General features: G+C 35.1%; 5 protein-coding genes and 1 pseudogene across 7 annotated transcripts; 1 reads left to right on the forward strand and 5 right to left on the reverse strand.

The window, feature by feature from the left end:
* Nucleotides 1-426: 426 nt before the first annotated feature.
* LOC112738413 (cyprosin-like) lies at nucleotides 427-4,733 on the reverse strand (annotated as a pseudogene).
* A 10,226-nt stretch (nucleotides 4,734-14,959) lies between these two features.
* Nucleotides 14,960-21,470, forward strand: LOC112738414 (uncharacterized). Of its 3 annotated transcripts, XR_011869741.1 has the most exons (8): nucleotides 14,960-15,262; nucleotides 16,481-17,940; nucleotides 18,268-18,954; nucleotides 19,050-19,133; nucleotides 19,218-19,293; nucleotides 19,420-19,742; nucleotides 19,971-20,531; nucleotides 20,658-21,470. XR_011869741.1 is itself a non-coding variant. In XM_025788863.3 (7 exons), the coding sequence occupies exons 2-7, from the start codon at nucleotides 16,594-16,596 to the stop codon at nucleotides 20,181-20,183; spliced, it is 2,730 nt and encodes a 909-aa protein (XP_025644648.1). In that variant the 5' UTR covers nucleotides 14,960-15,262; nucleotides 16,481-16,593; the 3' UTR covers nucleotides 20,184-21,470. The 3 variants fall into 3 exon arrangements, 2 of the variants coding, with proteins under 2 accessions (XP_025644648.1, XP_025644649.1); XM_025788863.3 differs by having other exon boundaries at nucleotides 19,971-21,470; XM_025788864.3 differs by having other exon boundaries at nucleotides 15,007-15,217; nucleotides 19,971-21,470.
* Nucleotides 21,471-28,636: 7,166 nt separating this feature from the next.
* On the reverse strand, nucleotides 28,637-29,290 carry LOC112738416 (delta(3,5)-Delta(2,4)-dienoyl-CoA isomerase, peroxisomal-like). Its single transcript, XM_072210756.1, has 2 exons — nucleotides 29,144-29,290; nucleotides 28,637-29,111 (listed from the first exon to the last, which is right to left on the reverse strand). Exons 1-2 carry the CDS (start codon nucleotides 29,278-29,280, stop codon nucleotides 28,637-28,639), a joined length of 612 nt encoding a protein of 203 aa, XP_072066857.1. The 5' UTR covers nucleotides 29,281-29,290.
* An 8,028-nt stretch (nucleotides 29,291-37,318) lies between these two features.
* Nucleotides 37,319-41,656, reverse strand: LOC112738417 (pyruvate dehydrogenase (acetyl-transferring) kinase, mitochondrial). Its single transcript, XM_025788865.3, has 6 exons — nucleotides 40,917-41,656; nucleotides 39,258-39,516; nucleotides 38,966-39,146; nucleotides 38,687-38,834; nucleotides 38,360-38,573; nucleotides 37,319-37,603 (listed from the first exon to the last, which is right to left on the reverse strand). Exons 1-6 carry the CDS (start codon nucleotides 41,163-41,165, stop codon nucleotides 37,545-37,547), a joined length of 1,110 nt encoding a protein of 369 aa, XP_025644650.1. The 5' UTR covers nucleotides 41,166-41,656; the 3' UTR covers nucleotides 37,319-37,544.
* Nucleotides 41,657-42,228: 572 nt separating this feature from the next.
* LOC140177621 (uncharacterized) lies at nucleotides 42,229-43,650 on the reverse strand. Its single transcript, XM_072210757.1, has 3 exons — nucleotides 42,810-43,650; nucleotides 42,641-42,741; nucleotides 42,229-42,495 (listed from the first exon to the last, which is right to left on the reverse strand). The coding sequence occupies exons 1-3, from the start codon at nucleotides 43,648-43,650 to the stop codon at nucleotides 42,229-42,231; spliced, it is 1,209 nt and encodes a 402-aa protein (XP_072066858.1).
* Nucleotides 43,651-44,640: 990 nt separating this feature from the next.
* Nucleotides 44,641-45,750, reverse strand: LOC112734620 (uncharacterized). Its single transcript, XM_025784017.1, has one exon. It carries the CDS (start codon nucleotides 45,748-45,750, stop codon nucleotides 44,641-44,643), a length of 1,110 nt encoding a protein of 369 aa, XP_025639802.1.
* Between the last annotated feature and the right edge of the window lie 26,339 nt (nucleotides 45,751-72,089).

Raw genomic sequence — 72,089 nt, forward strand, 5'->3', positions numbered from 1 at the left:
AAAGTTTGTTTAAACATACAAGAGGTCTTCGATCAAGAGATCCTCTTTGGTTCACCAAATTTGTTTTGCTTAGAATTTTATTAAAAAAAACGAAATTAAAATATAACGCTATTGTGTTATTTTTTTCTTTATATAATCTTAAAAATAAAAAATACTAAAAATAAAAATATAAATCATATAAATCTTAATTTTTTTAGGAATTAAAAATTAAAATATTACTTTATTCTTTTGTTTTTATTTTAATGTATTGGCTGTTTCACATGTATATATGGTTATTCTCTCTCTCCCCCCCCCTTCCTTTCTCTCTTTTCTCTGTTCTCACGGCGAACACCACAAAGTCACAAACGAATTGAAAATTAATATCATTTCTTTTCTTTCTTATTTTTCATTAACGGGAATGCTATGTTATAAGTCTCAAGAAATCAATACTTGAAAAAAGAATCTTATATCGGAGGACCCTGCCACAATACATACCAATACATACCCGGATTCGATTGCCGGCTGGTGCAATTAAGCTTCTTGTTTTCTCCTGTTTGATCTTTAGTTCTTTACAATAACTAGATAGAGAAACAACAATGCAATGCCCCACAAATATCCTTTTAATGTCCATCACCCTTTTCAACCAATGTTAAATGTCACAAATCTTATTAATAAGATCTACGAGCCATCACCATTTACATGAGGCCCTAATACGTAGATATTGTGACTTTTTAAGGGGCAGCAACCTATGACCAAAAAGGGGCAGCAACCAATTATTTTCTGCGTCTGAGTCCTAAATGAAAATCTCCACATTTTCTTAATAAAGAATCACTATATTATGCAGCTTCTGCAAACCCTATACTTTGATTACCAAAGTCAAACACAGTGTGATATTTCCCTAAGAAAATATCTCCAAGAACCCTGCACATCATGCATTATTACTGTCACACACTTGAAAAGTGATAGAGAAAAATGTGAGCAGCAGGCTCAATTTTTTGCATTGATTTAGAAGCAACATAAAACATTAACCATATAAAACGTTGATAAAATAAATTATGGAATTACCATAGGGGACCTTGCGGTGGCGGCACATCTAGAGCAACAAAGCCACCATAGCAGACGCTAGAACTTCCTTCTTCAACTCTAAGGACATACTATTAAGGGGGGAAAAACAGCAAAAGACAAAAGCCAAAAAATAAACTAACTAAATAAGGAATACTGAAAATGTGGAAGATAAAGAAACAATAACCAAATACGGATTGCATTAAAGAACTTTAAAGTATGCATTTTACCAGACATTTTCTGTGAAAGGAAAAAGAAGCAAAAATGGGCAATGAGCCGGGTATCTCGAATAAATACAATTAACATTCTCACTTTTGTAGTGCCAAAACAGAAATGAAGGTAAAAAAATCATGTTGATCTAATAATAATAATAATAATAATAATAAAATAATTGCAAGACTCAAACCTGTTGTGGAGAAAGAGGAAAGGATCTGTTTCCAATTGTGAATGATATATGCGGCATAGCAGCAATACTATTACAATCTACAAATACTTGTCCCTCTGGACTTGGGAGCTTCTCACACAGCTTTTTTACAAATTGAAATTGACAAAATGGGAAAGATTGTAAGTCTAAGAACTATATATAAATAAGACAATTAATCTATACCGGTGTATCATAAGAACAGCAACCTCATCCACATATTTTAGTATTTTCTCCTTCAGATTACTTTGCTTGAGCTGAACTTGTATCCAGAAGACAATCATATCGCAAAAAGTACAAAATGGGCTCTCCTTGGAAGTTGAACCATCCAGATTTTCGTCATGCACCACTGTTTCGATAACATTACTGCATTTCAAAGTTAGCCAGATTTTATTAGAATTCAGAAGCAAAACAAAGGAACAAGTAGTCATGTAATAAAATTAGGGAAAAAAAATTGTACTCCTTTTGATATTTGTCATGCGAACAGAGTCCAATGTTGGCACATAAAATTTCAGGATTTAGCTGCTGAGACATAAGGTGTGTAATGGATGATTAAATTTTAGGTAAAACTATGTATAACATTGTAAGAGTATTAGGGGAAAGGACAAAAAACAAACCCCGGAGATTAATGCATCCCATATCTTATCACCATAGTTGTGGATAATGCTTTTACACTCAAGACTCACATATCCTTGTGCTCCAATGGCATGGTTAATTTGAGTTACAACAGTCTGCAGATCGATGAACTAGGTAACTAACTAGTAAGAAAAAGATGCCAAAGTAAAAGGAAAAAGAAAAAGATGCATTAAAATACAAAAAATACTATGTCTGATATCATACAGTTGGACCAGCAATTGAAGAGATTCCTGAATCCACAATTGCAGCACAGCTACCCTCACATAACCCTACAATGTTTTCATAGAATTTTCCATTTGTCATTCAGAGCTACGATCGCAATACAATAGCACATAATCGCAGTCAAAACATTAATGCTACCCAAAATTGAACCAAAAGATGCATTAATAGTTTTAGTTCTTGAATAGCCTTCCTAAAAAAGTTAGCAATAGATAGGTAACTTACTAATAAGATGCAATGCTTAGTAACTATTATAATATCTTGAAACATAGTATTCATGTCCAATCATAAACATAAGAAATAGTGAAACAAACAATGCATATAGCTTAAATATCTTGCTAGAAATCATAGAAATGTAAGAGAACCTGTTGATCTATTTGCAAGTAGAACATCTCCAACATCAATCTGAAGGTACAAGAGAAAAAGTTAATATTGACATGGTTGATGAGGAGTATTAGAGATGAAGTTCTAAATCTGGAATTAACCTGCCAGTAACCCTTTTGAGATATTGGAACATAAGTGTGTTCACCTCTAAAGTGTCTCGAGTTAATACCACCAAAGACAATCTCACCCCCTATCTCTGCCATTGGATCTTTATTTAGCCAAAGAGAGAAAACATTTTGATATATGTACCCTTGATCTATCATATTGTACCTGTATTCATAGAACTAATCACTCTTTTGAAGAATCGTACTTTAAACTAGTCACACCACTAATCATGCAATATTGTTTAATAACTATATGATAAGAGGAAAATGAAGAAATAGGTGAATTATTGAAACACTCAAATAAACAAATAAAGTTACCACACTGGTGTGATTTCTCCAATTGAAATATCTTTGAATCCAAGTCCAAGTATCCCATCATAATGCAAAGCTAAAAGGGCCAATGATCCTTCCTTTGTAATTTCAGCGAATACCTGCAGAATGGAAAGTACCCATCTGTCGATGCAACTAAGAAAGCATATGAAACTTAACAATACTGTTTGAAATAAAATAAAATAAAGAGGGTAAAATACTGACTTGCTCTTTGATGATGATATCCCCAACTTTTACAACATCTTGGCTGAAGAATCCATAAATGGATCCATGGCCATAAGATTTTGCAAGATGTGCCTAGATAATTTTCCCAATCAGTTCAACACCAACTTTAGAAACTGAGTTTCACAAAACAAACCTTCTGTTTGTACTTTGTACATATAAAACCAAACAGAAGCATGTCAAAAAGAAAAACATTACGATACATCATCAAATATCAAAATAATCCAAAGATACCTACCAATTTCAGTATAGGTGCTAGATATCTTTGACTTGTACTTGGAATGAAAATAGCAAGGAATCTGCATTGCAGTCACATTTATTTCTAAAATAAGTTCAATCTGAGAAACTAGCATTGTTCCCAAACCCATTATGTGAGGAAGAGTTTGTTTTTCATGTAAAGTTATCAAACTCTCGAGCAACCTCAAACTTTCACGAGTTTATGAGTTTAGATTCTCAAATCGAGTTTATGTTTTTCTTGTAAACTCATAGCTGAGTTTCTCGATTCGAAATTACCTAAGCTCCACGAGTTTAGATGAACTCTCGAGTTTGATTACATTTGCTCTATTGTAGTCTTAAAAACATCCGAAAACATTAAAAAAGGATAATTCAATTAAAAAGTTTTGCTAACTAGAGCAGGGCAATTCTTAAAGAGTCAAACAAAAATGTCTAACTTTTCAATGCAATAAACATGTCAAACTCTTCAGAATTATTTCCAATTTTGGCTCCTTAAGCAGAACTGGATAGCAAAACCTTAACTAACTAACCATGCTAACTGTCCATAAAATCAGCCAACAGTGTAGAATACGAGTTAAACTATACATGTATTTATACATAAATATATGATAACTGATTTTTGGTGTGCACGTTACATTTCTGTTAACTAACTTACAGAAAAGATGCATTTGGAAGAAGGGACCCATAGGTTTGAGCTTCCAGTGTCAAACACAACATTGAAGTATTGTGGAGGTGAACCTATACTAATTTCCCCAAAATACTGTGAATCAAGATAATTCTTAAGATACACAACATTAGGAGTTGAATCTGTTTTAACGTCACTCCCTAAATCTCCGGCATTAGAAACCTTCTTGATTCTCGCAGCACTAAGACTCTGACGGTCCAAATTCCTCTTTCTTAGATTATACCTAACCAAACCATCATCACTAGAATCTGTAGAAGCCAAAGAGAATCTTAATCTTCCACACCAAACACACATCAGAGAAATGAAAACCAGCACATACTTGAAATTGAAACCCATGATTACAAGTCATCTGGTTCAACATGACAAAAACAGTTTCAGTTAGTTTCTAATCAGACTAAAGAGGTCAAAGGTTCATAGTGAACTACTAATTAAGCTAAATACTAGAAAATTAGAGTTAATAAGTAACGATTAAGGTGTATTAGTAATAATAATAATAAGCATAAAGGTGAAATTACAAACCTGGTGAAGTGATGATGGTGATTAGTATTATGTATTATGTATTATTCATTCCAAATTAAATTGGACAATCCATATTGCTATTGGCTATTGCTCTTTCACCTTTTTTATTCTTGTACGCCTCGTAAGCACGGTCAGAACTCAGAACTCACAAACGTTAAGACTTGGGAAAAATATTTGTATACTTACAAATAGAATAAACTACTATAGTACTATTCTACTTAGAATAGTTAAAACGTTCATAATTTTTTTTTTTTACAAATAAGCGAAATTAATTTCGTTCGTTTATAAATGCATTTATGTGTTCTAATTTTTTTTTTAAACTCATACTTTATTCTACTAAATATCTATCTTTGTATTTCAGTATTTCCTTTTTCTTCTTTTGTAGTTGTTTGTTCATCATGTTTAAAAATAAAATGTTGGAAACTTATAATATAAGAAATTTGAAAACAGAAAAAAAAAACTTGTTTCATGTCAAATTTAGATATCAAATACAGGTATTTATATTGAACTATACTCTATAAAATATAAACACTGAATAACTATTACTAATCAATTATTCATGTACATATTTATATTTATAATTTTATAAAGGAAAAGTCTAGGGACCAGCAACTTTGTTAAATTCTGGCCAGCATGTAACCAGCAAAAAAAAGTGAGCTATTGAATGAAATTTCACACCCATCTCACACCATTAAAACCATCATTGATAGTTATTTGATAGCTACAAACCACAAAGTTACTTGCCCCCTAACATTCCTCTTTTATAAATAATATAATTAAATTTGATTCACACTTAAAATCAAACTTATATAAGCAAAATTAATCTACACTCATAATCAAACATTATAAAAATATAATTAAACTAAACTTATGTTACAATTAAAAACGAATAAAAGTATAACAATATAATTGTAACTGATTTTTGTGTTTTTAAAAGTTGGTTATGCTGGTATAAGAAAAATTTGATTATAGTATTATTAAATTTTGATTCTTTTTACATAAAAATTTATTATTTTGATAGTTCATAATTTGTCAAAAAATTTATAAAGCAAACATATAAAGATATAAAATATATAGTGATTGCTTTTTTCATATCATAAAGTATTTTTTATTTACATAATATTGCTCTCATAGTTATTAGCATGCTAAATACTTCTTAAACAATGGTTTAAAATGAGAAATTCAGAAAATCATATCTACTATGAAATTTCTAAAGTTCGAAACAAATCATCTATAATAAAATCATATATGTAGTTTTCCCAAAACTAAAAAAAAAAAAAAAAAAAAAAAAAATCACATATTCCCCCCTTTTTTTTTCTAGCTTGTTAAGAAAATTAGGAAGGAATTGCTTAAGACAAGTTAACCGTACCTAATAAACTTGAACCTTTTATGGAAAACACCGCGTAGTTTCGCCTTATGAGAGATGCCAATTTGTCAAGATGAGTCATGAGTATATTCATCAATGATATTTAGAAGATTTTAAAAAATTAGTTTAAATAGTTTAAAAATATTTTATTTAGTATTATTAATTATTATTAATAATTATATAAGTTTACATATACTAAATCTATAACTATAGTCACCAAAAAAAAAAATCTATAACTATAATTTTTATATATAAAAAGTTATAAATATTAAATTTAAAAAATAACTTTAATTATTGTCTATCTGTATTTAGAGAGTATTTATTTGCAGCACGGTGCTAAGAGGATCGGAAGTTGCTTTCTTTTTAGAAACTTACGCATGAGTTCCACTAACCAAAATTCCGGAAGGTTACCAATTTGGCACATGTTAATGAATTCTACTTGGATTCAGTCTTCTCTTCTCCTTTTGTATTGTATTCTATATTTCTATTTACTTCTTGGATTCTAGTTTCTGCATTATCCAGTATCAAAATATTTAATTACAGAAAAGCTAAGGCACAATTGTAAGACTTCGGATTTTTACAAAATTAAATAATAAATTTATTTATAATTTATTATATTTAATTAAGATTATATTTTAAGAGATTTTATATATATAAATTAAATAATTTTTTATTTATGATTTAAAACTTTAGTAATTGAATAATAAAAAGAATTTTATATGCTTTAAGTTGAATAATTAGATTTATTAACTTTGTTTCATGATTATAAGAGAAATTGATTTTTTTATTATCTCTAATTATTGAATTGAAGTATTAATTTAAAAATAAATTTTAAGTTGATAATTAAATAATATTTTTATAGATATTATTATTGGATTAAATTTGGAATTTTGTTTAATTAGGGTTAAGATTGTGTTTTGGGGATTTAGGGTTTAGGTGCTGTTGTTGTTTCCGTGGGGGTTGTTGTTGTCACTGTCGCAATGAATTGAAAGAAAAGGGAATTATCACGATAAGTTACGTGGACTCAACTAACTGAGGTAGGGGTTTTTCTTAAAATCTATTTTACATTATAGAGTTGTGATAAATAGATATTGATGCAAAAAGATATACTTCTGTGATTATATTTGTCTTGTGGATGTGATGGTTTGTTGGACTGGATTATCGGGTGTTTGATTGCGTGAGTGGTGTATGGTTGTTGATAAAAATCGGTTTAAAATGTTATTTACTTGATTATTATGAAAGGTGGATTTTCTTGGTTTTGGAGTTTACTTGGTAATATAAATGAATCGATTTTGGAAATAATTTGATATATGAAAATAAATTGATTCTAGGAGCGGTTTGATTTTGAGTTGGTCTGATTTTTAATAAATGATTTAATATTTGAGCTGATTTGATTTTAAAAAGAGTTTTATTGTTGGAATTGGTTTAATTTGAAAATAATTTGATATTGGAACTAGTTCAGCTTTGGAAAATGTTTGGGATTTGAAAAATGTTTGAGAAATGATTGGATGGGACCCGAAAAGGGTGGCAGTGTCCGAGTTTTAGAAGAGATGCTGCCGAAATTTTATAAAATTGAAAGCTTTATTTGGAGTAATTAATGAAAAAGATTTGTTTTTAAACCTTATATGTTTTAAGATTGATTTATTTATCAAAGAAAGAATTATGTTTTGAATTGGGATTGTTAATGGACGGAATGAAAAGAAGGATTATGAGGATTTTCTTTGAAATATGGTTTTTGAATGAATTTGAAAATGAGAGATTGATAAATGATTATGATGTTGAGAAAGTTGAGAATGTTGATATATCGATTGAGAATGTTGAGATATGATCTTTGAATTATTCATATGGCTTATGAATTTGAATTATCTGAGACACGAGGTTCCCTGGATAAAGTACCATGGCTTGCCACTACGTGTACCATGTTGAAAATTTGATACTCTGTTGACCCTACAACGTAAGTGTGATCGGGCACTATATAAATTCTCGGGAATGTAACCCCATTGAGCAATATTAATTATTTGAAAAAAAACTATGCATAGACTCTTGGAGATGCACGTCGGGGGGACAGTCTAAGTATTTTCAAACTTGTCGGGTTGGCTAGATAACCGACAGATGAGCCTCATCAGCCATAGGACAAGCATACATCATATGCATTTGTATACTTTGCTTGGGTTTGAACGTGTTGGTGTGCCTATTTGTTAAACTGTTCTTAACTGCTACCTGAACTATTTGATGTAACTGCTATCTAAACCTGTGTTTTCCTTGTCTGTCTTGCCTGTGTTTGTCCTAGCGTGCCACATTTGAGAATGAACTTTGGTGCTGAATTATTTGATTGTGTGGTTGGTTTCTGATTGAGATTTTCTTATAAGAAAGGAAAGGTTTCGAATTTCTGAAAGATTAAACATTGTTTCTTTGAAAAGGTTTTGAACGATTACCTATTAGTTTTTAAAAGATTCATAAGGCAATGATAATCACTGAGTTTGAAAACAGTTTTCTTATTAAATATCTTCTTATGACAACTTTAAAACTCCATAGTAAGACCGTGTGGTTAGGTTCTCACCCCCTACAGCTTTACCTTTTCAGGAACCAGATGAAGAAGCATTAAGAGGAGTTATACTACGTTTGGTTTATATGTTGTCGTATTAATTAGACTATTTTCTTCCCTCGTCTTTGTTATTACAATTTTGTAAGAGGGATAGGAGTTGTATGTTTTATATATATTATGTAAGAAGTCTTGTATATGAATCCATGCCTGCTTGTTTTTTTAAGATAAAATATTTATTTCCGGTTTTCAAATAAATCAGCGATACGGTGTTGAGTCACAGGCTCCTATTTTAATATTAAATATATAAAGTAGTCTAAATACTTCTTGCTATCAGAGTAGCGCAGCCGGAAGCGTGACATTCTGATAGTGAGGGTGTTACAACAATGTTTGTCATTAAAATCAAATTTTGAGTAAAGTATTATTTTAATTTTTTTAGACTAAGTTTTAACTTTTTTAGTATTTAAAATATCTTATTTTTATTTTAAATATTTTATTTTATTATATTTTAATTTTTTGGTTAAAATTATTTTTTGAAAATATCTTTTTTCTATTATTATTATTGTCTTAGTTTTCTTATTCCTATACTATATTCGGTAAAATTTTAAGATTTTTTTAATCTCCCATGTAAATCATTAAAAAAGAGAGTCGAAAGCGCAAAAAATATACCTAAATTCACTTTTAAATTGAATGCTTTACAACAAAACATATTTTATATTTCGGTAGTATCTATTTGGTCCATTTGGTTTTAAATACCAATGACTTAATACTTTTAAGTAAGTAATGAGATGAGCCTCAAATGTTATTGTTTTTTATGGATTTAATCTTTTCACTCATAGCACCAATAAATAATATCCCACATAAAATGAGATAATTTTTTCAATGAGATACTAAGGGATAAATATTGTTTTGGTCCCTAATGTTGATGGTCAGAATCAAAACCGTCCTGATGTAATTTTTGATTTAGAATCGTCTTTAATGTTGCATTTCATTTTAAAATCGTCATTTCTAATAAATTTTTTTTCTACATGATAAAAATACCATTTTTTTCCACCATTTCATTCTTCTTGTTCTTCTTCTTCTTTCAGGAGAATTGTTCTTCTTCTTCCATTAACAAATTCTTCAATTACATATTCAGAACAATTTCAGAAGAACAAATTCTTCTTCCATTAACAAAACTCAAAATTTCAAAATTTTAAATACAGTTAACAAAATTCAATTACAAGAATTAAAAATACCCAAATTCATCTTCAATTACAAAAATAAAAAATCTATAAATTTAGAAAAATAAGAAATAGATTAGGAAACAAGAACAGATTAGGAAAATAAGAAACAAGAACAAAATAAGAAACAAGAACAAGAAATAAGAACAGATTAGGAAAATCCAGAACAAGAACAAGAACAGATTAGGAAAATCCAAAACAACATCAAATTCAATAGCAAAATAAAAAATAGAAGAATCAAAAACAGATGCAACAGATGCAGAAAAATAAGCAAATTCAATAGCAAAATTCAACAAATGCATAAGAAGAAGCAAAATTCAGATGCAACAGCAAAAACAGATGCAGAAAAAACAAATTTAACAGCAAAATTCAATAGCAAATTTTTTCAGCAAAAACAACAAATTCAACGACAAAATTCAACAGCAAAATCAGAAACAAATGCAGAAAAAGAAGCAGATGCAGAAGCCGAAGCAGAAGAAGAAGCCGAAGAAGAAGTAGATGCAGATGCAGAAGAAGAAGCAGATGCGAAAGCCGAAGCAGACTCACTCGCGCATCTCCTCTCTTCGCTGTTCTGCTTCCCCGACGGCAGCTCGTGGGCGAATCAACGGTGACGGCTCAGCGGCGTGGTCTCCCTCCAAGGCCCGATGACAACGCGATGGCGGCGGTGAGCCCTAGCAACGCTGGCATCTCCTTTCCCTCTTCTCTTCTCCCCCTGTCGCAGCCCCTCCTCATTTCTTCTTTCTTTCTTTCTTTTGGGTTTCCTGACGGCGACGGCGGCTCCAAGCTTCGCCGCCGACGCCGTCCCCGCTCCCCCTTCCCCTTCCCCCTCTCCCTTGCCCCTTTTCTTCCCCCCTTCCCATTTTCCTTTCTCCCTTCCCCCTGGCGTTCTTTTTTTTTTTTAATTTTACTTATTTTTTATTTATTTAAATAGGGATATTTTTGTAATAAAATAAAAAATTTTATTAAAAATGACAATTTTAATACGAAATAAAACATTAAGGATGACTCTAAATAAAAAATTATATTAAGGACGATTTCAATTCTGACTCTCAATGTTAGGGAACAAAACAATACTTATCCCATATACTAAATGACATTTGTTCTTACATTGAAATGTTGAGTTTTTCATTAGAATAATCTATTGACTATTTTTTCCTTCTAAACTCAATATCCTCAAATAACTATTAACTTTCTATCCAAATATATATCTTAAACTAATACCGCTAAAATAGTGCAATATTAAGCAAAAATTTAAAACTTTATAAAAAATTTAAAATGCAATTTTCAATGTTCTTTTTCGTAGTGATTGTGATAATAAAGTAGGAGTGGTTATACTTAACTTAAATGAGGTAGAACTATGATATCATCAAAGAAAAATTAGTAGTTGAAGTAAATTTAGGATTATTATAAAAAAAATACTTGTAGAAACATATATTTGAATTTGTAAATAACAATAAATTTATTTATTTCTAGTTGAACAAGAATTACAAAATTTGTTAAAGTAATTGGTTTTCGAATTCACTTATGCTTTATGAATCTGTGGGATTGCTTTCAGTTTCTCTTGTTGTTTCTGAATTCGTTGCAATACTGTTTTATTTTTTAACTAGTCTCTGTTTTCTTGTTCTCTTAGCTGGTGGTGTTTTATCGGATTCGGATTCAGATTCGGAAAAAGTGTCATCTTCCGAAGAAGAATCCAGATCAACAATTTTCTTTTCTTCTTTCTTTTCTTTTCCTTTCTCTTTCCCCTTCAAAAAAGTTAGTTTCTTCTCCACCTTCTCTTTTTTTGTTTTTTTCTCCTTTATTTGATTTCTATACAGAAGTCTATAAAACACAAACTTATTTAGTTAGTAGAGTATTTTAAAATCATCTGAAATGAGAAAATACGCTAACAATCGGTGAATCAAAATGAGCAGAAACACTGCACCATTCATGTGCTGAATAATACGTGATAAATATTCAATCATAAAGAAAAATATTTCTGCATGCACAAGGACTCAACTGAACACACTAAAAATCAAGTGAATCAAAATTACAAACTCCACTGAGCCGAACAATATACATGTGCTGAATAAAATGTGATAAACATTTAATCATCAAGAAAAATATTTCTGCATGTACAAGGATTCAAATGAACACACTAACAATCTAGTGAATCAAATTAGAAACTCCACTAGATAGAAAGAAAATAAGAACACATTTCATTCAAAGCCCTAGTTACGCGAAAAAAATGGAATAAGAATAAGTCGATCTACTAAATGAAGCAACTCAATCCAATAAACTTAAAATGCAACTAGGAGAAATAAATTAATTATAACCTAAAACACAACCTTATTTAGTTAGCATACTATTTTAGAAGCATCTAAAAACAAAATTTCAGGGGGAAATTTTTGTTTAATTTACCATTATATCCGTTGCTTCCTGAGAAATCTGGTCGAGCATCATCTTCTTTGTCCAGTGGGCCACCCACGGTGGTGGGAGAGCATCAAGTCCATCCAAGCGAGGGAACTTATTTTTATGGAAATAAATTAGCATCAAAACAAAAACACAGCCGTCGACGGGCTGTTTCTTTCCCTTTCTCTTGTTTTTTATTCCCTTCCTCAAGGAGCTGAGCACATGATTTGTCCAATCCCATTGTCGGATGTTGTCCACTCGAAGGGCAGGCGGCTTATGGATCGGGGAGGCCATGCTTACCGTCGTTGGTAGCAAGAAGCACTTCTATACGAAGACGACAAAAGTCTTCTAGAATTTTTTCCGATTCTCCTCCCCTTCAACACTCATATCCAGGACAGACTTTGTCAAAGACGCCAACGTAATACATTTTAGGCTGTCAATTATTGTCTTGTCTGCCTCATTCAGGCTGTCATACTCAACCTTTTCAGGAAAACAATTCCCTACAATATTTTAATAGCAACAAATCAGCTAAAAAGACTCAGTTTAATTTTTTGTACCCTAATGAACCGAAATTAAAGAAAACAATGAACCGAAAATAAGCAGAAAGTGAAAAGTGTATTACCGCCGTGGTTTATGCCCAGCGCAGCTGCTATTTTGCCAGGTGTTATGTATATTTTTCCATGGAGAGTTTTCAAGCATCCATGATAGTCATCATAGCAATCAATCAATTCTCTCAAGAGACTGTGAGAGACGTTCATTTCCGGGACATGTGTCAGCGCACCGAATCCCATTTCTTCAACAATATCTTTTTTTTCCTAACTCATTTCCTTGAACACCTTCGCTATTGCCTTTGTTTGTCATCTGCAATCGTGAGTTTTCTGCAAGGTTTCAAAACAGAATGTCACGATATATTTATAATACAAAATAGATTTTATTCGAATGAAAGCGGATAAATATATTTAATATGCTTACGTTATAGTGCGGCTTCTCCTTCTTTGTCACTATTGTCATCTTCATTTTGCTGTAAGGACAAAAAAATTTGGTCAATACTTCACTCAATACATCGACAAGCACAAGCATGCATATCTTAATCAAGTGAATGAAATTTCCCATCCCACTGAACCAAACTTCCTTAATGCACTGAATAAAACATGATAAATAATGAAATAGCTAGAAAAGAATTTCTGCATGCAAAAGAAGCTAGCTAAATATACTAATAATCAAGTGAATCAAAATTAGCAACTCCACTGAACTGAACACAATTCATGTTTTGAATAAAATGTGATAAACATTCAATTAGCAAGAAAATCACTTTTGCATGTAAAAGGACCCAACTGAACACACTAACAATCAAGTGAATCAAAATTAGCAACACCATTGAACTGAACAAAATTCATATTTTGAATAAAATGTGATAAACATTCAATAAGCAAGAAAATCATTTTTGCATGCAAAAGGACCCAACTGAACACACTAACAATCAAGGAAATGAAAATGGCCAACTCCACTTAACTGAACGCCATTCATGTGCTGAATAAAACGTAATAGACATTCAATCATCAAGAAAAATATTTATGCATGCAAAAGGACTCAATTGAACACACTAACAATCAAGTGAATGAAAATAACCAACTCCACTGAACCGAACGTCATTCATGTGCTGAATAAAACGTGATAGACATTCAATCATCAAGAAAAATATTTCTGCATGCGAAAGGACTCAACTTAACACATTAAGAACAAATGAATGAAAATGAATAACTCCACTGAACCGAGCAACATTCAAGTGTTGAATAAAACGTTATAAACATTCAATCATCAAGAATAGTATTTCTCCATGCAAAAGAAGTCAACTGAACATACTAACAATCAAGTGAATCAAAATTAGCAACTCCACTGAACTGAATGAAAATAAGAATACATTTCATTCCAAGCCCTAGTTACGCTGTAAAAATGGAATCAGAATACGTCGATCTACTAAACGAAGCAACTCAATCCAGTAAACCTAAAATGCAACTAGGAGAAATGCGAGATTGCAAAATTTTAAATGAACGGTAGTTTTTCTCATACCTTTGTCAGTCTCTGTTGCTATTTTCGTTCGTTTTTTCTTCTTCTTTTCGAAATCTTCTCTCGATTCTTCTCCAGTAACGGTTTCCACAGAGAACACGAGTGAAGTTTGAGTGATTTTGAGAGAGATTTGAAGAGAAGGAACGGTTTCAATATTGAAGAAGAATGAACGTTTTTTCATAATGAAGAATGAAGTAGCGGTTTCATGTGTGTTGGGCACGTGAAAGTCATGTTTCATTTAATGAAATTGAGTTTATTTTGGTATTAGGCCAGCTTGGATAGACTTGGATTAAAAATTATATGAATGTGTAACATGACCGAACAAAATCACTTATTTATAAACTATTTTTAATATAAGTATTTATTATTTAAATTTTTTTTAAATTTAATTAAATTATTTATCCAAATTGGACTTAATTCTATAATATTGAGAATTTTGCATAAAAAAATATATATATATAAATTTTTTTATAATATTAATAAAAATAAAATAACATATTTTTTAAATAAATACTTAACTATCTTAAAATAAATTTTCGTCTCTTTATCATAGTATACACCTATCTTTCGTATATAGGTAAAGATTATTATTATTATTATTGAAATTATTATTATTATTATTATTATTATTATTGAAAAAACCCTATGAAAAGAAAAATCGGTATAACACGGCCGGGTTGAGTTAGAGTCTCACCCACCATCCACTCGTGAGTCGTGACTCACTCATTCCCAACCGATTTTCACATCCACTGCCACCGCCCGAACGATTCCAACGCCGGCCAACCGTCACCCTCTCCGGCAACTCTTTCGTCACCGGAATACTTCGAGAATCGGTGGGTCCTCTCGGATCTAGATCGTTTTCGCCGGCTTTCATCTAGGTTTCTTTTTTTCTTCTTTACCGCTTTCTACGATTTAGCTTCTTCGTCTTTATTTCCACTTAAGGTTTCATGATTCCCTTTTTTAAAAAAGAATAAAAAGAAATTTGTGATTTTTGAGGTTTACGAAAACCTTCAGTTACTGTTGCTCTTTTTGCTGTTCAATTGCTTTAACTAGGTTATAAATATAATCTGATTATTGATGATTGAGCTCTGGAATTAGCCGTTAACTAAGAGTAAGAACGTGGTTTACGAGATAACATTGAAAGGGGATTCTTGATGCCAAATTCTGCAAGCGAATTTCTAATATTTATGTGTGTATATATACGTAATAGGGATCAGGGGCTAATGTTTATAACTTAAAAGACTTTAAATTTGAAGAAAAGAGAAAATTTGATTTTTCAAATAATAGGAAATGGTATCTAGCTCTTACCAATAGGGAATTCATTCCTTTTTTTTCTCTCAAGTTTATGTATAATAACTAATATATTAAACTGGCAATGGTTACCAACTGAGAACAACATAATTTCAACTCCTCTTTTTTTTTTTTTTTTTTTTTTTTTTTTTTTTTTTTCCTTTTTTTTCTTCTCTCTCTCTCAAGTTACTATGTATGTCGGCAATTTTACAACATTGCTTTACTGTTTGATGTCAACATTTCATATGAGATTTCATGCAGAAACTTTTATCAAATTATGGACGGCTTAGAGCTAAATAGTAAACGCTGAATTATGATTTATTTGAAAATGGGAGATGGTAGATAGCTCTTCCCTGCCCCCTTGAGTCGATTGGCTAAATTAGAGACAAACACAAGGATACGATTCCGATATCAACTTTATTCATATATTTTGAAAAGAATCAATGAGCTCACTACCTTTCTAATGATTCAATCCTTAAGTGTTATAGTTTCACATTGTTCCTAGTTTCTTGGCAGATAAATATGCTTAATAGTTTGCATTATCCAAAGGTGCCAACCAGCAATCCAACATGTAATACTTGCAATCTCTAGAAAAGATTGCAAATAGTCTTAATACGGTGAATAAGTTATACAATTGATCTAAAAACATAGATATCCTAGATAGTTTTAGTTTTATACTTGCATGATGTGGCGACTACTTCCTTGGTTTATTTTCAAAGATAAAAAAAAATTATGTTACACTGGTTTAAAGCTCTAATATTTTGGCGGCTAACTCTATTTGCTATACATCACAATTGTTGGAACAGGGAAGGCTCTTACATTACTATGTCATAGTTTTGGTTTGTTATGTGCCTAATACTAGGCACTCGACCACTCATGCATATGTAACTGGAATTGTAACAGCTCCATTTTGTATATAATGCCTCCATTACGCTCCAGTGGATTTGTTGATCCCGGTTGGGATCATGGTATTGCCCAAGATGAGCGGAAAAAGAAGGTTAGATGCAATTATTGTGGGAAAATAGTTAGTGGTGGCATATACAGATTAAAGCAGCATTTAGCCCGAGTTTCTGGTGAAGTAACATATTGTGAAAAGGCTCCTGAGGAAGTCTACTTAAGAATGAAGGAAAACCTGGAAGGGTGTCGATCCAACAAGAAACAGAAGCACATTGATGCTCAAGCATATATGAATTTTCAGTCTAATGATGATGAAGATGATGAAGAGCAAATTGAGTGTAGAAGCAAAGGGAAGCAGTTGATGGATGATAGAAGTGTATCTATAAACTTTACACCTCTTCGTTCATTAGGATATGTTGACCCAGGGTGGGAACATGGTGTTGCTCAAGATGAGAGAAAGAAGAAAGTGAAATGCAACTATTGTGAGAAAATTGTTAGTGGAGGTATTAATCGGTTTAAACAGCATCTGGCTAGAATTCCTGGAGAGGTAGCACCTTGTAAAAATGCTCCTGAAGAAGTTTATCTTAAGATTAAAGAGAATATGAAATGGCATCGCACTGGAAGGAGACATAGGCAACCTGAGGCTAAGGAGTTGATTCCTTTCTATGCAAAATCAGTTGATGATGATGATGATGATGATGGTGATGAAGAAGATGAATATGAGCAGATGGAAGATGCTTTGCATCATGTGAACAAGGAAACATTGATTGATGTTGATAACAGATTGTCTAAAGACTTTAGGAAGACCTTCAAGGCAATGCCGCCAAGTACTGGTCCTGAACCTGTATTGAGAAGATCTAGGTTGGATAACATATACCTGAAACTGCCCAAGAATCAGCCTCCTCAAGCTTTCAATCAAGTCAAAGTTAAGGCTGGGCCCACTAAAAAATTGCGCAAGGAAGTCATTTCTACAATTTGCAAGTTCTTTTACCATGCTGGGATTCCTTTACAGGCTGCAGACTCCTTATATTTTCATAAAATGCTTGAAGTTGTTGGTCAATATGGACAGGGACTGGTATGTCCACCAAGCCAACTTATGTCTGGTCGCTTTTTGCAGGAGGAAATAGATTCCATTAGGAATTATCTCGTCGAATACAAGGCTTCCTGGGCAATTACTGGTTGTTCTGTAATGGCAGATAGTTGGAGAGATGTACAGGGAAGGACAATTATTAACTTTCTTGTTTCTTGTCCTCATGGCGTATACTTTGTTTCTTCAGTTGATGCTACTAATGTAGTAGAAGATGCACCAAATCTATTCAAGCTTCTGGACAAGGTGGTGGAGGAAATAGGTGAGGAAAATGTGGTGCAGGTAAAATGTTTTTTCTCTTATTCTTGTAGCATCCTCCTCCATCATAAATACCACCATGTAACTGTCATTAGTTATTTTGCAATAGAAACCACAACTGGAAAATAGAAAAGATGGAAGAATGATATGGAAGAATGAATCTGGAGATAGAGAGAAAATTAGCAAAATAAGAGTGAGCTTCTGAGCACTATAGCAGCTCAGACTCTTCTAAGCCTAGCCCAAATGTTTGCCTACCTCCTACTCTCGTTGCACCCTTACAAATAATACACTTTAAACACTGCTGGGAATTTGGCTCTAACATTTTGTCTTCCTTATCCCCTTGTCATGTAGGTCATAACTGAAAATACTCCCAACTATAAAGCTGCTGGGAAAATGCTTGAAGAGAAGCGAAGGAATTTATTTTGGACTCCTTGTGCCACTTATTGTATTAATCGAATTCTAGAAGATTTTATGAAGATAAGATGTGTGGAAGAGTGCATTGAAAAAGGCCAGAAAATTACAAAACTAATATACAATCAAATATGGTTGTTAAATCTTATGAAAAATGAATTTACTGAGGGGCAGGAGCTTTTAAACACAGCTGGGACACAGTATGCCTCTAGCTTTGCTACATTGCGGAGCTTGTTGGATCATAGAGTTGGGCTCAAAAGAATGTTTCTATCAAACAAATGGATTTCATCCAGGTTCTCCAGGACAAATGAGGGGAAAGAGGTGGAAAAAATTGTCTTGAATGTCACGTTTTGGAAGAAAATGCAGTATGTTAGAAAGTCAGTAGATCCCATCATGCATGTACTTCAAAAGGTTTGTAGTGGTGAGAGCTTCTCAATGCCATACATATATAATGACATGTACCGAGCAAAACTTGCAATCAAATCTGTTAATGGTGATGATGCACGTAAATATGAACCATTCTGGAAGGTGATAGACAATCATTGTAACTCTCTGTTTTGTCACCCACTTTACTTGGCTGCGTACTTCTTGAATCCCTCCTACAGGTATCGGCAAGATTTTGTGGCGGTATGTGAAAAATATTGAATGTTTCCTAGTTTTATAAAATTTTCAAATTTTATTCAACTTCTCTCCTGAAGCACATGTTTGATATACGACTGTAGCATTCTGAGGTAGTCCGGGGGCTCAATGAATGTATTGTTCGGCTAGAGCCAGACAATATGAGACGGATATCTGCATCAATGCAGGTAAGAGGTTATTAGAGACTGCTACAAGATACTTGTATTATTAGATATATTTATTAATCTAGGACAAAGTGATGTCATTTCCAGATTGCTCATTATAATTCTGCACAAGATGACTTTGGAACTGAATTGGCAATTAGCACAAGAACAGATCTTGAACCAGGTAAAAACTGCTGGGTTGCTGCTAAATGTAACGTATACTCGGTTTCTGGTTACATTGCCTGTAGGTGCATAGACTCATTTGGTGATAAATTTGAATTGATTCTTTTCCCGTTTTTCATGTCACTAGCTGCGTGGTGGCAACAACATGGAATAAGCTGCATAGAGTTGCAAAGAATAGCTGTGCGCATATTAAGTCAGACATGCTCAACCTTTGTGCGTGAGCATGAGTGGAGTATATATGATCAGATATACAGTAAAAGTCAAAATCGTCTAACACAGAAGAAACTGAATGACCTTATCTACGTGCACTACAACTTGCGACTTAGAGAATCCCAATTAAGAAAAAGGTCTAGGGACTCGAGGTCAACCTCTGTTGACAATGTTCTGCTAGAGCACTTACTCAAGGATTGGATAACGGACACCAATATACAAAGCTCTGATGTTGATAAGGTACTACAGCTTTCTGCTCTCTTGAATTTGAATGTATGATGTGAAGCATCAGTTTTTGCAATAGATGAGTAATGCTGTGCCTTTTTTATTGTAACTTGAATTCAAAGGGCATTCTAACCCAGTTAATTAATTACGTCTCATTGGTCAAATACTCGAATGTTTGAATTAAAATTTGAAACCGAGGTTGTCTCTACTGAGTTTTTAATTTTTGTTTGTTTGTTTGTGCAGAACATCTTTGATGGAATTGAACACGATGATCAATATGAAAATGATTTAATTGATTATGATGATGGAGCTGCACGATCTTTGAAGGGATCGCTTGAGCTGGAAACTATGGCTGATTTAGCAGTAGGATCACCAGATGTAGACCATGCTAACATTAATGCTGCCACTGACAATGACTCTGATCTTAATTATTTTGATGATGATTTGAGCGAGTAATTAGTGACAAATCAAGATGATCATCCTGGTCTATAAATTATTTTAACCCTTGTAGAGAAATCATTTTAGATTGAATGCAATCTTTTTAGTTTTAGAATCATATAATATGATTAGTAAGTCCTAGCATGTTGCTAATCTCAACCAATGGTATTGCTGCACGTCCATGATGAAATATGGCTTTGTACCATGTACGAGATATACACTTGTAATTATTTTGTATTCATTGCGAAACGAGACGAAACAGGGATGATAGAAAGAGAAAAAGGGTACGGATTTGGTGGGCAACCTATGTTTTATCACCAAAGCGCCCAAAACAATTTTGACGCACCAGTGCGCTGAAAAAGAATTGTATGTAAATATACTTTTTCTTTGGGTTTATTCGGTTATAATTTTCAAGAAATGGGTGTTTTCATAATTTTCTTTATCTTCTCCCTTCTTGTTTTACTCAGTTTTTCTCTATCTTCCACCTAACAGTTGCAGGTTAACCTCCTAACCTCCATTTTCGCCTCTCAATTTTTCTGCATCTAAAGTCCGAAATCACAAAATTAAGTGTCGTTGTGTGGCCCTGTGGCCTGTGGGTCTTGACTGGTGAACTAGTGGTGGCTGGTAGTAGTGTAAGGTGGCTCTACCTCTGTCTCTGGTCTTTGCGTTCTGGATCAAGCTGAATCTTCTCTTCTCCATGGACAAAATCCTTCTCAACCCCAAAATTAAGCGGATTGGTTTTACATTTTTTTAGTTGTAATCTGCTTTTAAAAATAGAGGATAAATATCTGTTATCTTATAAAATTGTGACTTTCTTGTCCTTGCTTGTGAATCTGCTGAGAGGTTTTGTTGATTGCATGTTCGAATTACTGATTCAAATAATGTCTCGCAGGAAGCCTCTCCAAAGATTACACCAAACATTAGCATGCCAAAGGAATCTGAGTCACATGATGCTCTAGTTACACTTTGCATTTCAAATAAATATGCCAATGTTAATTCTTCTTCTTCGGCCACTGTTGAAATTCCAGTTTTTCTGCCCTGCCCGTGTGGTCTGGATGACACTTCACTAGTTCCCCAGAAGGTTGGAAATAATGATTTCTTAGCAAGTGATGACGGAAGGGAGCTAGTGGATCCTGTATCTAATAATTCACCTACTTTAGTGACTGTTCCAAAGAATATCTTTGTGCACAAGAATAATATATTAGAATAGGTTGTATTCAAATATACTCGTCTCTTCCACACATGTAACAATGAAATTCGTATAACATATATTCAATTATATATTTCATTATTTAATTTATATAATCCAATATGTTCTTATTTTTGATATTTTATTGTTTCGAATATAGTGCACAAATATTCACTGCACTTTCGAATATGTTTTCTTATATTCGAATATATGGGAAGTCATAATGTGTACTATAAATTAAAGAATTAAAAATGTTTAATGTTTAAAGAAAAGAGAGAAGAGAATGTTCCATTCCAACTTAAGAGTAATTTCAATGATTTTCTATCTCATAAGTAGGATGCTGATTTTGCAATTTAGAGATTTTGGCTTGTTCTGTGTGTTTACGGAATGATAGGGAAGCACAGCATATTGGCTTGTTGACAATCATGACTTGATTTTTCAAATAAATTAAAATTTTGACAAGTTAATTAGTATTAGATTTTAGGGAATTGGGTCCTCTCAATTTTTTTTTTAAAAATTAAGGGAATAAAGTGTGATTTTTTACCATTAATTTTATAAGTGGAATCAAGAATAAATATGAGGAGAGAATAATAAAGGATTAAAGATTATACTTTACATCCTCAAATTTTTTCAAACAATTGAGAGGATCTATTTTCGAATTTTAACTTCTACCACTTACTTTTAAAATGCGAATTACTGAATAACAACAAAAAATAATAATATATATATATATATATATATTTAAAAAAACTTATCAATATTCTAACTTAAAAAGGGAATAAAAGAGAAGTATAATTTTAATTGGAACAGTTTTGTCGTATAAGTATTAATTTATACGTACCAATATGTATAATAAGTAGACAAATAAAATTTGCCACGTAAATCTTATTAATCTACATCGGCATTTATTTTTTATTTTTTTAAAATATTATATTATTGAATATACAAAAATATTCTCATAAATATATATATATATATATTTATGAGAATATTTTTGTATATTCAATAATATAATATATATATTTTTGTATATATATATATATATATATATATATATATATATATATAAAATTATTTTTGTTAAGTGACTAAATAATCCTTTTTGTTTCTGTTACAAAAATATTCTTCTTCAATAACAATTAAAATTAAAAATCAAATCATCCAATTATTTCAAAAAAAAAAAAATATCAAGATTAATTAATCATCAAAACAATCTCAATTTCAAAAAATAGATTATCCAAAACTAATTCACATAGCGCCCTTTAGGTTTTTTTCATGTGAGGAGTACATATTTCTTCAACTTGTTCTGTTAGGGTTTTTTTAAAATAGAATTTTTGTGCCGTTTAGGTGAATGTTTGATTTTGTTAATTCTTTTTTTTAATCCTTTCTTTATTCCCTTCTTTATTCCTTTTCTTTAATTCACCATGAGAGTTCTTTCATGGAATTGTCGTGGTCTGGGAAGATCTCTAATAAGTTCATAACCTTAAAGGGGATGTGTCAATCCCACTCCTCCGAAATTGTGTTTCTATGGGAAACAAAAAACCAATCTCGTCTGGTAGAAAGTAAATTGAGATCTTGTCATTTTACGAATTGGAGGATTGTTAGTCCAACTGGTACAACTGGTGGATTGGCTTTAGCATGAAAGGAGGGCACAATAGTTTAGATTCTTGTTGAAAAAGAGTTTTTCATAGCTGTCAAGGTAATTGATCATGTTTTGAACTGTTCTTGAGGGATGATTGGGGTACATTTAAAATGCTTGGATGGGATTCGGTCTACCCAATACACAGAACTTTCCTCTTTTGTACAACGTTTCTTTGGAAAAGTTGTAATTATGGGTGATTTTAGTGCTATAGTGAGTCTCGATGAGAAGGAAGGAAGGGGGTCAAAATCAGCTTCATCTGCACTAATAGGCAACGAAGGCAGGACAAAATCAGGGAGCGGCTTGACCGTGCACTTGCAAACGATGAGTGGATGGATTGTTTTCCATCAGCTTCACTGTCTCGCCTCGTAGAAAATGGTTCAGATCATGCGCCTATCCTCCTTGATACAAATCCGGTCATAGAAAAATCTAATCGGATGTTTAAGTTTCAGGAGAGATGGTGTGGTTTAGAAGAAATTCGGGTAATTATCACTAAAGCTTGGAAGGAATGAGTGGATGGCTCAGCGATGTTTGTTTTGGCTCAAAAATTAAAGCATTGTAGGCACCGAATTGTTCAATGACAGCAACAGAACAAATCTAATTCGAAGAAGGACATTGGTGAACTCACATCTCAGCTTGAAATTTTCAGAGAGTAGGGTATTACAGGGGGAGAACAGGTTAAAACCTTAGAAAATAAACTTGAGGATACTTACTTTAGGGAGAAAAGCTATTGGAGAGAGAAATTTCGTGTAAAGTGACTAAAAGAAGGGGAAAGAAATACAAGTTTCTTTCACCAATCATTCTAATCTAGAATCCAGAGAAATAAAATTTAAAAATTGGAAAAGAATGATGGTACGTATGCTACCACCCGTGAGGAAATTGTACAAGTAGCTGAAACATACTTCAAGGATATTTTCACATCGATTAACCAAGCTAATCCGACACATGCATTCGAAGATTTTAAAACCAAAGTTTCAGCAACCATGAACAGAAAATTAACTAGACCGGTCAGTTTTGATGAGGTAAAACATGCGTCTTTAGTGTTCACCCCAGAGCGCCCTTGGTGATGATGGATTTACGGCTAAATTCTTTCAATTCTACTGGAGTTTAGTAGGGGAGGATGTTTTTAAGGTTGTCCGCAATTTTTTTGTCAATGATAGACTACTAAAGAGCTTCAACCATACACAAATCTATCTCATTTCTAAGATTCCTGATGCAAAGGATATGACATAGGTTAGACCCATCAACCTTTCCTCAGTTGTGTATAAGATTATTTCTAAAGTACTAGTCCATCGGCTACAGAAATTTATAGCTTCGCTGATTAGCCCTAATCAAAGTGCCTTCATTAAGGGTAGATTGATTTCAGACAATATTCTAGTCTCTCATGAATGTATGCACAATCTAAAGACAAAGAAGAGGGGCCTATCAAGTGAAATGGCTGTTAAATTGAATATGAGCAAAGTTTATGATCGTTTTAAGTGGAATTTTCTTTGGTTCATTTTGGAGAAGCTGGAATTTGAATCTAGGTGGATTGGTTGGATACAGGAGGTAGTGACTATAGTTTCTTACTCTGTCATTGTTGAAGGTCAACCTTTTGGTTTTTTTAAATCAAATAGAGGTATCCGTCAAGGAGACCCACTATCTCCCTACCTTTTTCTTTTCTGTGCAGAAGGATTATCTTTTTTGCTAAACAAGGTAGAGCAAAACGGTCTCATTGAAGGTATTCAGATCAACCAAAGATGTCCTACTATTAATCATTTATTGTTTGCGGATGAATCAATATTTTTTTTTGCAAAGCGTCAGAAAACAGTTATGAAAATATCCTCAATCTTCTTCAGTCATACGAGAGGTTTAGTGGTCAAAAAGTTAATTTGCATAAATCAGCTCTATTCTTTAGTAATAATACTCCTCCCGCTACTCGATTACTACTGGCTCGAAAATTAGAAATTGTTCATATTGGTGCACAAGATAAATATTTGGGTCTTCCATCTACAGTCCAAAAATAAAAAAGGCCACCTTTGGAGAAATCAAGGACAAGGGTGAGGAAGTGAATTCAAAGGTGGAAAAGAAAACTTCTCTCATCTGTAGGCAGGCATGTTCTAATCAAAGCTATTGGGGAGGCTATCCCAATTTATTCATTATCATGTTTCCGTCTTCCTGACACTTTAATTAGGGAGATTCATAACATACTCTCCCAATTTTGGTGGGTCAAAAAAGTACAGAGCGAAAAATGGCATGACTTAGTTGGGATACTATGACAAGACCAAAATTGGAAGGTGGACTAGGTTTTAAAGACCTAGGGCTTAGAATTTGGCACTATTAGCAAAACAATGTTGGAAAGTTGTCTCTCTGGCACAATCACTCCTATCTAGACTCCTCAAAGGTAAATATTTTTGATACAGTTCTATAATGAATGCAGAGATCGGAATAGTACCTTCGTGGGGGGTAGCGTAGCGTATTGGAAGGGAGTAAGATTGTTGAAAAGAGGCTAGTTTGGCGAATTGGTGATGGGTCCAGTATCCGAATCTTTAGTGATCCTTGGCTTGCTCCTCCACATCCTTATGTTGTTTCTTCATTTGAAACTTCCAATCTACAAAATTAACCACTATTGATGGTCAAAGACTTAATACTTTCTGATGGTCAGTGGAATCAAACTTTAATTAGAAGTATTTTTTCTAAGGGCACTAGTCAGCATGTGCTAGCAACAACAATTGGTGGTGGAGAAGATAAAATCTATTGGGTCCTTAATAAAAGTGGTTTGTATGAAGTGAGTATTGGGTACCGTGTGGCTTATGGGTTCTCGCATTCTCCCATTGAATTTTATCCAGAGATTATGAGACAACGAAATTTGTGGCGAGAACTGTGAAAACTGAAAATCTCAGGAAGATTAATATTTTTCTCTGGAGGGGCTTCCATGAAAAGCTTCCAATGCTGCAAAAGCTTCATCATCGCATCCCATCGATTCAACCTATCTGCCGAAGATGCCTACAATTTCCAGAAACAATCAATTATTGCATCTTCCATTGTGTAAAATCAAAGGAAATTTGGTCAAAAATGGGCTTACCAGCTACTAGAAGGAGCACTGAAAACTCTGATTTCTATGTTGAGTGAAACTTGAGAATGGGAGCCTTGCGTACCCAACCCAATAGCTCATCTCAGAGAATAATAATGGATTTTGAGCTGGTCCTTATGGAAGGCTAGGAACAGGTTCATCTTTGATAATGTATCAACTAGTGGGGAAGAGATAATGACGTCAGCTTTGAAGCTGCAGAAAGAGCTTCAACAAATTTCCACTTCCTAATTGATGAGCACTTTACTTTTTTATCTCTCTTATTAGAGTATTATATGATATTATCTCTATAGTAAAACATTGGGAGTCTCTTATTTTTTTTATTTGTCCCATATATGGACACCTATATGTTTCTTTCATTTTATGGATGGAATTATCTGACTTTAAAAAAAAAATCTCAATTTCAAAAAATCTGTGTTGATCTTGTTCTTTCATCATCAACCCCTTTGATAAACCCTAACATACCCAGAAACTGCCTTGCGCCGTCGTGCTCCCCAGACACGCGCCGTCGTGCTCCCCTGCCTCACGCAAGGACCTCATTTCTCCATCATCTGTCCTGAAACAATTGGCTATAGCAGTTGAGTAAGTTATTCTCGCTTTATTCTTGCAAATTCATGAATTAATTTTACAATTTTAAACTCTTTCAAAGTGGATAAAAGGAATTAAAAAGCTAATAAGTCAGGGTGTGAATGTGAGTGAGTTTGAGGAAGGCTTTCATCTATCTCGGGCAGTAACATGCTTTAGGAGGGAGCATAATTTTGGATTCTTAATACTACTTTTTTTTAATACTATTATATAATTGAATGCGCATATTAAATTGATTTTACGATTTTAAGATAAAGGAACGGTTATTCATTTTTAGAAGTAGAAATATTTTAACGGTGGTTATTGAATCATCACTTATAAATATACTGACACATTCAGATAAACCTAAGTTCTAATACACTTAAAACTTACTAAACTCTTTACTGACTTAGGCATCGAAGTATTTTTGCAGGTATCACCTTCTACTCCGTCAAACATACAACTTAGACGACGATTCCTAGACGTAGACCAAGTCAAAAACTACCTTTTTCTAACGTTTGGGTCTTTCATTCAAGTCCAATTCATCTATTTCAGATTACTCACGTAATACTATATATTTAAAAAGTCCAAACAAAACTTTAAATTATCAGGTTTTTCAATTACCCAAAAGCTGCAAAAAGACAAACAATTAACTAATAGAGTGTTGCCGGCATATAGCGCCACATTTCCCTTGAATCAAAATCAAACGGTTAAAATGGTGGGACACTACCAGTACACCAGACGTATCTTGTACGCACCGATAAGCATAACACAGCAGCCGCACCGAATCCTTACCCGAGAAAGAGTTCTCAAATTAAACGACGTAGGTGTTTTTGTATTATATATAAAATCATTCATATGCTTTTTCTGTCTAAATATAGACCTTGGAAAATATAGGATACATTGTATTTGGCTTTTAGAGATTATTGTATAATTCTATACGGCTTTTAGAAATTGTTATATATGAGTATATGATAAAAACGAAAACCACGGTAAGCCACTAGTTTTTTATTTTTTATTTTTTTGTTTTTTGTGTATACAAGTTTTATTCCTAACATTTTTTCTTATACACGAATTGTCTCGGCTAAGTTTTTAACTCATTGGATAGTAGAATTATATAATTATAATTATATAATAAATAAAATATTTTTTTAGTCTCTAATATTTAGATTAAATTTTAATTTTATTTTAATATTTAAAACATTTTATTTTTTTACAAATATTTTATTTTATCATATTTTTATTCTAAATATTTTATTTCATCTTATTTTTATATTTTAATCAAAATGATCATCTTTTTTTTTTCTTACTGCCAATTTTACTCTTAAGTTTATTGCAATTATCACTATAATTACCACAATTTTAATTGTTGCGATTTCTAAGATGATAATGGAGGAAATTAGTATTTTTGAAAAAAAAAATTTATTGTGAAAAAACGATAAAAAAAAATTATGTAAGATGCGAGACAAAAATATTTTAAATATTAAAAACGAAATTAAAATTTAGTCTGTTTTAATATTTTATCCTAATAGTCTCTAAAACCTAAATATATCATTTCTATATTTTTTAAGGTCTATTGTAAGAAAAAGATGTAACCAATCACTAAATCAAACTTTTACAATAGAATAATCGAATGTTTTTGCAATATTATAATCGGTTTCCTTAATCAAACTTTTATAAACACTGAAAGCTCAACCACCAATAAATTATCGCCGTGTTTTTGTATTTTTACTTGTATTTGATTATGTTAGTATATGCAAACCAAGAACCATGAATTTGATCTGAAGGGTTATTTGAATTACCGAATGACATTCTTAAGCAACGTTGGAAATACCCATTCCGCAACCTTTCACAGATATCCTTAAATAGATATGCATCCGGCATCCCAAGGATTGTTTACGAATTTAATGGTCCTAAGGTTATACACACTCGTAATTATCAGTTTCATATAAAGTTATTATCCACCTAAATAAATTCCTAAACTACCCCTCTCTCCACCACTACTACTATCATCTCTTCCCCCCTCCTCTCTCTCTCTCAATCTCGATGGAAGCGGTGTGGGTGCCATGGCCATCGGAGTCCCTGGGAGAACGGTACTCAAGGGTGTCATTCATCTTGCCGTTGGTGGCCTCGTAGCCGGCGGAGAAATAGCGAGCTCTAATAATCTTTCGGTTGCACAAGGCGGCGGAGAAGTTCCTTCCAGCGACGCAGCTACCAGCTTGATCGAGGTCATCTTTGGAAGGAAAAGCGCGAGAAACGAGGCCCAACTGCTTAGCCTCAGAACTGGAAAACCGGCGAGCTGTCAAGGCCAACTCCATGGCGTTACCGTAGCCAACAATTAATGGCAGTCTCTGAAGGGTACCGAGATCGGCAGCCAGGGCCAAATCAACCTCCTTCATCGAAAAGAACGCGTCCTCCGTGCAATACCTTAAGTCACAGGCTGTCACGATGTCAATTGCACCACCGATACAAGCGCCATGGATACTAGCGTTAATGGTGAAGAAATCAGGACATACAGGGCTTTGGGGAACTCAGTGAAGAAATCATGCGTCAGAGCGTTGCGTTGTCTCGGACGATTCAAGTAAAGGTGGAACACCCATGATTTGGGGTTCTTCTCTACTACCTCTAGGGTTTTGTATTTCTCCTCTGCCATTTATTTCCCTAATTTTTCTTTCCAGTTAGGAAGAACAGGGCCGAGGTTGCGGTCGTTGAAACTCTCTCTGCCGAGGTGCTCTTCTTCTCCGGCGAAGCGGCAGCAAGTGTTGCTGTGACTGTGAGGATGAAAGAGAGGAGGGTGTGGCAAGGAGCCATTGAAGCAGTGGTGGGGACTGAGTAGGAAGTAATAGTGAGAGTGTGTTAGAAAGGGAAAGAGGGGTGGTGGTTGGGTGAAGAGGGTGGTGGTGGGATTTGAGATTGAAAAAGGAAAGAGGGGTGGTGGCTGAGGGTTAGGGTTAGAAAGGTGATTGGGTGAAGGAGGTGGTGTGGTGGTGGAGATAAGGGTAATTTAGGGATTTTAAATAATTTTTTAGTGTTTGGATAATTTTGTTATGCGAAATCCATATTTCATGGGTACAAATGGTAATTTCCTTTTTCTATGGGTAGATATGTCAGCGTTTTCAACTTTCGTGGGTACAAATGGTAGTTTACTCTTTTTTTTTAACTTCTCTATATATAAGTTTCTAAATAGCTTCTTAAAAAATTTTAATTTAGTTTTAAAAATTGCAACAGATATTAATACTACTATTTTTCATAAGTCAAAAACTCAAAAAAACTACTTTTAAAGTTTTTTAAATGGACCCTTAGTTAACTCCTAAAAATTAAAGTATAGAGTCAAACCAATTAAAAAAATATTATGTATATACACAAAATTAATTACTAAATTAGCTATTAAATATTTATGTATAAATCATAATTGTAAAATCAGACCAACTAATTCGACCGAAAAACTAGCGAACCGGATCCCTAACCGATTCAGTCTAATTCCAGAACTGTTTAAGGATAAAAATCAGTCAAAGTCAGTAAAAATTGGTCAAACCGAATCGTTCGAGAGAAAATTCCAAAACTATGATGTAATTTGAACCTATATCCTCCTTATATTGCATGCTTCCCTTGTTACTCAGCTATTCTTTGTTATTTTATATACTAATTTAGTTATATAGTAAAATCACACAATAATTTTTTTAGATATTATTTTAATTTTATATTCATTTATATTTAAAATAATTATATTGTTTATTATTCATAATTATTAATATAAATATTATTAAATATGTATAAATAAAAAATATCAAATATTTTTATTAATTACAATATAATTATTTCTTATAATTATACAATATTTATTAATATTATTTTTCAATAAATACATATAGGATATAATAATATAATAAATATAAAATACTTTAATATAAAAATAAAATTAAAAGTTTTTATTATAAAAATACTAGAATTTTATATACTTATTTAATATATATTAAATTTTAATTTAAGATTTTTTTACTATTTTTTTTGTTTTTTATTTTTTGCTTGAAAGCATTCTCTCTTACAATCCGGATGTGCAAGCGGGTTCAATGGTAGGTTGGACTTGGTCTGCTGGGGCGGTTAATATTTATGATACTCGTAATGGCTATTTATGGTTCTACAAGAAGATGTTTGGATGGGAGGAGAGAGGAAACTGCCTTTGACTTTGACGTCAGCTTGTTCCGAAAAAGATCAATTTTTTTGCTTAGCTTTGTCTGCGAGAGGCATTGCCCATTGCTATTTTTTGTCTCAGGAGAGGCCTTTTACCTACATATAGTTGCCCCTGTTACTTGAATTGTCAGAAAGCAATTTTCTACTATATTCGGGATTGCCCAAAAAGTTCAGTTTGTTTGGCGGACTCTAGAGATTTTCAGTCATCTTTTGGATTTGAAGAACTGGTTCTTGTCCCATAGCAAAGAGCATCCTTTTAGATTATTTTCTAGTTTGTGGTGGATTTGGAAAGCTAGAAACAATGAGATTTTTAACAATCATGAATCTTGACCTCCTTTTAAAGTGGCTCGTATGGCGTTAGCCTTCGAGAAGGAGCTTCGAAATGTCTTTGAATTGCAACGAATTTCTATTCCTTCTTTGATTAGTTGCTCTTGGGTTCTTTCTTCGATCGGTACTTTTAAAATCAATTGTGATGCTAGTTACTCTAATTCTGAGGATCGGATTGGTTTTGCCTATGTTAACAAATAATGGAACAAAAATTGACAACGAGGCTGTTTGGGTACAATAGAGAACTGCAATATTCTTCAAGGAGAATTATTTGCTATTTGGAGAGGATTTCTTTTAGCTTGGAACTTAGAGCAAAGAGATATGATTGGCGAAATGGATTGTCTGGAAGCTTTCATTCTTGTTAACAATTCTTATGATAATGCCGGGTGTGTAGTTATTTTGGTGATTAAAGTTAGAGATATCATGACTTGAAAGTGACGTGTTGATTTTTGCTTGATGTAAAATCCGATAAATTAGTAAATGATTAGCCAGTAAATTAATTATTAATCAAATAAATTAGAAAATAGAATTTTATGGTTTAGTGAGGTAGAACTAATTAAAATAAGAATTTTGATACTAATTTTAAAAAATTTGGCCTAAAATTGGGCCGAACGGGCCGAATCAGACGAACCGAGTCTGTATTGGGTCCAAGGCCCAACTCAAATTTAATAAAATGAAAGAGCTTCAACTCTCTCTTTCCCATTACACACATACACATACACTGAAAACTTAGAGGGAGAAGAGAGGAAGAATATGCAAACCCTTAGCTAGATTTCAACTTCATATAACTTTTGATCCGAAGCTCTGATCGTCGCACCGTTTGTGGCCACGAGACTGTAACGTCGAGCTCTACAAAGTCCAATGGTCAATTAGGTAAGGAAGTCTCAGATTCAATCTCAGTTCTTCCTTCCCTAATTTTTGAAAATTATATGAATTGGATATTGAGATTTTGGTTAAATTGATGTTCTAGGGCCAAATTAACTTGATGGATTAACGAGTTTTGTTTAATTGAGGCACGGGTGAGGTAAGGACTCTTTAAACCTTGTGGATTCTTGGATTTATATGTTGGGTGTTGAATTTTTGTATGTGGAAGTGGTAATGTGTATTAGGTAGTGAATATATGATTGTGGAACACTCTTGAAGAGATTGGGAGCTTGAATTGGGTATCTTGGTGGTTGAATTTTGTTCGGAGTGACCTTGGGGCTATGGAACTTTGAGGATTGGAGACCTTGAGTGTCTTTGGGCTATACGAGGAAATGGGTTCAGGTATGGTTTCGGTTTCTCGTAATTAAAATATAATGTGTCGTGAAAATGTAGGTTAGTTGACTGTAAGATAAGAGTTGAATTATTGATGTGGTTGGTGATTGAGATTTAGTTAATATATATATTGGTTAGTAATGTTGAGATTTTGCTTGAGGTTGTGATGTTGTGATGTGTATTACTGTATGTGAAGGTTGGTAAATGATAACGATTATGTTTATTGATTTGTTGTTTTGAACCTGAATTGTTGGATTGATAACTTGGTGAAGATGGGAAGTAAGTATATTGAGGAGTGTTGTGGTGTTGGTATTGTATTTGGTAGAGATAATTGATGATGTATGTGATAATGATAATGACGATGATGTATATGGATATGTGAGTTGTTGGTATTAGATTATATTGTTGTTGAGATTGAATTATTGTGAGAAAGTGACTATATTTGTAAAATTAGTACAATTGGTGTATTGAGTAATGTTGGGACTTAGTTTGTTGTGGTTGGGTAAGTTTTAAAAATAATGGAATTGAAGTATTGTGAAAATTGAGGTTTAGAAATTTTGTGAAAATTTTGTGGAGATTGATTTTTGGCTGAACTTTGGCGAGTCATAACTTAGCTTTCGGACTCCCAAATTATTTCAAACATGTTTCATATAAAAGTTGGGTCGGTTAAGTTTACGTTTTCGAAGAACGGATGAAAAATCTTTTAAAACGAGAAAGTTATGCGCGTCGGAAGTTTGGTGTGTAAAATTGAATTTCTACATACTTAACCATTTTTGACTAATCTGCAATGCATGCGTATGCAAACCCCTCCATATGCAGATGGACGTTTCTGTTTGGCATGCATGCGTACGCGGATGAGGTAATGCATATGCGTGATGGGCAAATTGTACTCCCACGCGTACGCGTGACCCCTATAAGTTGTGTATTTTAAAATGTAATTTTCAACCTCTAAACCTCTATTTTTATTCTTTTAGCCCCTAAACCTCAGTTGTAGGTTAAATAGTGATTTGAAAGTAGGAAAGAGTAGTAACTTGGAGATGAAAAAAGTTTGAAAAGTATGTAAATGTGATATGTATATGATGAACCTGGCCTTAGTGAATCATTTTGAATGATAATGAATGGATATGAATGAATGATTTATAATGAATTTGAAAATGAAATTGTTTTGAGCTTGACCTGGCAAGGTTCATGGTGGCTTACTGCTTGTCCAGTATCGAGACGTTATGTGGGGTTCGTGGTGGTGTACCGCTCATATGTTTTTAAAAGAGGATGTTATGCGGGATTCGTGGTGGTTTACCACCCACATGTGTGTTTTGTTTTTCCAATTGAAGATCTTGTGAGGTTCGTGGTGGTGTACCACTCACAATGGTGGGTTCGTGATGGTGTACCGCTCACCGGTTTTCAAGAGGATGATATCCGGGTTAGCTACCGGATGTGTCGGGTTCTGGCAAAGAAACCAACACGTGAGCTCACGGCCAGTAGGAAAGGCATGCATCATATGTATTTATGTGACTTGTTTGGTTTTGCATTACTTGGGTTTGGTTACTTGAATATCTATGATTATTTGCTTTATTTACTATATTTGAATATCTACTTGTGGTTGCCTTATCTGCTTTGTTTGTCTGTGCATCGGTGTTTCGGAGGATTGGAGAAAGGGATGATGAGCTTAGGGGTTAAGTTAGGATTTGAGATGGAAACAAGAAGCCTTAGATACCTCACCCTGTTTATGGTTTACAATGTTAGTTTTAAATTTGAATCTATTGTCGGAAGTTCTAGGATTGCCTTCGGCTTTCCCGGGACCTTATATGTTTTTTATGTGGGCACCGTTACCATGTTGAGAATCTTCGGTTCTCATTCCATACATATTTTGTGGTTTTCAGATGCAGGACGTAAGGCACCTCGTTGAGGCATGCTAGAAGCTTCTGATAGTGGAGATCCTTGTCTTTGGGGCTTTATTTTGGATATATGTATATATATATATATATAGATACTTTTATCTCCACTGCTTATGTATTTGATGTATTAACTTTGAATAAATGACCATTTGTACCCATGAGAGTTCAGAACGCTGACATTTGTACCCATCGTAGATGGAAACTGACTTTGTAACCATGAGAGATGGGTTCCGTGTGACAAAAATAGCCTGGCTTGGGTTGGCACTTGCTTCGAGTTTGTAGGACCCTACGTGGCTCTCCAAACCTCCCAAAACCTTGTCTACGTGGATTTGAATGTTTCTATATGAAGGTAATTCTTGAAATGAAAACCCTAGCTCATCTTCTTCCCCAATTCGAATCATACCCCCAAAATGAAATATTGGTGAAATTCAAGCGCACCCAGAAATAACTCATAACCCCAGCAATGTCACCACGCAGATTTAACTCTGATGCAAATTTTGGAAGTCGCAGCAGTTCTTCAAGTTGGAAGAAGATGAAGGAGAAGAACAAAACACAAAAAAGGAGCTGCTTTCTCATCTTTCACACTCTAAATCCCTCAATGGCTGCTGCTTCTTCTACCTCCCTCTTCCACGCATCTTTCCCTTTTCCCCTCAAAACCCACCAACCCCCTAGGCCCAGGCCCACCCACTTCCCTATCAAGGCCCAATCCCAGCCCACCACTCCTCTCACCTCCCCCAAGCAGCGCCGCCCTGCCGACGAGAACATCCGTGACGAAGCCCGTCGCAACAACATCACCCACGACAACCTCTTCTCAGCCTGCTACGTCCCCATCAATGCCGACCCTTCCTCCACCAAGTCCTACTCCCTCGATGAGATCGTTTACCGCTCTCAATCCGGCGGCCTCCTCGACGTCCAGCACGATATGGCCGCCCTCAAGAAGTTTGACGGTGAGTACTAGCGCAACCTCTTCGATTCCCGCGTCGGCTGCACCACCTGGCCCTACGGCTCCGGCGTCTGGTCCAAGAAGGAGTGGGTGCTCCCCGAGATTGACAGCGATGACATCATTAGTGCCTTTGAGGGAAACTCCAATCTCTTCTTTGTTCTCTCTCTCTTCTGTACAAAGATGGGTGCTTCGTTTGCTTAGCTTAATTGAATAATTGTATTCAGAGAAAGAGAGAGATGTTAAAAATTAGAACATTTATTTGGTAAATAAATATTACCAACACGTTCATATCTGCGTTCCTCAATCGCGGGTCCTTTTCTTCTTCATTTTGATTTTTTGTGTTACTAATTTGTGGAGTGCCTGATTTTTTTCAAAGTTTGAATTTTTTTTTCCATAATTGATGAAGAGGAGAATGAGTCTGGGGAAGAGATAGATGAAGATGAGGGGGACGATGATGATGCTGTTTTCCTTGAGAATTCTTACTACTTACTGGGCTGGCTTGGTTGACCGGTATGAAGAGATGGTTGAGAAGTACCATCCCGGATTTGGAGTGCGAAAGAGGAAGGGGAGGTGGAGAAGGTGAGGATGAAGAAAGAGTGGTTGGAAAGCATGAGAGTGAGGAGGGTGTCCTTAATGGGTCAGAGGTGGTGGGGAGGGAGAAGAGGATGGCTTTGTCGGCGTGAAGGACGGAGTGGATGGTGAGGGAGCGAGTGTTGAGGAAGAAGGGGCCAGAGTGGGGTTTGAAGAGTGAAGAGTGGGGTTTGGAGAGAGAGAGTATGTGAGTAAGAGAGAGAGGGGTTGAAGATAAGGGAGGGAGTGCCACGTAGGATCGGAAACCCACAAACCAAGCTCAGAACCAAGTCAGGGCACTTTTGTCACACGGAAGGCATCTATCATGGGTACAAGATTAGTTTCGAGCCTTCATGGGTATAAATATCAGCGTTTTCATCTCTCATGGGTACAAATAGTTATTTATTTTATTAACTTTCTCTTAGAGGTTATTTTGGAGAAATAGGTTCTGTAACTCTGTATTTTGGGCTTATTTTGGATTCTTTTATATATATGTATATATATACTTATGTGCTCAGGCCGGTTTATCTTCGCAAGTCGAGTCTTGAGCTTTGATATTTGTACCTTAAAACTCTCTTTCGATTATATCTATGTTAGCTTCTCTTATCTTATTCTGATTATCGTTTACGTGTCGTGAGTATTGCGCTTTTCGTTTTACCGTTTTCGATTTTAACTTTTCTTCAAAGGCTCCTAGAATAAATCTTCTTCAACTATATTATATATATGAGTTTTTATTTTTAGAAGTCATAGCGCCTCGCCACCTTTTCTTCAAAGGCTCCTAGAATAAATCTTCTTTAACTATATTATATATAAGTTTTTATTTTTAGAAGTCATAGCGCTACACCACCTCTGTTTTACATCATAGATGTAAAGCTCTATGTGATAGAATGTTACACTTGATCCTGCAAGATGCAAACACAATGGCGAATATCATGACAAAGACGGTGTTGAGATTACATTCGTAGCATGTAGAGCTTCCAGTACCTCCAAAAGAGTTTGAGATGATTATTCAATGGAATCGCGCTACACCTTCTTAGTCCCTTAGGACTTTGTTTTTCTTTTCTGCTTGGTTATTTTAATTTTTCAATCACAAAAAAAAAAAAAAATTCATTGGTTGAACAAATGAACCAATAAACCAGTAACTTGACTGGTTCGATTACCGATTCAGTTCTAACAGCTATAATATAAATACATATATTCAACACATTTTCCATATGTATTTTGTATTTTAACATTATTTTATAAAAATGACAGATTTATTAGCATATATTTTGTGTTCAAATAATATAGTTGATCGATTCAATGACAAGTCTGATCTTGTAGAGTAACTTAGACAGGCTGGGTGGCCGGAGCACTTTTCAGTTGTCCAACCAACCAATCCAAGCGAACTTTTATAACTATGAACCAAATAATGGCCAGAATTCTTGAAGCTATGTCGATACATAATCCGCTTGAATTTCTTCTTAAGATAAAAGGACCATGATAGATATAAGCAAGTAGACAACGAATTCCTCAAGCAAAATGTGGGCAAAGAAGGAACATAATCATCATCCACAAGCGTAGTACAAGTAGGAAATATTTACAAGTTTCAATTTATTAGAATCTTAAAAATAAAAATGCCAGCAAATAGTAGTCCCTTTTGACACTTGATTAGGGAGTTATGCTAGAACGATACTGCTTTGAGTCACTAACCGTAACTCTTGGAGTGAGAATGAATTGCAAATGGCTCTCTTTTCAGGGCAAGGGTTCTTGTGAATCTCCCAGACGAGACAAATGGAGATATGCATCAGTCCCTGTGAATAATCAAAACAAATTGTTGTTGAACTTGAAGCAAGCAAAATAAAAAAAGAATAAACAGATTGCAGAATACCAAAAAATACTAGAACACTACGAAATTCAGTGTAATATGGGTAACAGCTTAGCCTTGTGTCACTAGGCGAAATAGACTATATGAATTACACAACATAGAAATGCCAAATAATTCAATCATATCCGTCTTTGAACCATTTATATAATTCACTTTTAATAATATCATCTCACAGTTTATTAGGTTTCCATATACTTCTAACACACACACACACACACACACACACACAAAATATAGAAAGGTAGTTCGACAACAGCACCAAGTCACCAACTATTCTTTTAGTTCAAAAAAAAACTCTAGGAAAATTTGTAACCATGGAAAGTGCGGCTGACACAGGTGCATCATATCAATTGTAATTGATCCCATATAAATGGAGAATAGGTCAAGAGGGGTTAACAGTTGTTAAATGCTACAATTTTAGAAAATTAGAAGGAAGAGAAATTCTTGTATAGACTCAAGTGTAACATGTCAGTTTTGTGCACACTCGCATAAAAGTTAGTGGAATACATGAATAGTGAATAACTGAATATATCTTCAGTAAAGTAAGTGAAACTCACTTTTATTGTCTGTATGTGCTTAAAGATGACGTGTTAAACTTGTATTTATATAAGAACATATCTAGAAGGAAATAAATAAGACAAAAAAGGATAATAAAATGAAATGATAGTTAAACTCTACTCACCATATCCTTCCATAGATATTATTTGAAGATCACCTCCGAAATACCGAGCATACAAGCGACTAATAGGAAGCCCATATCCATATCCAGCCATGGTCACATTATCAGCTACTCCAAGATCTGAATGCTCATCCAATGGGTTTTTGGCTGTACTATATAAATACGTAAAAATTTTTGGGAGACCGCTCCTTGGTATGCCACCTCCCTCATCAGAAACCTACAATACCATTTAATCGAACACCTTCAACATAGCATTCCCCAACAAAGACCAAAAATCCCAGAAAGAATAGAGCCGATATAAAATCATGCTGTGCAATTCAAACTAGGTACCTTTATAGTAACATCCTCTAATCCATCAGCAACGATTATTCTAATGGGTGGTGCAACTTTGTCAGAGTCCATAAAACGCTCTTGGACAGCACGCAGTGAGTTTTTAACCAGCTCAAACATCATAAGATGTAAGTGAGCTGGAACATACCTATCATGTAAACATTACGTTTGTGAAGAGGGAGAATGAGCCCAGGGAAATAAGTTTGCAAGAGTTTTGCAAATAAACGACAGCAAAACAAAACGAAATGAATTTGTGGAGGTAAGAACTGTCTAACTCACGGAAATGTAAAATCCGGATCTCCATAAATATCGACATTAGGAGCACTGCCATATTCACGAAAACATATGGAACGTGCATCCTCACTGGCATTCCTAGCTACTTCCACAGGAGACATTTTTGTATGTATATAACCCACACAATGAGGAGGAGGATTTGGATTGTGCAACTCAACATGCTGCCCTGAAACCGACAAAAGTACACCACGCATACAAACAATATTATGATTTATGTTAGCCGCAAAGAGCCAGCTTAAAGTTATATAGAAAGAAACAGTGTGTTTCCTGAACTTACCAATAAGCATTCGAATTCCGATTCTCGACATGTAAAAACGATCAAGGAACTGATGAATCTCATCAAGATCCTCATAAACAATCTTTGGATCCATGCCTTTCTTCAACTGCTGAACACCTAAGGCCATTGTCGGCACCACATTGTTGTGTCTCACTTTGATGGCCTTAATCATGTCAGTGAAAGCTCTTTCATCTTTCATACTCTTGATCTCAGGGAAGGCTCTGAGATCACGGAAAGAATCAAGGTACCAATCCTTTACCTAAAAGCATAATGTAGTAAAAAAGTTCAATAAACATATAGAAAGCATCAAGTTAATTTTAAACCAAGTTCTACACAGCAAGTTGCTAAAACCACAAAACACATCAATACAATTTACATCACTCCAAGAGTACCATAAATCAACATCACGAGTCCTATGTCACCCAAGCTGTTATCACTTACAATATCTGTCACCATCGAGAATCATTGAATTTATTTTTTCCTTTCGATACACTAATGACAATATTTAGTACCCCATGGAGACTACCTAAAACCATCGCAACTAGACCACTCCTAATGCCTTAGGAAACCCTGAATATTATAAATAACACCCCCATTCTGGAAATAAATATGAATCGGGGACGGATACTACTTTAGTGTATATAATGATCAAACCACACAACCATAGTAGCAAACTTGGAAAGAAAATTTTTAGTATCAAATTTAAACCCATACCATCAAACACTGGCCTAAAAAGTCAACATGATTCAATAAAAACCACTTTTTCCTTTTCCCCAACATCATTTGACTCAAACAATTTAACAATTCCAAACAATACAAGTAAATGGCACACAGTCACATGCTTATATTCCCAAATCCTAATTAAAAATTGTATAGTAAGGTTTAAAGAGACAAGGTTATCCATAAACACGACAGGGCAGACAATGTAGACAGGAATCTAATCTACAATTTTATACTGTAATGTTAATCACAAACTATATTACTTGTCTTTTTTGTTAAAAAAAAGGGAAAAATAGCTTCTAAAAGAGAGCCAACTTCTTAAATCTCAATGCTCACGCCTGCTGCAACAAAGAAACAAAAGTAAGCATCGGAAACATCCTTCCCCATAAAACAGACAAGAGCAAGTAATCACAGTTATCCTAAAAGGCAAAACGGAATGAGGGTGAATTTGTCACAAAGTTAAGCTTATTACAAGTGAACCCAAGAACCTATGTTCAAATCTCATTATGTTGCCTCCGTTTCTTCCCGGAATTCGCCCGCGGAGCCTCGAAGACCTTCCGATTTCGGAGAGGGCTGAGTCGTATATTTTCTATCTCCACTTTTAGGATTCTTTGATTCCGAGACAAAAAAGCTCTGCATCTCTATACTATCAAAACCAGTTTTCAGGATCAAACTCTTCTAACACGAGGAGATTGATAAAATAGTAAAATAAGGGTTAATATGAGGGCTAATCACTCTTAAACTAAGACATTGAAGCTAAATTACGATGGAAGTTACAAATTTAATGATGATTAACCTCACTTTATGACTTTCTCGATCTCCAAGCTTTAGAGATCTTTTTACATGTCTTTGTTTTCTGTGTTAGAGACAACATCCAATCGAAAGGAAAGGAAAGGAAAGATAAGATTCAAATAAAATAAAATGAAGAAATAGAAGAACCTTCAAAATGGCAGGTTTATGGGACAAGCCATAAGGGAGATTCTCAAGCTCAATAGCCCTTCTTGCAATCCGAATGGGAAGCTCCTTGTGAAGGAATTGAGCAGAGATTAGAAGGTTCTTGTCAGTGGGTTTGGACCCGAACTCCATCATGTACCTCAAACTCACACCTGTCTGCTTCATGCATCCCCATCGGTGCACCTCCTCTATCACCGTCTTCGAGAATGTCTCCGTCGCCTTCTTCGCCGCCATCACCACCACCACCACCACCCCCTACTGATGTATTGGCACAACCACCACCACCAGCATGCAAGGCAAACACACAATTCTATATGATCATAGAGGGATTAGAGAGAAAACTGTCACCCCCAAATTGACGATAGCATTAAGCCATTCACATTATTGATATGTAAAGTAATAACCGCTTTGTAGAGATGGGCGAGAAAGAGAGGGTTAGTGAAATGAAACGATGAATGAGTACAATGAATCAAGAGGGTGCGGGAAACTGAATATTAAAATAATTAATTTTTTTATAATAGAAGATTGAATATTTTAAGAATAATGATATAACTCTATTGTGGGATGGTCCTTGCCTCCTTCGAGAGTTGGAGAGAATGAGATGAGCTGTGCTTCTAACACGTGTCAAGATAAGCCCTTGCTACGGCTATGAAGATGTGGTTTCTAAGCCATGCTTTCGGGTTTGGGCTCGCTCATTGATTAATCGCTCACTTTCTTCAGCTTTCAACTTCACACACATGCCTAAAGTCTAATATTACTTCACCCAAATTGTTAACTATCAAAATAATTAAATTAATTAGTGGTTTATGTTTGATATACACATTTTAAGAATATTATAAAAGGAGAAATTCTCCACATACAAGCATTTTTTTATACAAGTTTTTACAAGTCATTATATTAACGCATTTGAACTGTTACTGCACATTCTTCTTCCTCTTTCTCTTCTTCTTCTTTTCTTTCGTTTTTTGCTTTCTCTTTCTCCTTCTTCAACCGTTACTGCACAATTTCACTGTACCTTCTTCTTCTTCTTGCTGCACATTCTTCTTCCTCTTCCTCTTCCTCTTCTTCTCCTTCTTCATTTACGTGCTTTTCTCTCTGTTTTCTTTCTTTGTTATTTTCGATTTTCATTATTTTTTTATATCAAGCTCTGAAATCGTTTTTTTTTTTTTTGAAAGAAAAAAAGCTCAACACATCAAGTGGAGCAAACACTAGTAGATAAACCAAAAAGAACATAATCTACGCTATCCAACACCAAGTAAAATTACTGTTTATCCCATTGTCATCTCCGGCATTGCCATCAACAACAAAAAGGGTCTCCACCTAACCACTCCTTATAGTTCATAACAGACATATGGATGACCTCAGCAACTCCTTTTCCCTTGTTTTGAAAAATTCTTCTATTCCTTTCTAGCCAGATGTTCCAGATAATCGCACAAAATCCCATTAACCACCTCTTACGCTCCTCCTTGCTAGCTGACATCTCTGTCCAAGTTATAAAATGTTCTTTTAGCGTCCCTGGGCATGACCATTGCCTTCCAACAAATGCTAACCAAGCACACCAAACCTGCCAAGAAAAATCACAGCCAAGGAACAAGTGGTGCACATACTCAATACTCTTATTACAAAACACACATATAAAATCTTCCTGATGGATAACTCCCAGCCGATTCAGCCTCTCCTTCGTATTTATCCTACCAATCAATACAAACCAGACAAACAGTTCCACCCTTGGTGGAACTAAACCTTTCCAAATTGTCCTTGTAAAGTTGTAGCTTGTTATATCCTCTGGAAGGTTGTCCTCCTGGATTACCTGCATAAAAGATTTAGTAGAAAATATCCCTTGTTTATCAAATTTCCATACAACTCGATCCTCACTACCATGAGCCAGTTTTACCAGTCTTAATGCATCATGCAACTGGTTTACTAGGTCCAACTCCCATTGGAATAGCTCTCTCCTCCATTGGAAGTTCCATATCCACTCAGCCCCATCCCAAAACCCGCAATCCCCTATAAAAGATCCTCTTTGGTTTGACACTGAGAAGAGCCTCGGAAACTGGACTTTCAAAGCACCACCACGCAGCCAGACATCCTCCCAAAATCGAGTCCCTCTTCCATCACCAACCTCCATAGCCAGCCCAGTAATTATCTTCTGTCTTATTTGCTGACTCGTGAACTGTATCTGGCAGATATCCTTCCAAGGGCCCCCCTTGATAGGTAAAATCTGAGAGGATAGCAAGACATCTGGGTTCAGGTTGTTGCAAGCACAGACCACCTTCTTCCATAGCGGGCAATCCTCCTTCGAAAAGCGCCACCACCACTTAAAGAGTAGGGCTGTGTTCCGCAGCATGGCATCCCCAACACCCAGCCCACCGAATTTTTTGGGTGCCTGCACCACCTCCCACCTAACCAAAGCCATGCCATTCCTACCATCCTCCTTACTCCATAAAAATCTTCTCTGTAAGGAAATAAGCTTCTCCGCAACAGCCTTTGGCATCTTATACAGACTCAAATAATATACAGGGAGACTATTCAGTACCGATTTAATGAGTACCAATTTCCCGGCTTTATTAAGAATCTTCGCTTTCCATAGGCTGAGTTTTTCCTCCACTTTGTCAATAATCGGCTTCCAAGTCTTCACCAACCTTGGATTAGCTCCTAGTGGGACCCCCAAATATTTTACTGGGAGGGCGGCTTCTTGGCATCCCAGCACACAGCACATACGTTGCACCCACTAAGCTTCACAATTGACAGGAATCAAGCTCGATTTATCAAAGTTGATGCTTAACCCCGACATCAACTCAAAACAGCGAAGGAGTCTCCTGTAGTTCTTGACGGTCTCTTCCTCTGGGGGGCAGAACAAAATGGTGTCATCTGCAAACTGAAGGTGCGACAGCTCAATATGATCTCTGCCAACCAATAGCGGAGAAATTCGTCCATTTCTAACCGCCTCCTCAAGCATTCTATGTAGGACATCAACAACGAGGACGAATAAGAAAGGAGACAGAGGATCACCTTGTCGTAGGCCCCTTTCCATCTTAAACGGCTGAGAGGGCGAGCCGTTTATCAAAACTGACATAGAGGCAGTACTTACACACTCCATAACCCACCCCCTCCATCTTCTTCCAAACCCCATTTTATGCAAAACAAGATCCACGAAACTCCACTTGACTCTATCATATGCCTTCTGAAAGTCTAACTTTATTATCGCCGCTTCCTTCTTTCTCTGTCTTAGCCATTGAACAGTTTCGCATGCAATGAGTGCCCCATCATGTATTTTCCGCCCCTTAACAAATGCACTCTGTGTCTCACCTACAAGTCGTGGCATGATAGCTCGCATTCTCCTGACCAGTATCTTTGATATGACTTTGTATACACAACCAACCATACTTATAGGCCTTAGATCTTTGATTTCCTTTGCTCCAGTAAACTTAGGGGCCAGCGCCACCCAAGTGAGATTAGCATCCGCCGGTAATCTGGAAGACTGGAAAAAACCCAATACCGCTCCCGTGAATTCAGGCCCAATTTCTTCCCAACACTTCTTAATGAAGTTCATGTTGTAGCCGTCACTACCAGGCGCCTTAGATGAGTCACAATCCCACACTGCTTCTCTAACCTCCTCAGACGTTGGCTGTATCTCCAGGGCCATAGCATCATCCTCAGAGATTCTCTCCACCAGACCGTCTCTAAACCCCATGGATGGCGACTTCTCCTAATGGTACAAGTCTTTGTAAAAACCCCTAATCGCAATCTTGATTCTAGCTTGATTCCTTATCAATCTTCCATTAATTATCAGTGCATCAACCCTGTTGTTCCTCCTTCTCGCCGAAGCTATGTTATGGAAGTATCTCGTGTTTTTATCCATGTCCCTCGCATGTCTTGAGCGCGACATCTGCTTCCAATGTAATTCTTTCCTTACATACCATTTCTCACACCACGTCACAAGCGCTTTCCTTCTTGCCTCTACCGTTTCATCATAAGCCCCATCACCCACCCTGTCATCAATCTTCTTAATCTCCTCCTCCAACTTCAAAATTTTGTTGTCTATGTCTCCAAAGTTGTCTTTATGCCATCTTCCCAACGGACCTGACAAAGCCTTCAGCTTGTCTATGAACTGCACATCACCTAACCCTCTCCATTCTTCCTTTACCATCCTCAGGAATCCTTCATGCGTAAACCACGAGTCCAAGCTTCTGAACGGTCTAGGGCCACCTCTCCGTCTCTTATCTTCCACTACAATAGGACAATGGTCAGACAAACCTCTTGAACCACCTCGTAATTGAGTCTCTGGGAACTCCTCCAACCATTCCAAACTCACCATGGCCCTGTCAATGCGGCTACAGGACCGTCCTCTGAACCACGTAAACTTGCAGTCAGATATCGGCAAATCCACTAAGCCCATGTCTAGTATCCAGTTCTTGAAATCCTCCGCTGACAAGGACAATCTATCCATGCCTCTCCTTTCGTCACCATTGACAATCTCATTAAAGTCCCCTATGAAACAACAGGGAACCTGACATAGGCCAGCTATGTAACTCAGCTCCTCCCATACAACAAGTTTCTCATCTCGAAGGTGAGCACCATAAACCAATATAACAGCACAATTAAAGTTATTCTGCAGCAGGACTCCTTCAACACACAACCATCTCTCATTTTTATAACAATTTCTCATATCAAAAAACCCGTCATCCCACATTAGCAACAACCCGCCAGACGCACCAGTAGACTCAACGTATTCCCAACCAACACAATCATTCCCCCATATTTTTGAAACATCAAATCTAGTCAGTGACTGTCTTTTAGTCTCCACCAAGCCTAGCATATTTAATCTATTTTTTCTCTTAAAATCCTTTACCATCCTCATCTTACCATCACCCCTCAACCCCCTAACATTCCAAGAACTAATAATCATTTTAAATAAATATTGCACACCTTTTTTTGTGTTTTGGGTCTGCTTCGTCTAGCTTTCGCCTTCTGTTTTGCCAGTCTTTTTTTCCGAGCAATTTCTTCATTCTGTTGTTGAAGAGCTGCCATAATATCCTCTTCTTCATCATATAGTTCCGCTCCTGACTCCTTTGCCAATTCCCAAGCCATTTTGTTTTCCAATAACTGCACTTTTACTCTTGAACTCTCATTATCACTGGCTTCATTATCATTTGCAATCATTCTGTCCTCCACCCTCTTCTCATTATCCCTGACGCCATTTCGTTCCTGAGCTACTGGTACAAGTGGTTCGCAAGTCGCTTCCGTTTCCAGCCCTCTACTGTCCTCCTGCTGAACTCTGCCATTATCCTCAGAATCCTCATTGTTAGAGTGTTCATCATACAGCCCAGCCTCTACATCGTTGGCTCCTTGTGTACTATCATCACTGGCCGCTTCAGAATCAGACGGAAGATCACAGCCATCCCGCAAGCAGCTCACCGGCGTCGTCGGTAACTCGCCATCATAGCCATCACCCTGTGTTTCACACCGCTGCTTCGGTTCACTCCACCCCGGCGACTCCTCGCAGCGTTCTTCTCCAGTTCGTGTTCGCTGCCTAGGTCCCGATACCTCCACAGCGCGCCGCACGTCCCGCGCTTCAACGAGATGGCCATCCGCGCACAACCCATGATGAGTTCCCCTTGGAAGAACCGGACTCCTCCAACCCGGCCCGCTTTGCTGCCCCATATCCTTTTCGTTTTTGAAGAAGAAGCAGCAGCAGAAGATGAGGAGGAGAAAGAGAAAGAATTCTGAATTATGCATAAGGTGTACTTCAACGAATTTTGGGTGTATTTCTTAAATCCTTTTGGTGTAGTTTTGTAATCCTTTGGATGTATTTCTGTAATCCTTTGGGTGTATTTCTATAATCGTTGTACTTCAACGAATTTTGGGTGTATTTCTTAAATCTTTTGGGTGTATTTCTGTAATCCTTTGGGTGTATTTCTATAATTGTTTGGATAAATTCCTGTAACTGTTTGAGTGTATTTCTGTAATCGTTTGGGTGTATTTCTGAAGTTTCATTATCTTCAAAACGATTTCAAAGTTTGAATTCAAAAACCATAAAAATAAAAAAAAAAAAACGAAGCAAGAATAACAGTAATAAACACAAGTAAAACAACTAATAAAAAGACAAAGAAAATAATGAAGAAATACATGGAAGAAGAAGAGGAGGAAGAGAAAAAGGTGCAGTTAGCTAAATCCCAAGAAATTTTGCATACATGAGAACTACTAAGGTATATTGCAATATATATATATATATATATATATATATATATATATATATATATATATAAAAGGGAAAAAAAAAAAAAGAAAAATGTCGTGTTTTGGCATATAAGGATTTCCTACTATCATGACTGTTTCACATGGCTTTCTTAGAAACGTATAAGTGACATTGCTTGCCATTTTGATTTATATATTATTTGTTTGTTAGGTGTAACTCAATCTTGGGTATATTGATAAGTATTAATGGTTTGATTACGATAATCATCCATTTGGAGTGCAGGAAATGTAGGCGTGTTGGCCATCCTTGCGTGTTCCTTTGTCCTTTTCTTTGTGTTTTTTTTTCTTTCCTATATTATTTTTGTATTATATGTATATTATTTTTATAAACTTAATTTTGATTCACTAACATAAAATACTGTAAAATAATTTTGTACATAAAAATAATTATTTTTTATATTAACAGTGTAAATTATTATTCAAAAAATAAATATGATTATATAACTGTATAATTGTAACTTGTAAGTATATCAAATTAAACTCAATTTTTAATTTATCAAATAATGAGTTTAATTTTTGTGCATAAAATATTTTGCACAACCGTCTTTTTAGATAAATATTCATGCAGTTAATATAAAAAATAATTATTTTTGTTAATATAATGTTATGTGATTGATTGCACATATAAAATGATTTATATCAAAATTAAATTCATCAAATTATTAGTCTAAACATTTTCATCGACAAAACAAAGGGAATCCGAGTTTCATAAATGTGTGAGTTAAAATTAGATTATCAAAACGTAATATATATTTCAAAAATTAGTTAAAAATTCAGGTGAAGTCGACTTCATGTGAAGTTAATGCTTGAGAATCGTTGGATGAAAATTTAGTTAAATTAGTCAAATTATCTAATGACTTTCAAATATCAACAACAATTCTCAAGTATCAACTTCACGTGAAATTGACTTCACCTGAATTTTCACCTTCAAAAATAGGTCCAATAAAAGATGATAGAATTGGTATCGCGTTATGATCTTCTTACAACCAACCATACACGAGCGCCTGCATGTTGTGTACTTGTGTTCTTCACAAACTGCCAAAGAACTGAGACGCACATAGAATTCGACGTCATGTATGTCGAGTTCTTCACAAGCGTGTCACACTTATGGAACTCGACGCCATGCATGCTGTCTTGCATGCCTTTTCCTCTTGCATGTGACCCGCGTCCAACTACAAAAGAAGGTGAGGTTTTTAAATGAAAATGGAGTAATTGATTGATAATGGTGGCAGGACACTTATATAAGGAGCGGATGAAGAGGATGGTTTTATTGTTCTTGAGGGAGGGAGAGAAGAGTTGGTTCTCTGAGGTTGAGAAATAGTTGATTCTGTGAGGGTGTAAGATAAAAAAATTTAGTTAATTAAATTAGTGATTGAAAGTATTTTAATTTTAGATTAAGTGTATTTGTTATATAAAAAAGGAAAAATATAGGTAGATAATGAGAATACTAAACAATGTGAACAATGGATATGTCGGATGTTTAATTTAATAGGTATGCATATGGTTATGTTCATTATTTTTAATTTGATGTTTATTTCTTGTGATTCAATTTACTCATGCACAGTTAATAATGGCTGAATATTCAATTCACTAGGTGTGCAGATGATTATGCTAATATTAAGGTTTATGAGGTAATTTGAAGGTGGAGTGTTATTTTACTTTAAGTATCATTTATGTTTTTGTTTGTGCTTTAATTCTAGCTTAACTATATTTGTTTTAAAAAGGATAAAGTACAATTTTGGTCTATAACGTAGAAGTCGAAAATTTATTTCGTCTTCGACCTTTTTTCGCTACAAAATAGTCCCGAAGATTTCAGTTTGTTTTAAAATCATCATTTTTATCAAATTTTTTATTTTTATTACCATTTTACCTCTAACTAAAAAAATTATAAAATAAAATAAAAAAAAGAAAAAAAGAAAGAAAGGGAACGACGAAGGGGGGAAGAAAGAGAATCGGGAGAGAAAGAGAAGGGGGAAGAAAGAGAGTGGGGCTGGGGCGGGAGAGGGGGAGGAAAGGTCGCGTCGCTGAGAATCGGGGGAGAAAGAGAAGAGGGGAAGAAGAGAGTTGGGGGGGGGGGAGGTCGCGCCGCCGCCTGTGATGGAGAGTGGAAAATCTCTACGTCGCTGCTCCTTTCTTCCTCAGCACACACCTACGCTGCTGCCACCACTGCATCACCGTTCTCGTCGCAATTCACGGCGTCGCCACCACTGCCGCAGCCCTTTCCACGCGATCTACCACCACCACTGCAGCTCTCCTCCCCTCGTGATTTGTAGTTCACCGCCATAGCCCCTCCTCCCCTACCACTGCCGCAACCCTTTTTTCTTTAATTTTTTTTGTTTTTGCTTTTGGTTTTGTTTTTGTTGTTGCTCTGATTTCATTATCCATTGTTGTTGTTGGTGTTGTTCTTCTAGGTGTTGTTGTTGTTTCACTGCTTCTGCTTTCTGCTTCTGCATGCTGCTTCTACATGCTTCTGTTTCTACTTGTTGTTTCTATTTCTGGTTTTACTTTTGTTATTGTTCTGATCTCATTATCTATTGTTGCTGTTGGTGTTGTTCTTCTAGGTGTTGTTTCATTGTTGTTGTTTCACTGCATTCTGCTTCTGCTTTTGCATTCTGCTTCTGCTTGCTTCTGTTTCTGCATTTTGGAGAAGAAGGAGGAAGGGTATTTTTGTCCAAAGACGGTTTTAAAACAACTGAAACCTTTGGGACCATTTTGTAGTGAAAAAAAGGCTGGGGATGAAAAAAATTTTCAACCCCTATCTTAGGGACCAAATCGTACTTTACCCTTTTAAAAATTAATACTGCTTATATACTAAATTAAGTATGTGTTTGGATTGTTAAACTAGAGTTTGAATGAAAGTGATTTTATAGAATTAATTTTGGGTAGAAGTAAGTTTGTATTAACATGATTTATGTTTGACAATTCTATACCAAAATTGATTTTGATAAATAAATATTGTTTGGATAATATTAGTTAAAATCACTTTTAGATATATACTTACTAAAAGGATATAACATTAAATTATAATGTTATTTTTTTATGCATGTTGATTTTTTTTATACTTTTTTTCTAATATATTTTTTATATAGTATATTTTTAGAACTTTTAGTATTTTTTTTAGTACGCTATAATTTTTTACTACTACTATTATTAGTTATGGTTAATTTTTTTGTTTAATTTACTTTATCTAATAGGATCAATAAATTATATTATAAAAAAAATAATAAATACACAAAAATTACAATTATAAAAGTGTATAATATCAAACAAAAAGTTAATAAAAAATATAAATAATAAATAATAATAAAAAATAGCTTATATAAAAAATTCTATAAATAATAGAATAATATGTATAAAGAATAAAATTGGTAAAAAAAATAAATATTGAATGTCAATGGCTTAAAACTCGTTAACGCATAAGTTGAGAATCGTTACTTTTTGTAAACCTGATTTTGAGTACAAAATCACTTCTGTATTCATAAATAAAAAAAAATTAGCCAAATCAAAAATTAAAACTTTTAAAAGGTCTGAAAGGTGCTTTTCTCTTTTCATCATCTTTTTTCAAACGCCCGAGTGTTTAAAAAGAATATTAAATTTCTAATCTCCTTTTAAATTTATAATATGTTTTAGTAGATAATTATTTATAAATTAAATAACAATAGTTATAAATATGTAAATATCTCACTTTTAAAATAAACTAAAGTGTATTGACATTGCGTATAAAAGTACACGAAACTCAACCCATACAATAACCATGTTAAATTAATTTTAGACAAATAAATTTTTGTATTAATCTTTAAGATTCACAACTTTTATTATTTTAGTTTCTCAAGTCTAAAATTTATTATATTAGTCTTTAAGATCTAATTTTTGGACACCATATTAATTTCTGGACCTTTGTTAATACTGAGTCAATGAACAGAGTGTTAAGGTAGCTCTTACTTGCCATGCTGGATACAGGACTAAACGATATTGTTTTATTTTAGAGATAAAAGTCATTTTTATCTCCCTTCATACTTTAAAACGATCTCCAAATTCGTGAGTCCAAGAGTTTTATAAAACTCTCTTGATGGAAAAAAATGTGAATGAAAGATCCCGCTGAATTGAATTGGGTCCATGAATCTAAGAAATAGCGAGAATTCTTGATCTCTCTCAATATCTCTCTCAATTCGAAAATCCAGGCTTCGACCTGCCAAATCAGCCTAGACCCATTCTAATAGATTAGGCCTAGATTCCCCAACTCCTAAAAAAAAGAATGATTCTCAGAATCGCTATTTTGTTCGATTCAGCAGTAGTAGGAATGGTGTATCAATTTGCTTGTGTAGGCGGAGATCCTGTATTTTCTGAATCTTTGTGCAAGGTGCGTGCCGATACACATCGCTAGTAGCATTGGAAGCATCATCTCTTAGTGCTTCCCTTCGGTCGTCGAAGAAGAGAGCTAGAAAGTTTCCCAAATCACTCTACGGCACACATCCCAAGTTGTAGTAGACGAAGATGGTCACCTAGGATAGGCAGACAAACCTGAACCTTAGAAAGTTTAGGTAGGCTCAAGCCACCGACATTGGAACGAGGCCAACCGCTGCTTATCACAACCTCCGGTGCCAATGAGGATTAAGGTGCTGGACGTCATCCGCAACGCGTTGAGCGCCTATATCTTATGTCATAATAGATTCGAACACTTGCCCCGGATTAACTTCCGGATCATAATTTTTCTAGTGAATAACTAAAGAAAAAAATTGGAATAGATAGATGGGAGATAGAATAGAAAGAAACTCAATATAAAAATCGATTTTCTGATGGAAGTGGGTAACTTGATAGGTTTCTATCTCACTCTTAGTACTCATTCAGTACTTCATATAAGGTATATTGTTCGGCGTAATTGGAAGTAACCAATTAGGTTTACGGCGAAACCTAGAAATCGATCACTGATCCAATTTGAGTACCTCCACAGGATAGACCTCAACAGAAAACTGAAGAGTAACGGCAGCAAGTGATTGAGTTCAGTAGTTCCTCATATAAAATTATTGACTCTAGAGATATAGTAATATGGAGAAGACAAAAAAAAAAAAACATTGGCGCGCGTGTAAACGAGGTGCTCTACCTAACTGAGCTATAGCCCTTGCGTTTTTGATACATATTTGATCATATTATATCCAAAAATTCTTGTCAAGATGAATATTCCGTGATCAAATTCGAGGTTACCGGCTGCTACGACCTCGCAAGGCCCGTTGTAGAGCGCATTGGGCCTGTCAGCTTCTCAATTTACTTATTTAAGTACCAAAATGAAATGAGGTCATTTAGCCCTATGCCTAACGTAGAAAATTAAAGTCAGCTCACATCTCTGTCTATTGGCTTAATGCTGAAAAGAGTCTAGGGACTAATATAGTACTTAAAGATGGACCTCGATGACCAGTATAATAAATTTTGAATATGATTGACTAAAATAGTGAAAGTCGTAAATTTCAGAGACCACTTTAGAGTTCAATCAATTTAGATGAAATGTTTTTATAGCAACATTTTTTTTATAAATACCAATTATGTGTCTATATATGATAGTTGATTACTAACTAATGTTTGGTGTATTGATAGGCAGAAACTCGATGGACTAATCTTGGCAAATTCACCAAATTACTTCAAATAATACTACAGTGAGTGGATATCGTTCCTACAAGAATTAAAGGATTGATTAAGCAACTTCTAATCGAATCTTCTAATTAAATCAATCGAACCTTTATAGGAGGAAGGATGTAAATCTTAAAATAAAAATAGTAAAGTATGGTGTGTTTGGTGTGAATGAATGCTTATGAAATAGTTAAAGAAATAAACAGTGGAATGAGATGTTAAGGTTTCGGAGATATTTAATTTCTAGAAAAGGTAACGTTCATGTTTATTTACTTTGATTCATGCAAGATAATTTTATGACAAATCATATATACTCAAACTCCAATTTTTTGACAATTTAATTTCTCTTTATCTTATTTAATCGCCAATTCCTTGATTGATTAATTAAGAAAAGAGGTTAAACACAATTCTCATTTAACGTCGCACAACTTTTCAAAAGTTATCCCTAGTCAGTTTGAAAAATTATGAGAAAGAATTTCAAACTAATCCTGATATTAACTTTTCCAAGAGAATAAAAAGATCTAAAATAGAATTAGAATATTCTCCAATACTATTAACCGTTAAGATAAAAACGAAACTCAATTTTTGAAAAGTATCAATGCATTAATCATAATAAAATGATCAATCAAACTACCAATCCATAAAAATCAAACAAAGTTCCTAACATTAATAAAAGAAGATTAGTGACTCATGAATCATGATAAATAGAAAAACAAACTATCCTAATGAATGCGAGATACTGGATGATCGATGATCCATGAACCATCATTTGCTAATTTATATCCTAAATCCTATCCTAAAATTCAAATTCAAACTAAATCTGATCTTATCTTTGGAAGGATAAGATAACTAAAACAACATTTCAAATTTAAATCAAACTAAATCTTATCTTTCTAGAAGAAGCTAACAGTAACTAATCATTCAAATCTTTAATCTTTGGAGAGTCTGGCCCAAATCAACGTGTTCTGGAAGAGAATTTTGGGCTTAGCGCTGAACTTGGGTATTTGGTGTAACACCCTAACAAACAGAATGTTACGCTTCTGGCTGCGCCAATCTGATGGCTAGCATATTACGACAACTAAGCTGCATTTGTTTCTAAGAACAAGGCAAGACAAGACACTGAGAACAGGACAGGACAAGACACTGATGGACAAAGACACAAAATTTTGTGTTCTTGTATTCTATTTGGTAATAAACTAGAACAAATTATGAAAATTCAATTTATTCTCATTTTTTTTCATTCAAAAAATTTGAGATGAAAAATATAATAATAAAAAATATAATTATGAAAAATTAACAAGAATAATGAAAGAAAAAATAAAAAATAAGTTGTGTCCCTGGTTAGTGTCTCCATGTCCTTCCTGTCATGATGGACACAAAATACACTAATTCAGTGTTTCTGGACACATTGTCTCTGTCTATGTCTCCTCTGTCAAACACGATTTTGTGTCTTTCAAAAGACCATTTATACTGAAAACATAACTCCATACTTACAACCCATTTTATAGTACTTACAAAGAATATATATATATATATATATATATATATATATATATATATATATATGTGTGTGTGTGTGTGTGTGTGTGTGTGTATTAATTTACAAGCATTTCATATCAAATTCCTATCCCTCTTACAAAACTTGTAAAGTTAAAGGCGAGGTAACATAATAACTAAAACAATACAAATATCGTGTAAACAGAAAATGAAATAAACTCTTCATGACTTTATTGTCCATGCCCTGAAAAGGAAATACCTGTAGGAGAGTGAGAACATCATCCTCGCTCGTTCTCACTATAGGGTTAGAAAATTGCTATAATAAGATACGTAAAATAAAACTATTTTCAAAATACCGTGATCGTTGTTCACCTTATGTATCTTTACAAAAACCAAATGTTTACATTCAAAAATTCAAACGTCCTTTTTAAAAGAGAAATCCGTTAATTTTTCAAGAAATCCAAAACTGTTTCCTTTTGAATCAAATATTAAAGTTTTTCCAGACAGCATGAATGATAAAGCTGTTCCAAGCATAGGTTCATTAAGTCTATGCTGAATCAGTTTGATTTTTCATACTTTACTAAACCAAGAATACAAACTAATTACGACCTTCGACCCATCACATAATCAATCACGATTCTAGGCCCAAACAACTCAGTAAACATCCAATTCACTACGATCCAATCAATTTCAATCACAAACACAAATAAAAAAGTTCAAAAACAATCAAAGCAATTACATCAAGTATAGCAATTAGTAGTTAAACATAATTATTCACATAGGCAACCCAATTATAATATGCACACCCAAACAATGTCGCATAGATGCATATGATAAATGCCTACCCTATGGCTGATGAGTCTCATCTGTCGATTATAAAGCCAAACCCGACATGTCCGGTAGCTAACCCTGGATAGAACACCAAACACGGAGCAAGTGGGACAATGCTGCAACCCTTGCATCTTACCTGCGTACCCAAAGCAAGGGACAACTTCACCCTGTCTCTTACCCAGGTGGTGTTACAGTTCTTAACCTGGAGCAAGCGGTGTCAAAACTCAACCCTTGCATCTTATCCGGAGTCTCGAACTCTTATCTGGAGCAAGTAGATAACACCACTGCATGTTACCCGGCTTTCTCGTCTCTTACCCGGATCAAGTGGATGACATCACTGCATCTTACCCGTAGGCATAACACAATCAATTTCAATCTCATTATCATTATAATTCATTCATAATTGTTCAATTTCACAATCAAATTCAGTTTTCATCATTCATTCCATATATCACTTTTTCTCAAATCACTTTACTTTGAAACCAAAATCAAACTCATCTTTGTCTCAATTTCAAAATCCTCATATCTCAAGCTATTTCAAGTTCAAAAGCCACTTTTTCCTCAAAAATCAATTCCCTTTCAAAACGGAGCCACTTTATGTAACATTTTTTCAAAACTTTCAAACAATTTCAAATATCATATCAAATGGTAATTCTTTTTGAAAAGACTCAAAATCCTTCACTTTAAATCATCCGTTTAACTACTTTAAATCGGAGTTATCAATTAACTACCTCGGCAAAGCCTCAAGATTCTAGGAGAGAATAACTATCTCATTTTTTAAATTCTTTAAAAAAAAATCCTCGAAATCATAGTTACTTAAATTGGAATCAATTAAAATGGAGATTTAAACTAAAACCAAAGCATGTAAGCCAAAAGTTCTGAACCAATTTCAAAACTAAATTATTTAAACCCAAAACCAATTTCAGTTTCATTCTTAAATTGAAAACATTCTCAAAGGCTCGGAATTGTTTAGTCTTGCTAAATCAAAATTTAAAGAATACTTTAAAATTTTTCCCCAAAACGTCGCAAAATGAAATTAATCAATCAAAGTTCAATTTCTTTTAAATCCACTAAAACTCCTCCAAAGGTACTTCGTTAATCAAACTCCAAAACATAGATCTTTTCATATTTAAGTCAACCTTAAAACAAATACTTTTCTTAGATAGATTAACTCGAAACATACCTATTTCTTAATAAATCAAAAATCAAATAATAGAATCTCTCAAGTCCAATCTTTTTCTAAATAACATTTTAAACAAAGTCTTAAATCTCATAATAAAATTTTGACAGCATCTCCCCTAAAATTTGGACTTTGTCACCCTTTTCGGGTTGTAACCAAACCATTCCACAATCCTTTTCAACGGGTTCAAAATCAAATCAGTTCACAATCAAACTGATTCCAAAAATTCATATATTTTCATATTTCAAAGCAACCGATTCAAACTTAAATTATTTTCAACGGATCAAACTCATTTTTAAAACTTTAAAAAACAATTCAGCAACCGTCCGTTTAACAAAACCAAACAATAATCCAATCAAACAAACAACCATATTCATCCAAAATAGCTAGACAATACATAAGACTTATACAATCACTAAAAGTGCATTTTTCACATTCATATCCATTTATAACAATTCCAAATTATAAAATTGAGTTTTTTGAAAAAGCCCTTACCTCGATAAGTGAAACATGTAACCCAACGCATCAAAGAATTTCTTTTCCTCTCGACCCAAATTCAATGGCAGCTTCAATTCACAGCTGTGCAAGAAATCAGCAAAAATGCCCAGAGAATTAGAGAAGAGAGGCAAAAGGTAATAGGAATATGACGTAGGCAGTTGCAAAGAAGGGAAATAAAACTCCCAAAATTTAAAATAAAAATATGAAGGGACAAGAAAAAAAAAGACGAAAACTTTTCTCTCCCATTAAGCATCATTATGACGCCCTGAAAAGCGTAACGAAGAAATTCTATCATAAAAAAACACAACGGACAAGTGCTGAGATGACCCGACACTTTTGACCATGAGCTTACGGACTCCCGAACTATGGAGAACCAAACCAACCAGCGACGAGACCAAGCAAACATGCTCTCACACTTCGAGGGCAACTGTTCCAGACCTGACGTCTGGGGTTCCAAACGGCCCAACGATGACCCAACCATCCAAATAGGCCAGAAGACTGGATCATAAACCAACATTCAAATTAAAATATCTTCCTTATCTTGGCTAACCGATAAGATAAGACAACAAAAAAGACTATATAAAGGGATCCTAAAGCTCTCCCAAGTATATTACACACCCCTACCCTGTATCTTTTAGGCCCATTCTGACTTGAGTGTCGGAATGTTTTTGCAGGTACTACCCTCTGCCGTTCCAAAGGTTTGATCACGTCATCACCAAGACCGGCGAGTGCCTGATCCTTCCATCAACCCGTTCCAGCGAAGTTCTGTACACCCCCAAACTTAGGTGTAGATTATGACACACTCTAAATTTGACACTTAATTTGTCAAATAGCGTAATTGAGAGAGATTTTATTAATATATCTACTATCTGATTTTGAGAGAGTATATACACAACAAATATTTTTTTTCTGGTTCACAAGTTTTTTAATAAAATACAAGTCTAATTTTAGATGTTTACATCTACTATGAATGATAGGGTTGGTAGCCAATAAATAAGCACTTTAATTGTCGTAAAAACTAGTTCATGACACTATCTAAGGAATATCCATCTCCTAAAGAATTTTTTAAAGGCATATGATCTCAGATTGAATTGAAGCAATGGCCCTATACTCTGATTTAGTATTGCTTCTACTAACTTTACTTTGTTTATGGCTCTTCCATAAAATCAGATTGCTCCTAGATACGCACAATATCATGTTACAGATTTTCAATCATCCAAGTCACCTTCCCAATCTGAATTTTCAAAAGCAAGAATTCTATAATCAGTACACTTAGTAAAACACAACCCTTTGCTCACTATACATTTGAGAAACTTGAGAATTTGCTTGACTTCCCTCCATTGTTCCAATGTTGGATTATGCATAAATTATTACATAGAAAATGTTTGAACTAAGTTGCTGTAAAGTACTATAAAGCACCAACAATAGACTTATATAGCTTAGGATTTTCACATGGTTTAGAATCATTAGTGCGTAGTCTAGAAAAGAAACTGTTGAGTTTAGAGAGCTAAACTATGGTTAAGATAATGACTAAATATTATTGGATTATTTGTTTGTGTGATTTGTTTGGTTTAGTGTGCAGGAAAATAAGTTAAACAAAAATGGACCAAGAAGCTTGAGATGTAGCTCAAACCCCATATGGCCCATGCATGCACACAATATGTCTCACACATTGATCATTCATTGAGCAAGTCCACTCTATAACTTCAAGTCTTGACCTAAAATGGGAAATGGCTGAACCAAGAAAAAGAAAACAAGCCACATGTGTAGAAAATAAAAAGAAACAAGTTAGCCCAAGTGATGAAAGTCTAATTTGGTTACTAACTATGTTTAGCCCAATAATAATTGTTCACTTCAAGTGACTAAAAGACAAAGAAACTCAAATTGGCCCAAAGCCTTCATAAACCATTCGGTGATCACAAGGTATCCTTTCAAGTAACCAAAAGTTTCATACGTAACTTTCTTTCTTGGTTACTGGAATCCAAATTCCAATTCAATTAAGTTCATGCCTTGATAACTAAAAGAGAAAATTCAAATTGATTTAATTGCATTGAATGCCTTGCACGTTACTTTATGCCTTGGGGAATAGAAGTGGGAATTCAATTTGTTTTAATTCTATTCATTGCTTCCTTCGAAAGTTTTCTCCTTCTTCTCTCTCCTCTCTTTTGCTTTCAGTCACTTCCATCAACAGAGAAGGAGATAGAAGAAGATATCAGAAGAAAAAGCCTATGAAGATTAATGGCCAAGAAAGATATTTGCTACAGAAGGAAAGATTTGAAGAAAGGCTTCAAGATTTTGTTGCCATGGAAGGAAAGAAAGGCATCGGTTCATAAAGCAAATCTATCTTGAAGACACAGTAAAGATTCATTTCCATTTTTGTGAAGAAGATAGCCTCTGAGTCTCAGATAGGGAAGAAGCAAAAAATGGAAAGCTTGAATCCAGCCTGGATTAGACGCTCATCAACGTTCAGAATCAATTCTTGGGGCTAAAGTCAAGATTAATGGCCAATACTGAAGAAAATGGATGAAAAGGTTGAGAGAGGTACATGCATGTAGTTTCGGTTTTCCCTCTCTCTTCCCATTGTTCAAAGCGTGACTTAATCTATGTTGGAGAAGAAGTTGCTGGGTTGGTTGAACCGGTTTCAACCTTGGAAGCTTCCCCTTCTATAATAAGGGTGAACGGCCAAGGGTTGAGATCAAGGAGTGAGAGCACACATTTGGGTTTTCATAGCTCTTTGAGCTGTTTATTCTTCTTCCTCATGGCTTTCATTGAATATTTCTTTTTCTCAGTTTAGTCTGTCTGTGTTTTATTGGTAAAAGGCAAAATGTGAGGTTTTGTAAGAAAAAGCTAATGAATGGAAAAAGGCAGAGAGTTAAAGAAAAAGCCATAGTTATCTCAGAAATTCTTTGTATGTATTTCTGTTTTGTTGTCATGATCCTGAGGGGATTCTCTTTCAAGTTGGGGTAGCACTTTGCGGTTGAAAGCTAGGTTTGAGTCCTAGTCAAGTTCAGGTTGGGTTAGAATCTGGACTTGTTTCCTTACAAGTTGGGTGAGCACTTTGCTGTTGAAAGTTAGGATGAGTCCTAGTCAAGTTCAGATTGGGTTAGAATATGGACTTGTCCCAGATAAGATTGGGTAGATCCTAGGGAGAATTGGTGAATGTAATTCTGTTGAAAGATAGTGAAATTCCACCACTGTTGTGATGGAGACTGGATGTAGGCTACATTGCACTTAGCAGCTGAACCAGGATACATCTTGGTGTGATTCTCTCTTCTCTGCTTTTTCTCAGTTTCTGTTAATCAGGAGACAAAAACAAAGGTGTCTCTCAACTCGGCACGAGACAAAACAAAAGTGTCTCTCAACTCGACACGAGACAAAAGCAGAAATATCTCCTAAAGTTTGGTTGAAAAATCAGAGATTGAGATTCAGCAAAAGGGGCTAAGATTCAACCCCATTTCTCTTAGTCACTGATTACCATCAGAAACTATTAGTGTTAGCATGGGGTTATATGTTTGAAAGTTGTGGTAGGCTTAGAGAAGGGGATTGAATCTATGCCTTCCTTTTTTAATTGCTGTTATTACCCTTTTAAAATAAACTTTCAATTCAGGTTCTGTTTGAACTCAGCAGCGGAAATTTATGAGACAATTTATTTTTGTCTCATGAATATCAGAAAACAGAACTCAGCATAGAAGAGAAAAGCTAACACCAGCATGTATCTTGGTTCGGTTGCCTTGTGCTATGCAACCTACATCCAGTCTCCTCCACAACTATGGAAGAATTTCACTATAGTTAACAATATTACATACACCAATTTCACAGGATTGACCCAATCCTTTCACACTCAAGTTCTAACCTAACTTGACATTGGCTATGCTAATACCTAACTATACCTCTTAGTGCTAACCCAACTAAGAAAGGGATACCTTACAGGTACAAGATACAAGACACTTAACCAACCTAAAGAAATCAGAAAATAACTCTAGGCTTTTCTCTCAAGTGTATCTCTCAGCCTTTTTCCACTCATGGCTTTTTCTTAAGCTTTCTCACAATGCCTTTTCTCTCAAGAAATTACAGAAAGATAAACTTAGAAAAGTACATTACAATCAGTAAAATATGAAGGAGATTGACTTCATCAGCAGCCTCTTTGCTATGTGCAAAACCAGATTCGCAAACCTCAGCTTGAGTTCTTTAGTATTGGCCGAATGCTTCTTTGAAAGAAAGTATTATCCAAGTAGAGGAACTTCTTTACAGAACACTGTTCTCACACTCTGGTTTTCTCTTCTTGGTTTCTGAATGAACAGCAAACCTCTTTTTATCTCCTTGCCTGTTGCTGGGTTCTTCTTCCAAGGTCAACACCTTGAGCCTTGAGCTTCACCAACCCACAGATTCACTTTTTCTCATTGATTCTCACAGTGGAAGCTTTGCTTCTGACTTCCTCATCTTGACCGAAAGCCATAAATCAGCAACCATAACAGTCTTCCAATGGTCAACTTAATCTAAACCCTTGAAAACCAACTTGGTCCCCAAGTCATGTTTAAGACCGTAGATACACAGCAGGGAAGAACAAAAATCCTCTTTCCTTTGTATCCCATTTTGGATAGAGCAGAGAGTTGGGAAGAAGAGATGAGACCGAGTTGCATGTAAGAGGAAATGATTTACCTATAACCTAAGCTTGATTTGGTTTGGATTTGTTGAGATGACTTCTGCCTTTCAAGCTTAGTTTCTCTTTCTTGCTTCTTTGGTGACTATCTTGGTGAAGAAGCTCTCTCTCTCTTTCTCTTTCTTGCTTTTCTGAAGCTGATTTGACTTGGTCAGAGAGAGATGAACGTTGCACATTGAAAGAGTGAAGACTTCAATCTTACAAGAGAAGCTTTGTGGGATGGATACGGGCTTTGATTGGTTTTCCATTAAGTAACCCGTTGGTGTCTTGCCTTGCTTCTTTGAAGAATTTTGCTTGGGATGAATGACTTGGGCTTGTCTTAATTTTTCACTTACCATTCAGCCCAATAGCATATTTCTTTTGTTTGATGTTGGGCTGCTGCAACACTTGTTTTTAGCCTGCATCATTTATCAAAAATAATCAAAACTTAATTTGGTGATTAGCCCATTAATTAAATGTTTGTCATCATCAATTCTATTAATTAATTTCTTAACTCAACAATCTCCCCCTTGATGACAAACATAATCAAGTAATGATCAAGGGAATTAAATTTTTTGATAAAGTTAGAAAACTTCCCTTTGATGTTTCTTGCTTTAGTGTTTCTCCCCCTTTCCTCTTTAAGATTAGCTCCCCCTGAATTTATGCTTTCTTCTTTACTCCTGTTTTACATAGTACTTAAAGATAACACAATAGAGAGCTGTACACAATTTTCTTGGCTAAGGGATATCAAGCAAGCAACACTATATAATCAGCCCAACATTAAGCTAATATCATCAGCAATTGAAATCATAAGCTAAAATAGCTAAAACTCAAACAGTAAAAACATCATCCTATTGCTTTTACTCCCCCTTTTGTCATCAAGGCTGGACAATAAGCATGAACAATAAAAGCACCACTACAAAGCCTGCAAGAAAGGTTAGCGCACAGTCCAAATAACTAACCAAACAACCATAAGTGCATCAGTATCCAAAGTTATTACAGTCATCCAAGACAACAAAAGTAGGCCAAACAGAACAAAATAAAATAGAGTTCATGAGACAAAAAATGAGCCACATCAGCAGTTTTTATGAGACAAATCTTAGGCATCAGAACCACTCCCCTCCGAAGCAGCTTCCTCTTCAACATCAGTGGCAATGTCTTCATCATTTTGAAGGTTATCAATGAAGGTCATGAGCACAGCCACCCTATCCCTTGATTTCTTCAGAAAGTTCTCATGCTTGCTAGCTAGTTTCCTTTGTTCCTTGCTCATGGCAATCAAGTGATTGGATTGGAAAACAAACTCTTGAGCGACATCCTTGACCACATTCAGCAAAGCAGATTTCTTCCCAGTGGAGATGGAAGTGCCTTCTGTGGAAGGAGGAGGAGAGTCATCTGGAATGAACTCTTCATCATCATCATCTAGAACCACTCTCTCAGATCTAGTTGGTCCTTTTTGCTGTTTCACTGAACTACCCCCTTTTAGGTATGAATGTCGGTTTTCATAATCCTCATTGGACAGGTCAACACCAAAATTCTCAAATATGCAAGTTAAAAACATGCCATAAGGTAGTGCTTTATCTTTCACACTTCTAACAGAATCAAACATGTATCTAGCCATCAAATAGGCAAAAGAGATTTCTGTTTTAGTGATTAGGGCATACAAAACAAGTGTATCCGTGTAGAAAACCCTTTGATATGAACCACTTTGAGGAATCAAGATGTGATTAACAATTCGATGCAACTGAGCATGTTCATATCCTAGGGCTTTGTGAGTGGGTGTGATGCCATCAATTAAGGAAACATGTTCACAAATGTGAGCCAAAGCATCATGGTAAGAGATACCAACTCCATCATCCTACTTTACAGATGTATAAGCACACGGCCCAACATCAGTGTACTTCAAGGAGTCACTGATAGTTTCATTATTCAAGATAATGTCTCTGCCCTTAACATAAGAATGCACACTTCCTTCATGGTAAATCATGTTTGCATAAAATTCTTTGACTAACTGAGGATATACAGGTTTTTTTATTTTGAAAAGGTGATTCCAATCTAAAAACTCCAAATTTTCAACAAAAGAAAAGCCTTTCTTTTTCAAATCAGGTAAATCAGCCAGAAAAGATGAACATAAAGTACGATACTTAATAACTCCCTCATAAAAATCGTGGTTCATGGCAGATTTGAAATGATGGGGGTTAAAGTTTAAGTGAGACGTCATGTAGTGTGATTTGTGAGCAAAAGGATCAATGTCTGGTTCTCTAACAGATTTGAGAGGGCGATGAGGGTTACCTCTTTGTGATCGAATAGGGACAGACCTTGACTTAGATTTTGCTGTCTCAGGAACAGGTTCTTCAACAGCAGGACGCTTCCCCTTGGATGAGCCAGGTTTCGAAGAGCTTGGTTTGGAGGGCGTCGTCTTAGGTGGTGGCGTCGGCTTGGCAGGAGCAGGGTACCTTGGAGTGGTTTTGGTTTGCGCCATGGGAACAGAGCGAGGAGGAGAGGTAGGAAGAGAAGGAGATGGAGTAAAGATCCGGTCTTGGGAGCGAGTGGAAGGTTTTGAGGGAAGTTTGTAAACTTTTTCACGAGGAGGCCTTTTAGCAATGGTTTTCTTCCTCATTTGGTTAGTTTCAGTCTTTTGAGGGAGGAGAAGCAGTAAAGTGAGTGGGAAGAAACCGAAGAGTGTGAGGAGAAGTTATAGAGGGAGTGTTGGTAACCGTACCCAAAAGTGAATTTCCAAAACCATGCAATTGCATCACCATTTGAAAAGACTTGAAAATACATGACCTCATAAAAGAAAGATTTGATTTGATTTTAAAAAACAAGGAAAATTTTAATTTTAAATTTTCGAAATCCTTAAAATTAAAAATAAATCAAACTGAAAATCTTTTTGGACAAAAATATTAAAAGAACCCTTAAACAAAATTAAACACATAGGCCAAAAAAATTTTAGCAAAGAATTGTAACATTCATATTTGGGCCTTGAGGTGATATGGATTTAATGAAACACATTTGGACCATTCTTGATCTGAATTTTGAAGTTGGCCCAGATTGAGTTTCACTTGAAACAAGCCCAGAACATGCTGACTTGAGGGAAACGTTCATCACCTGCCCAGAATTGTCTCATGCCTGTTTATGAGACAAAAAGCTCTAGCAAATACATCAGCATTTTTCAAACAAAGAATCATAACTCAGAATTCCTAGACTATCCCTAAGCATGCAGAATCTATCCTCAGCTAATGATTTTATAAAAATATCTGCTAATTACTCCTCTGATTTAACAAATTGAATGCAAATATCCCTCTTTTGGACATGTTCTCTTATTGAGTGAAATTTTACTTCAATATGCTTAGTCCTAGAGTGCAAAACTGGATTTTTAGAAATATTAATGGCACTCATATTATTACACATTAAGGGAATATTTTCAGCATTTAATTTGTAATCAGCAAGCTGTATTTTTAACCATAAAAGCTGAGAACAACAAGAAGAAGCAGCTATATACTCAGCCTCTGCAGTGGATAAGGCCACTGTTGGTTGCTTCTTACTTGACCAAACATTTAAGGACTTCCCAAGGAAGCAACATAAACCAGAAGTACTCCTTCTATCAACTCTATCACCAGCAAAATCTGCATCACAATAACCAACTGCAGAAAAATCATCAATCTTAGGATACCAAAGACCAAAATTGGATGTGCCATGAACATATCTAATGATCCTCTTAACTGCAGAAAGATGTGGCTCTTTTGGTTTGGATTGGAACCTAGAACACAATCCAACGCTTTGCATAATATCGGGTCTAGAGGAAGTTAAGTACATAAGAGAACCAATCATTCCTCTATACCTAGTCTCATCAACATCTTTCTCAGTTTCTCCCTTATCTAATTTCGAATTTGGATTCATGGGAGTACCCATGGGTTTGGCATTTTCCATACCAAATTTCTTAACTAATTCCTTGGCATACTTCTCTTGATGAATGAAAATACCATTTTCAGTTTGTTTAATTTGCAGCCCAAGGAAAAAATTAAGTTCACCCATCATACTCATGTCAAATTCACTTGTCATGAGTTTTTCAAATTCAGAACAAAGGGATTCATTTGCTGATCCAAAAATAATGTCATCAACATATATTTGGACTAGAATAAAAGAATCATTAGAATTCTTGATAAATAGAGTTGTGTCAGTGGTGCCTCTTTGAAAACCATTTTTTAAAAGAAAAGAGCTAAGTCTCTCATACCAAGCTCTAGGAGCTTGTCTTAAACCATAGAGAGCTTTAGATAATTTGAAAACATGATCAAAATGCTCTTTATTTTCAAAACCAGGAGGCTGCTCCACATACACTTCTCTATCTATTACTCCATTCAAAAATGCACATTTCACATCCATTTGATATAATTTAAAACCACAATGTGCAGCATAGGCTAAGAGAAGTCTTATGGCTTCCATTCGGGCAACAGGGGCAGAGGATTCATCAAAGTCTATTCCTTCTTCTTGGTCATATCCTTGTGCCACTAGCCTTGCCTTGTTTCTTGCAATGCTACCATCTTCTCCCAACTTGTTCCGAAAAATCCACTTGGTGCAGGTCACTTTCTTTCCACTTGGCCTTGGAACCAAAGTCCATACTTGGTTCTTTTCAAACTCAAGAAGCTCATCCTCCATAGCTTTAACCCAAGAAGGGTCAATGAGTGCTTCCTTGACGTTTTGAGGCTCTATTTGTAAAAGAAGGGCAATGTTTGATCCTTCATTTGCCTTTCTAGTGGAAGACCTTGTTTGCACTCCATGAGATACGTCCCCAATGACAAATTCCTCAGGATAATTCTTCAAGAATCTCCATTCACGAGGTCTGGTGGACCTGGAGGCAGATTCAGTCACCAAGGGATTCTGAACGCTGCTTGCTTGCAGAATTCCTTCAGATTCATGAGATAAAATGAAATTGTCTTTTGAATTCTCAGCATTAGCAGTTTCTGGTGCAGCTTGTCCAGAATTCTCTTTTTCATGATTTTGAGCAGCTTCATCTTCCTTTTGAGCTTGATTTCCTACATCACAATCTTCTGAAATACTTTGTACCAAGTTAGTATCACAAAATGTAACATGTATGGACTCCTCAATAATCCTAGCATCTTGATGATAAACCCTATATGCTTTACTAGTTGTGGAATATCCTAGAAACAAACACTCATAAGCCTTTGGATCAAACTTACCCAAATTTTCTTTGTTGTTCAATACAAAACATTTGCATCCAAAGATGTGTAAGTAATCTAAGTTTGGTGGGTAGCCTTTCCAAAGTTCATAAGGGGTTTTCTTCAAAAATTTCCTTATGATTGTTCTATTCAAAATATGGTAAGCCGTGTTAACCGTTTCAGCCCAAAGGAATTTTGGAACATTACTCTCACAAAGCATAGCTCTTGTCATCTCTTGTATGCTTCTATTTCTTCTTTCCACAACACCATTTTGTTGTGGTGTTCTTGAATAAGAGAAGTTGTGAGATATTCCAAATTCCTCACAAAAGGATTCAAATAAATTATTTTCAAATTCAGTTCCATGATCGCTTCTTATAGAAGAGATTTTCAAATCCTTTTCATTTTGAATTTTCTTGCAAAAAGGTTCAAAGGCCGAAAAGGCTTCATTTTTGTGTGCAAGAAATAAAACCCAACCAAACCTAGTGTAGTCATCCACAATTACTAAACCATAATGTTTACCACCTAGGCTTTGAGTTCTTGTTGGACAAAATAAATCAATGTGTAGCAACTCAAGTGGTCTTTTAGAAGAAATGTCTTCCTTTGGTTTAAAAGAACTTTTTGTTTGTTTTCCCATTTGGCAAGCATCACAAGTGATATCTTTGTCAAACTTTATCAAAGGAAGACCTCTTACTAATTCTTTCTTTACAAGTTTGTTTATTTGAAACATACTTGCATGGCCCAATCTCTTGTGCCATAACCACTTTTCAGATTCTTTAGAGTGAAGACAAGCTACATTTTGATCTTTTAGTTCATCAAGAGTAAGTCCATACATATTATTAAAACGCTTGGCAACAAACATTACTTCATTTGTTTTTTCATTAACAACACAACATTCAAATCTTTTGAAAATCACCAAGTATCCTAAATCACACAGCTGACTTATACTCAAAAGATTGTGCTTCAAACCACATACCAAAAGTACATCATCAATGAAAGTAGATTGTTCATTACCTACTTTTCCAACAGCAATGATTTTACCTTTACCATCATCTCCAAAGGTTACAAAACCTCCATCATACTTATTTAGTTTGATGAAGTAAGTTGACCTCCCAGTCATGTGCCTTGAACATCCATTATCCATGTACCACATGTCCTTTTTGTTCTTGGATGCTAGGCAAATCTGCATGAAGATTTTCAAGTAGCTTTAGGTATCCAAATTAATTTGGATCCTTTGAAGTTAATCCATCTTGGTTGCCCAAGTGCATTGAAATCACAAACAACATTGTAAACTTTGTTTCCAACAACTCTTTTTTCAATGAAACATTGTTCATATGAGTGACCAAATTTTTTGCAATTGACACAATGATTTTCAGATGTGTGTCGCTGAAATTGAGGTGAGTTATATTGCTTGAAATGATTAAAGTGTTGAAATTTTTTCTGGTTTTTGGAGGAGATGCATTTCTTTTGACAAACTAATTTTTATTAAAGTTGTTCCTCTTTGCAAAAGCATTTTCACCAGAATTTCTTTGAACATTTTTACCTTTCGAATATGAGGTTTTGTTGTAAAATGGTGGTTTCTTGAAAACAGCCTCATTTTTTGAAATGTAACCCAAACATGGCCGGTTTGAACTCGGACCAGTTCTTGGTGAAGGCTCAATGTCACTTGTGTATGCTTCATCAAATTTTTCTTCACAAGTTGAAACATATCCGATACCTGATTTGCTTGGTATGGATTTGATATTTGATGAAGAAGCCACAAATTTTCTAGAGGAAGTATTAGAAACTGCATCTTCCTTAGCTATGTAGCCTAAACCAGATTTTTCAAACAATGGTCTTTGACTTGCAAGTAATTTGTCCAAGTTGCTAGAACCTTGAGCAAATTTTGCTAAGTCACCATTCAGTCTTTTAATCATATTATTTAATCTTTCATTTTCAGCAATTAACTCATGAGAAGGATCCACAATGTGCTTTCCTTTTAATTTTTCAAGTTCAGATTTTAGAAATCTGTTTTCTTCAATGATGTCCAAAGCACATTCAGTTTCCTTCACTTTTTCTTTTAAAAAATCATTTTCAGCTCTTAACACATCTCTTTTAGATCTGCATTCATTGTATTTATCAAGCAGTTTTGATGTGTTTAAAGTGAGATCATCAATAATAGCATGCAAATCCTCAATGGTCAAATCATAATAGTTTACCTCATCAAGATTGTTGTTTCCAGCCATGAAGCAGTCTTTGTCATCTCCTTCAGATTCTTCTTCTTCATTTGAGTCATTCTCAAGATCCTCCCAAGCTGCCATAAGTACTCTCTTCCTTTCCTTCTTTCCTTTGTCCTCCTTTTTGAGCTTTGGACAGTTTAGCTTGAAGTGTCCAGCCTCCTTGCAGTGATGGCACGTCACTTTGCTCAAGTCGATCTTGTGCTCCTTTGAACTTGAACCTTTGTATTTGCCCTTGTTCTTCATCATCCTTCTAAATCTCCTAGCAAAAAACAAAAGCTCGTCATCTGAAATACTATCACTAGACTCACTCTCTTTCGGTTCTATTTGTGACTTGTGGGCTATTCCCTTTTTCTTTGAGTCTGTGTTTGTGTGTGTGGCTTCATAGGCAAGGAGTTTTCCTCTCAACTCATCATAGGTTATGGGACTTAGGTTGTTACTTTCAGTTAGGACAGTGGCAGTGGTTTCCCATTCTTTTGTGAGGCTTCTAAGGAGTTTTCTCACCAAGGTTTGTTCTGCATAGTTTGTACCCATAGCATCAAGGTTGTTGATTATGATTGAGAATCTCTCAAACGCTTCATCAATGCTTTCTCCATCCTTCATGCTAAACATCTCGTACTCTTTTCGCAGCATATCAATCCTCGTTTCTTTTACTTGTTTGGTACCTTCGTGTGTAACCTGGAGTTTTTCCTAGATTTCTTTGGCTGTCTTGCATCTAGACACCTTCCGGTACTCTTCAAAGCTGATAGCACAGTGAAGAAGGTTGATTGCTTTAGCATTCAGCTCTATCTTCTTCTTATCATCTTCATTCCATTCAGCTTCTTCTTTTGGAGTTACCACTCCATCAGCACTTGTTTTTGTTGGGATCTTGGGACCGCTCACAACAATCTTCCATATGTTGTAGTCAATGGATTGGATGAAAATCCTTATCCTTTCCTTCCAGTATGAGTAGTTTTTCCCGTTGAAGAAAGGTGACCGGTTGTTTGACTGGCCTTCAGTGAGGGTGTAGGCAACTGTGGTTGTGCCCAAGTTGTTCACCATTGGATCTTTGCTCCAAGCGGTTAAGCTTGATTCTTGAGACCTTAGCTCCTGATACCAATTGAAGGTTGTGGTAGGCTTAGAGAAGGGGGGTTGAATCTATGCCTTCCTTTTTTAATTGCTGTTATTACCCTTTTAAAACAAACTTTCAATTCAGGTTTTGTTTGAACTCAGCAGCAGAAATTTATGAGACAATTTATTTTTGTCTCATGAATATCAGAAAACAGAACTCAGCAGAGAAGAGAAAAGCTAACACCAGCATGTATCCTGGTTCGGTTGCCTTGTGCTATGCAACCTACATCCAGTCTCCTCCACAACTATGGAAGAATTTCACTATAGTTAACAGTATTACATACACCAATTTTATAGGATTGACCCAATCCTTTCACACTCAAGTTCTAACCTAACTTGACATTGGCTATGCTAATACCTAACTATACCTCTTAGTGCTAACCCAACTAAGAAAGGGATACATTACAGGTACAAGATACAAGACACTTAACCAACCTAAAGAAATCAGAAAATAACTCTAGGCTTTTCTCTCAAGTGTATCTCTCAGCCTTTTTCCACTCATGGCTTTTTCTTAAGCTTTCTCACAATGCCTTTTCTCTCAAGAAATTACAGAAAGATAAACTTAGAAAAGTACATTACAATCAGTAAAACATGAAGGAGATTGACTTCATCAGCAGCCTCTTTGCTATGTGCAAAACCAGATTCGCAAACCTCAGCTTGAGTTCTTCAGTATTGGCCGAATGCTTCTTTGAAAGAAAGCATTATCCAAGTAGAGGAACTTCTTTACAGAACATTGTTCTCACACTCTGGTTTTCTCTCCTTGGTTTCTGAATGAACAGCAAACCTCTTTTTATCTCCTTGCATGTTGCTGGGTTCTTCTTTCAAGGTCAACACCTTGAGCCTTGAGCTTCACCAACCCACAGATTCACTTTTTCTCATTGATCCTCACAATGGAAGCTTTGCTTCTGACTTCCTCATCTTGACCGAAAGCCATAAATCAGCAACCATAACAGTCTTCCAATGGTCAACTTAATCTGAACCCTTGAAAATCAACTTAGTCCCCAAGTCATGTTTAAGACCGTAGATACACAGCAGGGAAGAACAGAAATCCTCTTTCCTTTGTATCCCATTTCGGATAGAGCAGAGAGTTGGGAAGAAGAGATGAGACCGAGTTGCATGTAAGAGGAAATGATTTACCTATAACCTAAGCTTGATTTGGTTTAGATTTGTTGAGATGACTTCTGCCTTTTAAGCTTAGTTTCTCTTTCTTGCTTCTTTGGTGACTATCTTGGTGAAGAAGCTCTCTCTCTCTTTCTCTTTCTTGCTTTTCTGAAGCTGATTTGACTTGGTCAGAGAGAGATGAACGTTGCACATTGAAAGAGTAAAGACTTCAATCTTACAAGAGAAGCTTTGTGGGGTGGATACAGGCTTTGATTGGTTTTCCATTAAGCAACCCGTTGGTGTCTTGCCTTGCTTCTTTGAAGAATTTTGCTTGGGATGAATGACTTGGGCTTGTCTTAATTTTTCACTTACCATTCAACCCAATAGCATATTTCTTTTGTTTGATGTTGGGCTGCTGCAACACTTGTTTTTACCCTGCATCATTTATCAAAAATAATCAAAACTTAATTTGGTGATTAGCCCATTAATTAAATGTTTGTCATCATCAATTCTATTAATTAATTTCTTAACTCAACAATGTTAGCATGCCTACCTTCTCTAAAATCTCATTGGCATACTTTTGCTGAGTTAGTAGAACTTTACCATTAGGTAAGTATGCCGCTTCAAGTACTAGGAAGTAACTGAACTTCCCAAGATATTTTTGAGGGAAAATAGAGTTTAGAGTTGTAATAAATTCTTCAATTTTACTTGAATTGTTCCTTGTCACCATAGTATGGTCAACATAGACAATTAAATATATATTACATTACTTTGTTTTTCTTACAAAAAGAGAATTATCTAATTTAGTGTTGCAAAATCCAAACTTCATAAAAGATTATTTGAGAGTTAAAAACTATGCTCTTGGTGTCTGCTTATGGCCATAAAAAGCTCAATTAAGCTTGCACACAAGTTTAGAATTAGATTGCTCATACCCTTGTGTGGTTGTTCCATAAAAATTTGTTCTTTAAGAATGCCATTCAAGAAAGCATCATTGAAGTCAGATTGCCTCATCACCCAACCTTGGGTGAGATCAAT

Source organism: Arachis hypogaea, chromosome 13, assembly GCF_003086295.3.
Source record: "Arachis hypogaea cultivar Tifrunner chromosome 13, arahy.Tifrunner.gnm2.J5K5, whole genome shotgun sequence".
Lineage (NCBI taxonomy): Eukaryota > Viridiplantae > Streptophyta > Magnoliopsida > Fabales > Fabaceae > Arachis > Arachis hypogaea.

Excerpts from the sequence above, each read along its gene's own strand:
- LOC112738414 (XM_025788863.3), top strand. The coding sequence starts at position 16,594 with ATGCCTCCATTACGCTCCAGTGGATTTGTTGATCCCGGTTGGGATCAT. Across the intron at positions 19,294-19,419 it reads AAGAACAGATCTTGAACCAG|CTGCGTGGTGGCAACAACAT; the intron begins GTAAAAACTGCT and ends TCATGTCACTAG. Across the intron at positions 19,743-19,970 it reads AAAGCTCTGATGTTGATAAG|AACATCTTTGATGGAATTGA; the intron begins GTACTACAGCTT and ends TTGTTTGTGCAG.
- LOC112738416 (XM_072210756.1), bottom strand. The coding sequence starts at position 29,280 with ATGGCAGAGGAGAAATACAAAACCCTAGAGGTAGTAGAGAAGAACCCC. Across the intron at positions 29,112-29,143 it reads ACTGAGTTCCCCAAAGCCCT|TATCCATGGCGCTTGTATCG; the intron begins GTATGTCCTGAT and ends CATTAACGCTAG.
- LOC112738417 (XM_025788865.3), bottom strand. The coding sequence starts at position 41,165 with ATGGCGGCGAAGAAGGCGACGGAGACATTCTCGAAGACGGTGATAGAG. Across the intron at positions 39,517-40,916 it reads ATAAACCTGCCATTTTGAAG|GTAAAGGATTGGTACCTTGA; the intron begins GTTCTTCTATTT and ends TTATGCTTTTAG. Across the intron at positions 38,835-38,965 it reads GATCCGGATTTTACATTTCC|GTATGTTCCAGCTCACTTAC; the intron begins GTGAGTTAGACA and ends TTTACATGATAG.
- LOC140177621 (XM_072210757.1), bottom strand. The coding sequence starts at position 43,650 with ATGTGCTGTGTGCTGGGATGCCAAGAAGCCGCCCTCCCAGTAAAATAT. Across the intron at positions 42,742-42,809 it reads ACTGGTAAAACTGGCTCATG|GTAATCCAGGAGGACAACCT; the intron begins GTAGTGAGGATC and ends TCTTTTATGCAG. Across the intron at positions 42,496-42,640 it reads AGGGTGGAACTGTTTGTCTG|GTTTGGTGTGCTTGGTTAGC; the intron begins GTTTGTATTGAT and ends TTTTCTTGGCAG.
- LOC112734620 (XM_025784017.1), bottom strand. The coding sequence starts at position 45,750 with ATGCTAGGCTTGGTGGAGACTAAAAGACAGTCACTGACTAGATTTGAT.